Source organism: Coenobita brevimanus, chromosome 18 (genome assembly GCF_032717465.1).
Source record: "Coenobita brevimanus isolate Jiangsu-jjx chromosome 18, ASM3271746v2, whole genome shotgun sequence".
In the NCBI taxonomy this organism is placed as follows: Eukaryota; Metazoa; Arthropoda; class Malacostraca; order Decapoda; family Coenobitidae; genus Coenobita; species Coenobita brevimanus.
In genome coordinates, this window is record NC_136971.1 from 37,423,265 (window position 1) to 37,495,353 (window position 72,089).

Genomic DNA, 72,089 nt, shown 5'->3' on the forward strand with positions numbered 1-72,089 from the left:
CGTCAGCCACACCACCACCATACTAACACCGTCAGCCACACCATCACCACAATAACACCGTCAGCCACACCACCACCACACTAACACCGTCAGCCACACCACCACCACACTAACACCGTCAGCCACACCACCACCACACTAACACCGTCAGCCACACCACCACCACACGAACACCGTCACCCACACCACCACCACACGAACATCGTCAGCCACGGCGCCACACTCTCAAGACTTAACAGCGGAGAGGCGATGGTCAGGCAGCGGCGGGAGAGGCAGTCGGCGGCGCAGGGTCAGGTGGACAGTGAGGCGAACAGGCCGGCACGCCCGTATTTATTGAAGTGTAACCGCAGTTCACAGCTTTGTACTGCTCTTGCGTGCTTGTGATCTATTACAGTGTATGTTATCCAGAAAATGTGTAGATTTGCTGATGTGATATGACTTTTTTTTCAGCAAAATGGAATATCATTTATATTGTAGATGGAGTGTTAATCATTCATATTTGCATTGCTTTCACAAATATATTACTCTTACTGAAAGGAAAAGGGCGTTAATGCTTCGTTGATAAACCATTCCCCCCCTCCTCCCAAATATTACCTTCATTGTTTGGGAGCGTCTAGAATGATCGTTTGTATTTGTGTGGGAACGTTTAGAATGACTCTTTGTGTGGAAGCTATTAGAATGACCGTCTGTCTTTGCGTAGCAACGTTTAGAATAGCCCCCTGTCTTTGTTAGAGCGATTAGAATGATCGTCTGTCACTGTGTTGGAACGTTTCGAATTACCGTCTGTCTTTGTGTGGGAACGTTTAGAATGACTGTCTTTGTGTGGGAACGTTTAGAATGACCGTCTGTCTGTCTGTGTGGAAACGTTTAAAATGACCGTCTATCTGTGTGGGAACGTGTAATATGACCGTCTCTGTTTGTGTGGGAACGTTCAAAATGGTCTCTGTATTTGTGTGGCAACATGTAAAATGGCCGTCTCTGTTTGTGTGTGAACTTTTAGAATGACCGTCTGTATTTGTGTGGCAGCGTTTAAAATGACCGTCTGTCTTCATGTTAACAAAATCGTTCTACCTGACTGAACAGATTGTAATGTAATTTTATACTCGTATATAAATAAAATAAGAATACCATCAAGTCAATTACTGAACATGCCCTCATTACCCCTTTTAATGACCACCTCCCCTCTAATAACAACGTCTCTAAAACTAAAATATATACATTTCCAAAAGAAAACTATAGATCTTGAGTGGCTGTTAAGTGACATCACAATTGCCTGGATAAAAATGGGCAACCCAACACTGTTGCAACCCTCCATCTGACCAAACACATACCCTCACCTCCCTGCCAACCCAACAAAGAGCATAACGGACCTCAACCCCCCCCCACCCATCTCTATAACACAGAGACAGCAGGTTGCATTGAAATCTCTGAGAATTTTTTTTTCTCATTTTTTCATTATTAAAAGGAAAAAAAAAAAAAAAACAGCATTCTATCAAAGGGCACCAGTTCACTATAAGACACATAATTATGTGAAATTTCATGACTCTTCGGAAACTTTCTGAGTTTTGGGTTCAGATGCCTTGCGCAGGTCGCACTAAAATCTATTAGGAAAAGAATCTTTTTTTTATTATAAAAAAGCTACTTAAAACACAACATTATACCTATTAAGAGGCCCATTTCAATATAGGACACATACTTTTGTGACATTTCACGACTCTGTAGTTAATACTTTCTGAGATTTGCTCAGGAAACGAATTCTCTACACCACCTATTCTTGTTAATCCCAAGGATAACAGTACCCTCCTCGGACTTCTTCAGGTGGAAGGTAAAATTGGGATCAAATTGTTCCCCTGCCTGTCAAAGGAAATCGCCTATTTAAGAGTATGTGCCCAAATGGAAGGTTTTGGGGGGCATGGTACAAAGTGTGCATGACGCAAACTTAGTACATATGCCCAAAGACTTGGGATGTGATACAGCGTACTGTGGTGCATAGGACACTGTACAAGCATGAACTTGGTGTTGATGCCCGAAAACCCTTTATACGTGCTATACCTGTAGAGAACTTTGGTGATTAGAACACATTGTACATACACAAACTTGGATCATATCCCCAAAGACCAGGGATGTGATACAGATTACTTTGGTACAGTGTATATTTGGTGCGTGACACGAAGTTGGTGCATGTGCTACCGGCGTTTTATTTACCGTAAGTTTACTGACTGGAAGTCGTACATCTTTCTCACTAACCGTAATAACCCTCATTATGTTACTACTTCTTCTAAAAGAATAGAAGCCGTACCAGTTATGCTTATATTTTGTACTGGATATGCAGATGTAAAGAAATTGCTGATAATTTTAAGCATCTCAGCTTCATTCACAGTGATCTCCGTTTTGTGTGGCTAATGGACCTATTGTTGGTGTTTTTACCTTACTTTTGATGCAGCTAAAAATGTTTATGGGTTTGACTTACGGACAACTGCAATTTGTTCCTCAAAGTATTCCTTACTTCTTTGTTTGTTTCCTGACGATGAACATCATATTTACTTTTGTCACTTGGATTCTTTGTGGATTTTTTTTTTTTTTTTTTTAAGGAAATGCTTAATATCTATCTGTTCTCAACGAGCGGCAGGCTTCAGTATCAAGTTTACCAACACTGTAAACAAGGGGTAACTAAGATGGCGTAGTTGGTTGCCTGGCCCACAGGAGGCTGGCAGAGTAACCCACACCTCGTTACGTTACGGTACACATCTTTGTCTTGATAAATCACATCGTCACATCTAGAAAAATCATTTTGTCCAGTCATTCACAAGCTTCAGTATAGTAATTGTTTGGTGTTGATTCAGTTCTCAGACCACTATCCTCTCCGACAAGGAGGGTATGTTTTCACCCCTGTTTGTTTGTTTGTTTGTTAGCAGGATTACTCAAAACTAAGAGAGATTTAGACCAAATATGGTGGGTAGATAGTCCATGTCCCAGGGAACAATCGATTAACATTTGTGGCCGATCCGGATCTATTACAGATTCTGGATGCGGAAAACACTTTTTGCAAAACCCTAATCTGTGATGAGAAACCTTAACCCATTATGAAGGGTGGTTTAGAAATTTCTTTGCTCTTGCCGGAGAGATGTGTTCCACCGAGTTCCCATCTAGTTCTCTTCGACAAAGAGAGTATGCTTCATCCCTGTTTGTTTGTTTGTTTGTCTAGCAGCAGGATTCCTCAAAACTAAAAGAGAGATTTGGATCAAATTCGGTGTGTAGAGCCCATGTCCCAGGGAACAATCATTTAACTTTTGGGACCGATCTGGATTGTATTACAGATTCTGGATCCGGAATAACGTTGCCGTAGTAGGAGGGAGGCGCTCCACTGCGCGCCCCTCTAGTGCTTTTGTAAATACCCGATTGTGATTAGGATCAACCTAGAAATATCTAATGTATTGGTCTTCTGTGGTAACAAGACTTGTTAATATTATGTCCTTACATGGTTGAAAAACTGTTTCCTTACTGAAGTACTCTGGTACAAGAGCATATTGGTTTTTCCCACAGTTTATAAATGTATTTTGTAGACATTAATCCACTAATTTTTGAAAGTCCTCACACACACACACACACACACACACACACACACACATTTTATATATATATATATATATATATATATATATATATATATATATATATATATATCACAGTGGCAGAGTGTGCGTTTTGCACGCTGGTGAGCGCGGGTTCGCCTCCCGCCAGAGTTGTAAAAACTTTGGGAAGCGTTCACCAAGCCACTTGCTACTTTGGCGGACGCAAGGGGTGCTGGGTTGAACCAGTGTTACATAGTAGTATGCTTGCACCCAATCGGCTTAAGGCGGGCCGATTACACTTAGTTCACAAACTACATACACATCCAAAGCCACTACGACACTACAATCACACTCACAAGCACTTCTTGCCCTACATACAGTCTCTACCAGACAGCCTAAGCCACTGGGTAGAGATACATTGGCTGTATCGTCCCTGCTTCGATAGGGATAGGCCGGTCCTGCAGTGGACCTCAACGGCTGAGGACCTCAACGGCTGATTTAGTAAATCAGAACTGGTGGCATAGTAGGACAGTATTAACCCCTTAAGGGCCCGTTCACACATCGCCGAATGAGATGCCGAATGCGCGCCGAACCGTATTCGGCTGGGATTCGGCCAGAATCGGGCCCAAACTGCCCGAATTTGGCCTTTCTGTCTGCTGTCTGTTTGATGTCGCCGACAGTATACCGACGAAATAGAATGCAAACCGAACGCAAATCGAACGCAAACAGAATGCGCACAGACGCCAACCCGAAACTCCTATTTTGAAAATTAACCGTCATTTTTTCAGTGCGACATCGGTACAGCATCGACGATGCATCGCCGATGCTGTACCGAAGGCATCCCGAGTGCATATCGAACTTCCCACGCCCACCCAGGGGTGTATATATATGTGCATACCAAAAAGCCCATCACATGCCCAGTTCCAACAGAGCAACAATGGACATCACAGCAGTCATCCCCAACGAAGTCAACAAGCAAGCCATGGCCCTGTGGAGCAAAGCACAGACAAACTCCCTGCTCTACCTACCTGTACCTGGAAGACGAGGAAAAAGACCACATTCCACCCCAGAGGAGGCGCAAGATTCGCCAGAAGAGGTCCTGTTGGTCCCATGACTGGCTTCAATGAAGGAAAGAATTTGGCCAATGGGAGAACCTTCTGCAGGAGCTGATACTGGAGGACAGGACATCATTTCGCAATTTCCTATGCATGGACAAGGACCTCTTCTGTGAACTCCTTGAGAGAATTCATCCTCGCATCGAGAAGCAGCGCACCTTCTGGCGGGAGCCCTTGGAGGCAGGTTTGAGGCTCTCCATCACCCTCAGGTACCTGGCCACCAGGGACAACTACCGCAGCCTTTCCTTTGGATTCTGAGTACCTCCCAACTCTATCTCCTGCATCGTGTACGAGACGTGTGAGGCCATCATTGCGGAGTACATGGACAAGGTGATCGTTTGCCCATCGACAGCCGAGGAATGGAAACAAGTTGCGAAGGGCTTCTCACGAAGGTAGCAGTTTCATCACACCGTTGGAGTGATAGACGGCAAGCACATTCGTATGCGTGCTCCTAGCAAAAGTGGATCCTACTACTACAACTACAAGGATTTCTTCTCCCTGGTCCTGCTTGCTGTGGTCGACAGTGATTACAAATTCATGTTTGTGGATGTGGGTGCCAATGGGGCAACTTGCGATGCCCAAGTATTTACCAACTCAACCCTACACAAAGTGCTCTCGAATAGCTAAGTTCGACTGCCTCCCCGAAAACCTCTGATTGATGGCGAATGCCCGGCGCCCTACTTCATCGTTGGAGATGATGCCTTCGCCCTTCAAGAATGGTTGATGAAGCCCTTCCCCGACCGAGGTCACACCTACGAGGAGAGAATCTACAACTACCGCCTCTCCAGAGCAAGACGAGTGGTCGAGAATGCCTTCGGCATCCTCGAGAGCAGGTAAGTGAAATTTTGATGTCTACAAATGTCAGACGTGTCTATATATCAATCTTGGCCGCAATCTTGGAAATGGGGGTTGGAGTTCTCTGGGAACAGGTCTTCAGATCCCGCCTCCATTCTACTGTAGATGCTGTAGAGCGCCCATTCTCCTAGCTCTGGAAAGTGTGACTGGGATGCTTTGGCCTTTTATATATGCCTCGGTGGGCGGTGTTCAAAATTCTGTATACATTCTTGGGACAATCGGTATAATTTTGGTATGTATTCTGTCCATATTCGCCGATTCATCGCCGACATCGTACCGATTTTTAACGGTCATTTTGTCGGCGATGCATCGGCGAATGCATACTGAATGCTTGGAATGCATACCGAAGGATTACCGAATGCGACCCGAGGGCGTCCCGAGGAAGTGAGTTCGGGCAGGTCACACCGAATATTTCATGTTTGATGAAATATTCGGTGACTTGCCCGAACCCATTTCGAAGACCCCGAAACGTTCCCGATGTGCGCCGAATAGCCCAGAATTGACTGCCGAACGTTTCCCGAAACCTATTCGGCATGCATTCGGCTTCTCTTTCGGCGATGTGTGAACGGGGTATAAGACCGCAATTGCTTCAGGCAGGGTACCTCCCACAACCGCAATTCGGGGGTGTTTTGGCGACTTTCACCAAGGGCAAATTGACTGTGTTCTGGCTAAAGAGGAAGATTTTACACACCTGACAACGCAATCCGTACCCCCATAGGCCTAATGGGTACCGCACAATCGCGCGTCAAAGTTCAAAAATAGTTTATGATAGTTACCCCTCGAAAAGAATCGAAAACATGAAAATTTTGATAACTACATATTTTTCTTATTGAAACAGGTTATTTCAAAGTGTTTTGTCACACTAACCATGAAATCGGGTGTATGTAGGTGTGGGAAGATTACTAGACTGGGGATATAAAGTAGGCTGTGGAGAGTAGGCCTATAGGTACGGGGGTTGGAAATAATTAGCTTTTCGCATGAAAAGAAAGCACTTCATTGTGTTCTGTAACATCTACCACGACAACAGGTGTGTATGTAGGTGTGGGGAGATAACTAGTGCGGGGAGCAGGCCTACAAGGCCTTGGTAGTACTTGGGGAGAAAAATTTTGGCAACAACCAAATTCTCTTGTGGAAACTCTCCATTTCAAAGGGATTTGTCATACCAGCTATAAAAACAAGTGTGTATGTAGATGTGGGGAGATAAACCAGGTGTGGGAAGTAGCCCTACAAGGCCTCATAGTCATTCCAAAACTAACACAGATGCATGTAATGTTTATAACCATCAAGGATATCAAAATAAAGTTGAATAATGCAATAAATGCATGCATAAGAAAGAAAAAATAATAATTTGTTGCCGATTTCTCTTTTTACTGTCCTAACTTATTATTAGACATTTCTCACACCATTACAATTATCACATTACCATTACACCCCCCCCTGGGGGTAGGGGGGGTTTTCAAGAATACTCCCCCAGTATCCCTGCTTGTCGTAAAAGGCGACTAAAAGGGTTGGCGGAGGGTTAGTGCCCCTCCCCGGGAAACAACTAAAAAAAACAAACAAGAAGCCTCGGACAAGGACTGACCAAACGATGACGACCCAGGACCGAACAGAGGACTTGGTAATGGGTACATGGAATATAAGAGGAGCGAATGATGAGGTGAAAGAGAGAGAGAGATTGTCCAGGTGCTTGAGGGTGCGAAAGTGGATGTATGTGGAATAAATGAAACAAAATGGAGAGGAGAAAGTGTGAGAGAATGGGAGTATGGATGGGGTTTATGTGCAGGAGTAGGTGAGAATGAGAGGGCAAAGGAAGGAGTATGTATAGTTGTGAATAAAAGATGGAAGAAGAGCATAAGACAGTATGGATCAGTTGGGTCAAGGATGGTGTGGGTAAAGTTGAAAGCTGGAATACAAATGTGGGCGATTGTGTGTGTGTGTATGCGCCAACGCAAGATCCTGCTAGAAGAGTGAGAGAAGAGTTCTGGACAAATGTAGAAGTGTGCATGGAAAAGTTTGGAAGGAATGAGAGAGTGTTTTTGATCGGTGATATGAATGATAAAGTTGGGAATGTGAAGGTGAATGGAATAGTTGGTGAGTGGGGTGTGCCTGCTGAGATAGATGAGAATGGGAGAACGTTAGTGGACATTTGTGCTGGGAGGGGGCTGGTGATAGCCAATACCCACTTCAGGCATAAAATGATCCACAGGTATACATGGCGAGTGATGAGAAGGGTGGGTGGTGAACTGAATGAAAGGAAGGCAGTGATTGATTATGTGTGTGTGGATAAAAGGATGCGAAGATGTGTAATGGATGCAAGAGCTTATAGAGGTGGGGGAAGTGGACTTTCTGACCACTACTTGGTGGTGGCCAGAATTAGGATTCAAGTAAGATGGAGGAATAGAAGAAGGGAAAGACGAGAGGAAGGAGTAGTTGCAAGGAGAGTGGAAAGGTTACAAGAGGATGAAAAAAAGGCAGAGTATAAGAGAGAAGTGGAGGAACGATTGGGCAAATGTGAACTGGAGCAGTTGGGAGACGTGGAAGGTGTGTGTAGGATATTTACGGAAGAAATATGTGCAGCATGTGATGTGGTGTGTGGAAGGAAGAGAAGACGGAGGAGGGTGCAAGGAACAGCGTGGTGGACTGAAGAGGCGAGACAGGCTGTGGCACAAAAGAAGAAAGCATACAGTGAATGGATGAGAAATACGGGCGTGGAAGAAGTTGAGAGGCGGAAGAGAGAGTTATATGTAGAAAGAGAGAGAGAGGTGAAAAGATTAGTAAGAGAGAGTAAGAAGAGAGTGGATGAGGAATTTGGAATTAATTTGAGTGTAAAGTGGAGGGACTGTAAGAAAATGTTCTGGAAAGAGATGAAAAGAGTAAGACAGGGTGGAAGTGAAGTTAGCAGGGGAGTGAAAGATAAAAATGGTAGATTACTAGTGGAGAAGGGAGAAAAAGTGAGCAGGTGGAGAGAACACTTTAAGGAATTGTTGAACGTAGAGGATGGAAGTAATGCGAGTATAAGTGGCTGGGGAATGGCTGGGAGAAGGAGGGAAGTGAGAAGACAGGAAGAAATCAGTAGGATAGAAGTTGTGGAAGCAATGAAGAAAGTTAAATCGGGGAAAGCTCCAGGAATTGATGGAGTGTGTGGTGAAATGCTGAAGTATGGGGGGGAGATAGTAGTAGAATGGATGTGGAAGATGTGCAGATTGGCCTGGGAAGAAGGTAGAGTCCCGGAGGATTGGAAGTCAGCTATAATTATTCCCTTGTACAAAGGAAAAGGGGAAAAAGAAGTGTGTGGTAATCATAGGGGCATTTGTCTTCTTAGTACAATAGGAAAAGTGTATGGTAGGATACTTATTGACAGAGTTAGAGAAAAAACAGAGAAATTAGTTGGAGAAGAACAGGGAGGCTTTAGGAAGGGAAGAGGTTGTGTAGATCAGATATTCATTCTAAGATCTTTAGTGGAAAAGTTTCTAGAGAAGGGAAAGAAGTTGTATGCGGCTTTCATGGATTTGGAGAAAGCATATGACAGGGTGGATAGACAAGGATTGTGGAAAGTGTTAAGAATATATGGAGTAGATGGGAAGTTGTTGAATGCTGTGAAGAGTATGTACGATGGTGCGAAGGCTGCAGTGCGTGTGGATGGTGAACTAAGCGAATTTTTCTCTTTGAAAGTTGGGTTGAAACAGGGATGTGTCATGTCTCCACGGTTGTTCAATCTGTACATGGATGGGGTAACAAAAGAGGTACAACGTAGGGTAGTGGATGTTGGAGTGGCCCTGGTGAGAGAGGATAGTGTTTGGAAACTCCCTGTACTGTTGTTTGCAGATGATACTGTGTTGTTGAGTGAAGACGAAGGGGGGCTGCAAGGCTTGGTGGATGAGTTTGGGAGAGTGTGTAAGAAACGGAATCTAAAGGTGAATGTTGGGAAGAGTAAAGTGATGGTCTTTGAGAGAGGTGAAGTCAGTGAATGTACAGCGAGGTTGGATGGTGAGGAATTGGAAAATGTGAGTACGTTTAAGTATTTGGGTAGTGTGATGAGTAAGGATGGAGGTTTGCAGGGTGAAGTGTTTGAAACGGTACAGCAGGGAAGAAAGGTTGCTGGTTCTTTGAAAGCAGTGATAAGAAACAGGGAAGTGAGCATGGAAGTGAAAAAGTTACTACATGACAGTTGTGATATCAACTCTAACGTATGGACGTGAAGCTTGGACGTTGTTGGAAGGACACAAGTCAAGAGTGAGAGCAGTGGAAATGAGTTATTTAAGGGGAGCCTGTAGAGTCACATGGAGAGACAGGCTGACGAATGAGGATATAAAGGAGCGTTGTGGTGTGGATGTGGATGTGATAGGAAGCGTTATGAGGAACATACTGAGGTGGTTTGGCCATGTGGAGAGGATGGAGGGTGAAAGACTGACGAAGAGAGTGTATGTGAGTGAGGTGGAGGGGGGAAGAGGGAGGGAGAGGCCAAGGATGAGATGGAGGGATGGGGTGGAGAGGTATATGAGAGAGGGGGGGTGTGAGTTGGGAGCAAGGCAGTGAAATGGCGGGGGACAGGGCGACTTGGAGGCGATTTGTTTGTGGCCACCCCAAACGGGATTTTGGTGTCTGGCAATAGATAGATAGATAGACATTACACTTCACCACACTTATCATTACATTTTTGGCAACAACCAAATTCTCTTGTGGAAACTCTCCATTTCATTGGGATTTATCACACCAGCCATGAAAACATGTTGTGTATGTGTGGGGAGAAGAAACAGATGTGGGAAGCGGCCCTACAAGGCCTCATAGTTTTTCAAAAACTAACACAGACGGACATTACTCAGAGGTGCTAATCGGGCAGGTAGGAAAAAAAAAGAAAAGAAAAAAAAAGATGCGTCGTATGTAGTACAACATACAGCATTCTCCAACTACGTACGTATAGAAACTAGCAGGTACGAAGTAAGAAATGAACAGAGTGAGGTGTAAAAATTTGGGAAGAAGTAGAAATAATATGAAACAAGTACCAAATTAAAAGAAAACAAAGTAATCACTTAAAACTATTGTACAGTAGACAGTGAACTACAGTTTAACCCAGTGTATCCCAAATCATTACGTAATTGATAAAACTCGAAATAGATACGCTAATTTAGAGGGGGCTGAATGTTTAGGGGACAGTCACACAACTGCAGATCAGCTGACTTGAATGACAACATTCATCCCTGATGGCCTCTAGGCGCGAAACATTAGTTATTGTCATTTTAGATTCTGAGCTGATTGTTTGAATACCCAATGCCTGGAACCCACTAAAGTTAACCGGAATATGTTTCTGTTTGTTGGATATACTCAAAAAGTATCGTAAAGTATAATTACCAATAAAAATCGTATAAATATTTGGATGTAGCCCACAGGAATAGCGAAGAAATATGAAAATTTGATTTTTATATCATTTGCCTGTTTAGCAGCATTTGTAGTTACGAAAACTATGGCCCAAAACTAAACCATTCCTCCTCCATGACTGCATTATATTTCCGGATAATGACAGTACAATATTATAAAGCTGAATCTCTACAAAACTTTCACAACATAGCACTTGAGATGGGGAAATGCCAAAGCTGGTGGATTATGCATTTAATCATGTACAAAAGGTAATGTGCCTTACGTAGAGAAATTCAACATCCTTACCTTAGGCTACAATTGCCTTTAACTGTCAAACTCTTGTGGATAATCATTTTGTTATATGGTCACCATATCACCAGTGTGTTTAAACTGTGTTTACAGTTTAAACACACTGGTACTTGTGGACTACTGGTCTTTTCTCAGCATATACGTTGGCTGTTATTAAACTGCATGTAATTACACATATAAACATTTTATATTAACATACAGTACATACATTCCATACGTTGCAAATAGTAGCAAGGCATAGCCTACGTGGGTGGTTATCGCAGCGCTGAATCTTGACAGTTGCTGCAAAACATAAATAGCGACTAGGCTTCATCAAAAAGCGACTTTCAACCTTGACCTTGACGGTTGCTTATATATAATTAACGCTTCCACATCCTCTCTTAAGTACTAGTGCCTTGAAATTATTTGCATTTTACATTTCTGAATCTTACCATTATTATAGAGAAGAACGAGTCTGATCATTAATTGTCAACCATTATATAACTGAGCAGCTCAGCTAACAATTTATGTGAGCCAATCAGCTGCATCGCCACAGAAAGGGGCGTGGCTACTGGGACAGGTTAGCACAAAGTCGATATAGTCTGAGATGTTAGGAATTCAGCTGAAATTTCCTGTAAAGCAGTAATAGACTAAAAAAAAAAAAAAAATGAGCTACCGGTATTAACCAAACGTTTATTGATTACCACGAGTGCAGGGTGGCGCCCATTAGGATATTTACTCCTGATATTTACAGTGAATGTGACCAGTTGCCTTTCATTGAGTTCGTTATGTCAGCAACAACCTTTACTCCCAGATGTAGTGCTTTACTGTCCACAACCACCTAGACCTCCTTATTCCACTGTCCCGCCAAGTATCCATTTGGTATATATATATATATATATATATATATATATATATATATATATATATATATATATATATATATATATATATATATATATATCTACAGGGTGTAATGCAACGTATGACAAAAACTTACACCAATGACCTACCATGCAATTTTGAGTATATTTTGTTCTACAGTATAACATATACTCTCTGCGACCCCAGTTCAATACCCAGCATTCGGCTGTTTAAGTGTAAAAGTTTCGTGACTGGCATGTGCCATTGAGTGAGAGCTTCGCAGGGCGACGGGAGACAAGTATTATTCGCTTACACTGTACTGTACATAAAAATCCCATATTCTATTAGTACAAACAAGTTTTAAGAAGAAACTTTACGTAGTCTATTGATTCCTTAACATCGTCATGCATTCCTGAAATTCTTTCGCACAAATCGACTGTAAATTGAGGATTAAATTCAAATTTTATGGCTTGCGAAGGAGTAGGGAGGGAGGAGAGGGGCTGGTGTGTTGTGTCATTTATGTAATGTTTAGTTTGTAGGATATTGCTACCAGCATTATCATAACACCCACAGCTCATTCAATGGAAAAACGTTATTGTAAAGGGAGATTAGCCTCACTTTAAATCATAAAGAATACCATTTATAAAAAAAAATTTCCGCTGCAAGTAAACGTGGCATGATTGGGTATCTCCACCTGTATTCCCTTCTGCAGCACTGGGATTACCATCGCAGAATCCGTAAAAAAAGACGATAATCCTGCATATTCTTCATTGCTTTACGTACGTGGCATGTTGTTTCATGAACAAGTGAAGCTGAACCCAATGAACAGTCGAACGCGGAGAAAAATATTTGAAGTGTGTGCCTCACCTGCACATTTTCCTGTTCAAATGACAGTGGACGCAGGGTTGCCAAGTCCGTATAATCAATCGCGCTAGTTTAGTCCTGAAAACTTGCTAGAATGTCGCTAGATAGTAAACACTGCAAAACATCGCTAGAAAATACAATTAAATCTCTAGAATATAACCTAAAAATGGCAAAAATATCCAGAATGTAGCTAGATATCATGTTGCCAGATGTTAAATAGTGGCGCTAGGTAGAAGCAAAAAGTAGGTCTAGCTACATAGTCGTTACATTGGCAATCCTGTGTCACTGTTCTCACGTCAACATCATATGGAAGAAATGGTACCACGTTTACTTGCAGCAGAAAAATTTTAATGAATAATAATATTACTCCTGACTTAAAGGGATGCTAGTCACTCATTACAATAATGTTTTTCCATTGAATGAGCTGTGGGTGTTATGATAATGCTGGTAGCAATATCCTACAAACTAAACATTACATAAATGACACAACACACCAGCCCCTCTCCTCCCTCCCTACTTCCTCGCAAGCCATAAAATTTGAATTTAATCCTCAATTTACAATCGATTTGTGCAAAAGAATTGCAGGAATGCATAACGATGTTATGGAATCAATGGACTACATAAAGTTTCTTCTTAAAACACGTTTGTACTGATAGGATTTTTATGTACAGTTCCGTATAAGCTAATTTTTTTTTTTTTTTTTATGCGAGGAAGAAGGAACCAAAGGCCATGAGCCCGCAGTAACAGTTCCCTCCAAAAGAAAAACAAAATACAATATAGAGCCAAATTCAAGATCCGATCATTTTGAGATGCCTGGACACACTGCGTTTGAAAGACTGGAGATCATAGGCAACAGGAAATACAGACAAAGGGAGACAGTTCCAGAGTTGACCTGTTGCATAAATGAAAGACTGGGAGTAACGGTTAATTCTTGCATTAGAGAGTTGGACAGAAAAAGGATGAGAGTCTGCTGCCAGACGGGTGCTACGCGCCCGTCGTAGAGGTGGAGGAATGCAAGCAGACAGTTCAGAGGAGCAGTGACCATTAAAGTAGCGATAGAAAAGAGATAAAGATGCAACAGTGCGGCGAAGAGACAGAGGTTGAAGGGAGTCAGTAAGAGGAGGAGAGTTAATGAGACGAAAAGCCTTTGACTCCACCCGATTGAGAAGAGCTGTATGAGGGGAGCCTCCCCACACATGAGAGTTGTACTCCACACAGGGGCGGATAAAACCCCTGTATAGGGTCAACAATTGCGCAGGGGTAAAGAAAGAGCGGAGTCGGCTTAGCACACCCAATCTCTTGGAAGCAGATTTTACAAGAGATGTAATATGATCTTTCCAAGATAAGTCCCGAGTAAATGAAACCCCAAGCATGTTCAAGGATGATGTAGGATTAAGCTGAATATTATTAAACATTAGTGGGTATACCTGTGGAAGATTTTGTCGGGTTGAAAGGTGTAAGAACTGAGTCTTAGATGCATTAAAGACAACCATATTATTTTTACCCCGAGAAGCTCTCACCCAGTGGCACATGCCAGTCACGAAACTTTTACACTTAAGCAGCCGAATGCTGGGTACTGAACTGGGGTCACAGAGAGTATATGTTATAGAACAAAATATACTCAAAATTGCATGACAGATCATTGGTGTAAGTTTTTGTCATACGTCGCGTTACACCCTGTATGTGTGTGTGTGTATATATATATATATATATATATATATATATATATATATATATATATATATATATATATATATATATATATATATATATATCCATCATCCAATCCTACATTGCCCCATGAGGAGCGTAGGAGCCCGGGGCTAGGCAGTTGGTCCCGACATTTAAGATGAGTGACCAACCTCACTCATCCCTGAGTGGTATTACATGAGCAATCAACCCCAACCCCCCCTTGGATATAAGCTTTCACCGGCTCAGTCCGATTGGAGCGCAATAATTACCCACGAAAACCACCAGGCGCCAAAATCTGGTTATATGGTTACCACCCAGCGTAGTAAATGCTTTCCTGGCGTACAGGAAACCATTTGGCTTGTCACTCAGTGTAGAGTCACCCACAGGCTGAAGGAAGAGGAAAGAATGAAGGTAAGAAAGACAGAAGAGGGAGTGTAAAGTCACCCGTAGGCAGAAGGGCAAGGAAAGAAAGACAGAAGAGAATGGAAGGAAAGAAGGATGGAGAGGATAGGGCAGACACCCTAGAGCAGCACTACATCGAGTGAGTGGATAGTGAGCGGCCCCCCCCCACACACACACACATATATATATATATATATATATATATATATATATATATATATATATATATATATATATATATATATATATATATATATATATATATATACTGCAAGGTACAAGGAACCAAAGGCCAGAAGCCCGGAAGATTGTTCCCGCCAAAACAATAACAAAACCAAGATAACAGAGAGCTAAATTCAAAATCTGTTCCTTCTGAGATGCCTGGCTACACTGCGTTTGAAAGACTGGACGTCAGAGGCAGTACGAGATACAGACAGAGGAAGGCAGTTCCATAGTTGACCTGTTGCATACTGTATATGAAGGACTGGGAGTTACAGTTAACTCTTGCATTAGAGAGTTAAACAGAAAAGGGATGAGAGTTTGTTGCTAGACCGGTGCCATCGCCTGCTGTAGTGGTGGAGGGATGCAAGGAGACAGTTCAGAGGAGCAGTGACCATTGAAGTAGCGATAGAAAAGACATAAAGATGCAACAGTCCGGCGAAGAGACAGAGTTTCCACCCAGCTCCTAAACGGTTTCCTGGGCTGCAATCAACCATATGCTTTGTCATTCATTGTACAGTCACCTAAAGGTAGCGCTACATTATGAAAGCATTTAAATACATTCCTTTCTTGCCCAGCTAGCTTCGAAATGCAGTGGATGCCTCCAGCATTCAGACAGCCTTTTCTGTAGGGAAATATATATATATATATATATATATATATATATATATATATACCTCGCTTGTCCATCGTCTTTGGAAGTCATGTAGCCTATTTTTAGTGCGTGAAGAAATGGAATTGTTTGAATTATAGGTGTGAGGATACTAAAGTTGGGTAAAATACTGAATACGGCTGTGTACAACACGGTTTTTATGAATGAGAGAGTAAGCTGATTACTTATGAGTCTTGGGGTAAAAATAGCCAGAATGGCTACCACTTTGTCAGGAACGCCGATAGGGGTCTAGTAAAGGATGTGAAGGTTATATAGGGTAAACAGTGTGTGCGACAACGTAAATTACTGATGTAACTTGGTACAAAAAATTATAGGTGAAGGAAAGAACCTAGGTACCCAGGAGGAAAACTGAAATATGAAAAACTAAACCCCAAAGAATGCCTTCTGTGATGAGATGAGTAGACTGAGACCATTCAGGAAGATGTACACAGAAATGTTAATGAGCAGTACAGAGTCCTCAATAACAATCTCTTGAAAGTTACTAATTCAGTATGTGGATGGACAAGGGGCCCATCAAGAATAAAAGAATATGGTAGTGGGATGAGGGTGTAGGAGCCACAGTTGAAGAGAAGAAAAGAGTTTTCTGGGAATAGATAAGGGGCTGTAACAGAGAGGAATATTTGCCAGCTAAGCGTAGATCCAGGATGGTATACAAGGCAAAATCTGAGTCTCAGAGACTTTTACTGGATAGCCTAAGTAGTGCTGAAAAGAAAAATGTATGAAAGAGAAATGAGAGAAAACAGGGATGTCGTAGGATAGCAGCGTATAATGAACGATGAAGTAAAGGTAATGGTGGATAATGAGGATAATAAAGATGCTTGGAGAGAGCATTACAAAAGGGATTCTGAAAGATGGCTTTCACTGGAATGAGGGACTTTGGAGATGGCGGGTCCTTGACCCTTTGCCAATGGTTGATACTGGTACCGTGGACAGGCTAATCGACAGAAGGCAGCTGGGGAAAGCGGCAAGGATGTCATTGTTGTCTGTTGAAATGCTGAAGGTCTCCAGAGGTATAGAATTGGGTTTAGTTACCCTTTGACAAACTCAGTTAACTATAAATGTGTTGTTCCAGATGACTGAAGTGCCTGGTTATAACTGTGTACAAGGGGAAGGGTGATGTCACGGAAAGGGTAACTTGAGAGTCATTAACTTTTTGGACCAGTTAATGGAAGGCAATGGAGAGAGTCCTAGAAGGTATGATAAGGGAAAGAGTGAATATTGATGAGATACAGTTTGGGTTTGTATCCGGTGTATCATTAAATCGTGAGGACCGTGAAAACCTGAGGACGAGGGCACCAGGCACACCCCAAAAATTCTCTTCTCGGCTAATTTTCACCATTCATAAGTGTATTCATCGCCATAAAACCTACATCATCGTCTTTGTCGATGTTTTTTCCAGCTGATAAGCATGAAATAAAGGGGGAAAATCAAACACTAGCACCTTAAGAGTTAGGAGGTACACCGTAAGGAAAACCTTTTCAAATTTAGAATATGTCTCTTGCTTTTTTCTTATTTTCTCTGCAACTACCCGTCATACAACAATGAGATTGGTCTCATTAGAAAGCTGATAAAATTCTCTATCGATATATGTCCTAACATTATAGGGTGTCCTAGAAAACTTTCGAGTTGTGACGATTGTAGCACCAGTCGAGCAGAGCAGTACTCCCGAGGTGGATGGAAAGCTATGACAGGGAGTGCTGGAGCTCTCGTTTCATCAGCCCTCAGGACTAGTTCCTGACCATCCCCCTTTGCTGAACTTTTTCAGTGTCTCAGTTACACAGAGAGTAGGCCAGCATGCTCTCCAGTACAAATTTCTCTAACTATCTACACCAAACTACATACACAGTATACACTACACTTCCTTAATCCAAAAATCAAAAATCATGGCGTCAAACACACAGCCTCGGAGTCCCCAGGGGGGGGGGGGACCATAAATGCCCCCACCATCCGCCCCTCTCCCGATGACGACTCGAGGTGCCTGGAACCACTGTCTGACTCTTCTTCTTCATTTCTGCAACATTCGCGGCCTTTCCTCTAACTTTCGCTCTGTTGAGCACCACCTCTCCTCCTCTAAACCTCACCTTGTTTTTCTAACGGAGACTCAGCTGTCTGAGGCAACTGACAGCAAACCCTTTTCTGTATCCTCCTACTTTCTCTATACTCATTTCAAAGCCAAAGGTGGCTGTTGTGTATATATACTCAACGATTTATCTTGCTCTCGTGTTCCTGAACTCGATTCTTCTGAATTCTCTACACTCTGGCTTCGGTTTTCCTGTCATTCTCTGACTAAATATAACTGTGCTGTTTACTTATCCCCTAATTCTACTGACTATCAAAAATTCTTCGACTATCTTACTTCTACGATGGAACACATACTATCCATTTCTTTCTCTAATATCTCCATTCTAGGAGATTTCAATGTTCACCACCACCTTTGGCTCTCCTCTCCTTTCACGGATCCACCTGGTGAACAAGCCTACATCTTTTCTATCCTTAATAACCTAGAGCAGCTTGTACAGCACCCTACCTGTATCCCTGACCGCCTTGGAGAGAGCTCCAACATACTTGACCTCTTCCTCACAACTAATCCTTCTGCTTACTCTGTTAATCTTTTCTCTCCGTTGGGCTCCTCCGATCACAACCTTATTACCTTAACCTGTCCTATCACTCCGGCACGGCCTGTGGACCCTCCAGGGAAACGTCGTCTGTGGCATTTTAGAGCCACGGACTGGAAGGCCCTCAGGCAGTACTTCTTTGATTTTCCCTGGCATGATTATTGCTTCCGTGGCCGGAAGCCATCAGAGTGTGCCTTGCGCATTACGGAGGTTATTCTCTCGGGCATGGAAGCATACGTTCCTTTCTCATATCCTTTGACAAACGCAAGAAAGCCTTGGTTTAATCATGCTTGTTCTAATGCTGTCCGCAACAAGGAGAGGGCCTACAAAAGGTACCGGAGCCAACCCACCCCTGAATCACATTATCTTTACGTTTCTGCCCGGAATCGTCCTAAGTCTGTTCTTCGCTTCATCCATACTAAATGCTCTCAACTCTCCAACTCGAATTCTTCCCGCTTCTTCTGGCACCTTGCCAAAAATCTCTCTAACAACTTTACCTCATCATCCTTTCCTCCTCTTTTCTACTCTGATGGTTCTGTAGCTATTTCTTCTACTGATAAAGCAGATCTCTTCGCACAGACTTTCTCCTCCAATTCCACCTTAGACAATTCCGGTGCTGTTCCTCCATCACTTCCCCCCTCTGGCTTCCTCATGGCTGACATTAAAATTTTTTCAGTTGATGTATTTTCTGCCATCACTGGCCTCAGTACTAACAAGGCATATGGTCCTGATGGGGTCCCTCCTATTGTTCTCAAGAACTGTGCTTCTGTGCTTACACCCTACCTAGGCAAACTCTTTCGCCTTTGTCTGTCAACTTGTACCTTTCCTTCTTGCTGGAAGTTTGCTCTCATTCAGCCAATCCCAAAGAAGGGTGACCACTCCCAACCCTCCAACTATCGTCCAATTGCTTTAACGTCCTGTATTTCAAAAGTTTTCGAGTCAATTCTCAATAGAAAAATTTTAAGGCATCATTCCTATCACAACCTTCTTTCCGATCATCAGTATGAGTTCCGTCAGGGACGCTCCACTGGCGATCTTCTCACCTACCTTTCAGACTCCTGGTCATCCTCCTTTCGGGACTTTGGCGAAAGCTTTGCCATTGCACTTGACATCTCAAAGGCTTTCGATCGAGTCTGGCATAAATCTTTAATTTCCAAACTGCCCTCCTACGGTTTCTATCCTTCTATCTGTGCCTTCATCGTTAGCTTCCTTTCTGGTCGTTGTATAGCCGCTGTTGTAGACGGCCATCGTTCTTCTCCTAGATCTATCAACAGTGGTGTTCCTCAGGGCTCTGTCCCATCACCAACTCTCTTCCTTTTATTCATCAATGATCTTCTAAGCTGTACATCTAACCCTATCCACTCATACGCTGATGACTCCACCCTTCACCTTTTCATTCGGTTCCCGCAACGCCCATCTCAACAGTTGCTTCAACAAACAAGGGATGAGGCTATGGCACACCTAATGTCTGATTTGGCTCGTATCTCTGACTGGGGTAAAAATAATATGGTTGTTTTTAATGCATCTAAGACTCAGTTCTTACACCTATCAACCCGACAAAATCTTCCACAGGTATACCCATTAATATTTAATAATATTCAGCTTAATCCTGCATCATCCTTGAACATGCTTGGGGTTTCATTTACTCGGGACTTATCTTGGAAAGATCATATTACATCTCTTGTAAAATCTGCTTCCAAGAGATTGGGAGTGCTAAGCCGACTCCGCTCTTTCTTTACCCCTGCACAATTGTTGACTCTATACAGGGGTTTTATCCGCCCCTGTGTGGAGTACAACTCTCATGTGTGGAGAGGCTCCCCACATACAGCTCTTCTCAATAGGGTGGAGTCAAAGGCTTTTCGTCTCATTAACTCTCCTCCTCTTACTGACTCCCTTCAACCTCTGTCTCTTCGCCACATTGTTGCATCTTTATCTCTTTTCTGTCGCTACTTTAATGGTCACTGCTCCTCTGAACTGTCTGCTTGCATTCCTCCACCTCTACGACGGGCGCGTAGCACCCGTCTGGCAGCAAACTCTCATCCCTTTTCTGTCCAGCTCTCTAATGCAAGAGTTAACCGTTACTCCCAGTCTTTCATTTATGCAACAGGTCAGCTCTGGAACTGTCTCCCTCTGTCTGTATTTCCTGCTGTCTATGATCTCCAGTCTTTCAAACGCAGTGTGTCCAGGCATCTCAAAATGATCGGATCTTGAATTTGGCTCTCTATTGTATTTTGTTTTTCTCTTTGAGGGAACTGTTACTGCGGGCTCATGGCCTTTGGTTCCTTCTTCCTCGCATAAAAAAAAAATTTAAAAAAATTTAACTGTGCGTGAGTATATATTTTCCTCACCTTAAAGTGCTAGTATTTGATTTCCCCCCCCTTATCAGCTGGAAAAAACATCGACAAAGACGATGATGTAGGTTTTATGGCGATGAATACACTTATGAATGGTGAAAATTAGTCGAGAAGAGAATTTCTGGTGTGTGCCTGATGCCCTCGTCCTCAGATTTTCACGGTCCTCACGATTTAATGATACACCGGCAAAGGGATCATTGAAAATATATTTTTTTGTCCTACATCTTCAGAAGAAATATATAGGAAGGAAAGAGAGTAGTACTTTCTTTTTGTAAGGCCTTTGGCAAAATTCCTAGGGAGATGGTGAAGTGGGCGATGAGAGAGCTTGCGATCGAAAAGTTACTGGTTAGAGTGGTTATGGCAGTTTACAATGATGGGAGCACTAAGGTGAGCGTGAATGGAGGTTTGATTGATGAGTTTTTGGGAAATGCTGGCGTGCATCTGGGGTCAGTTCTAAACCCCGTAGTGTTTATTTGGGTGCGTGAAGCAGTCACGTGACTTCAGAACTGGACTCCATTCAGAGGTGTTGGGTGGTACTTTGTGTTGACTGCAGAGAATGAGAGGGTAGTTGAAGAAAAGTTTAGGAAATGGTGAGATGGAATGGGGTTCAACAGTATGACAGTAAATGTGGATAAAACAAAAGTTATGTTATCGAGGGCAAAGCGGAGGAAGTGGGGACATGTGCAGTTTGTCACAAAGGTTTGGATACCAACTCCAGTCTGTATAGTGCCTGTGATAAGTGGGTGCATAAGAGATGTTGTGTTATTAGAGGTAGGCTATGAAATAATGCTGCGAGACAGGAAAGTATTAATCTTGCTGGAGAGTCTCTCGAGTGTGTGGAGAAGTTTTGTTGTTTGGCGGGCTTGTTATATGCTGGAGGTGTGGCTGGTACTAACTCGGTGGCGAATGAAATAAGTGGTAGGGTGGATGGGGGAAGTTCAGAAAGTTGTTGCCCCTCCTGTCATTCAGAGGGCTCTCCCTCCGTGCTACAGTGTTCTTGTGTGCTGAATGAGTTAGGAGTGTAATGTTGTCTGGTAGTGAGACCGGAGCAAAGAAGAAAGATATTCGTAGGGTGAAGCATACAGAAATTAGAATGATCTATCTATCTATCTATTGCCAGACGCCTCAATCCCGTTTGGGGTGGCCACAAACAAATCGCCTCCAAGTCGCCCTGTCCCCCGCCATTTCACTGCCCTGCTCCCAACTCACACCCCCCTCTCTCATATACCTCTCCACCCCATCCCTCCATCTCATCCTCGGCCTCCCCCTCCCTCTTCCCCCCTCCACTTCACTCACATACACTCTCTTCGTCAGTCTTTCACCCTCCATCCTCTCCACATGGCCAAACCACCTCAGTGTGTTCCTCATAACGCTTCCTATCACATCCACATCAACACCACAACGCTCCTTTATATCCGCATTCGTCAGCCTGTCTCTCCATGTGACTCCACAGGCTGCTCTTAAATAACTCATTTCCACTGCTCTCACTCTTGACTTGTGTCCTTCCAACAACGTCCAAGCTTCACTTCCGTACGTTAGAGTTGGTATCACAATACTGTCATGTAGTAACTTTTTCACTTCCATGCTCACTTCCCTGTTTCTTATCACTGCTTTCAAAGAACCAGCAACTTTTCTTCCCTGTTGTACCCTTTCAAGCACTTCACCCTCCAAACCTCCATCCTTACTCATCACACTACCCAGGTACTTAAACGTACTCACATTAGAATGATGCGATGGATATTTAGTGCATCCTTGAATGACAGGCCTGAGGAAGGGGGACAGAATTATGAATGGAGAGCTGAAAGGAAGAGTGGAACTTTAATGTATTAGTGCTGTGATGAGATGGGGTAAATTGAGATGGTTTGGGCATGTGGAGAGGATGGAATATGACATCTGGGTGAGGAGGGCGATAGGTGTGAACGTTGAGGGTTGAATTGCAAAAGGAACCGAAAAAGACTTGGTACGAGATCATAAAGTATGCCTATAAGGATTAAGAACTGAATGGAAAGGCTGCTGGAGTTCGTGCAGCATGGAAACCCGAAAGGAGGTGACAAATGTTGACGCTTGCAAACATACTGAAGCCTTTATAAATCAATGAATGAGTGAGCGGATATTAAAACAGGTGATCAGTGTAATATCACCCTCAACAACATATATCTAAAGGCACTCTTTATATTTAAGATGACATGGCAGCACGTTACAAGTTCAATGTATTTATTGGAGGATTCCAGTGTCGTACAAAAGCTTCAAATATGCTTTAAAGTCACCCATGTTATTAAACACTAACGCTGATAATGATAAGCAGGGTCTAACTCCTCCCTTACTGCATCAGGTACAAAACATTCGTTGGTATTACAAAATGGAACATTTAAAACAATTTATGTATAAATGAAGCTAAATATATTATGGAGACTATTTACATTTTGTACCTACTACAGTCCGGGTGCTTAAGCGTATATTAGTTTTTTTTTTTTTCCTTTGGACTAAAACGACGTTATTCTGCAAAAGGCCCTTGTAAAACTCTTAAAGTTTCACTCTTTTCCATACACAATAGAGGGATATTCAGACTCCCCAAATTCTCGATTACAGTTTATTGACAAGTACACAATTATATGCAATTCTGGGAGGAAACAATGGAGGGCCAAAGTATAATGTGGCGTCTCATTTTAATGCTGTCTCTTCAGAAACTTGCATTGTCCTACTATCTTATGGAAGTCGGACACTCATTTTATTTTCTGACTGGCTGGTTGAATTTCAGCGCAAGAAGAGAATAAAACAATTTCCAGGCAGAAGATTAGAAGAGAGACGATTCCACCTCCTGCCAATACTACCAGCATTCCCTGTACAAGGACACACACAATACAATTTATCACTTTTTTGTCATAAGAAAGGTAAATGGTCTTTAAATAAGCTCGAGAAGAAGGGCGATTACACTTCCTGCTTGTACAAAATTTAACCTGGAAAACACTACCCCCTACCACTGTGTTCACTTATTTTTCCGGCTGTATTATGACCTAAAAGGATTCCTTCACTACGCTGACGTCTTTTCGCTTTATTCTTGTCCTTACCAGATCGGTTATTCAGCTAAGTAAGAGTCTCGTGGTGTTGATAAAGTCAATATATTTTCCATCTAACTCCTCAGTTTCGAAAAGTCATTCATTGGCTGAATAAGTTCGTGTTGAGATGATAAGACTTACATGAACTAGATGGCCTCTAGTTACGAGGGCAAAAAACAATGCTTTCAGTTTTGATGCAGTCGGGAAAAAAGTTGATATAACACTGACAAAAAAAGTGTCATTTAGTTTCCTCACGTATTTTCTTTCACTGGGTTGTGTTAATTGTTACGATCAGCAGCTGCTCTTGTTACATCTTAACAAGATAGTCATAATTTCTTCATCTTTGCAGGTATTAAAGAAATCTTTGAATAACCTAAGTATTCAGTGATATAATTAAATACCTGAATCAGTGGAAACACAGCATTGATGATGATGGTGATGATGATGATAAATGATCTCTCTCTCTCTCTCTCTCTCTCTCTCTCTGTATATATGACATAAATACTGTAGACAAATAAATAGACAGATATATAGATATAGATAGGTGGATATATATATATATATATATATATATATATATATATATATATATATATATATTTATATATATATATATATATATGGATAGATAGATAAATAGATGTGTGTGTGTGTGTGTGTGTGTGTGTGTGTGTGTGTGTGTGTGTGTGTGTGTGTGTGTGTGTGTGTGTGTGTGTGTTTGGAAAATCAGCTTTGTTGTATGCAACGAAATGTAGACTTCTCATACAGGTACAATTGTGTTACTGTATAATGCAGACTTACTAGTTTTTCAAAGTTAGATGATATCAGGTCTATGCAATTTGCTCACCCAAATGTTGCTGAGGCTGAGTGGGGTTCTGACGGCCACCTTGGTCGTGGGGTTGAGGCAGGAGGTGTAGTTGGGGGTGGAATATTTATACCAGTGATCGTAAAGACCACCTTCAACAACTCGCTGAACTCTAGTGGTTACGAACATATGTATCAATAAACATCTCGAGCCTTCTGTTTCTCTTATTATAAATGTGTTACTTATCCACATGATGAGTAAACAGTATTACCAATTAGCTATCTGAACAAAAGTCATATGCCCCTGTCCTTCATTTTGTGTTTGATTTTGCTTTCTTCATGTATGGGACACTGGGTCCCTGTCCAAAAGTCTATAGCACTGAAACAGATACACAATTTATGCAGCGGGAAGAGAAAGACTTCACATGAAGATAATGAATAGTGGCTCACCTGCTGCTTATGGCGGGGACGATAGGGCTGCCCTTGGGACCAGCCATGCAGAACATATAGGGCAGGAACTGATCATGACCCAAGTAGAAGTCACACTTCCCTGAATATTGACTTTAATTTGAAATGATATATATATATATATATATATATATATATATATATATATATATATATATATATATATATATATATATATATATATATATATATATATATATATATATATATAGGGGTCGCACGTCATAAGTTCCAACGCACCATTAAAAAAAAGGCAGATATCATCTCTTTGGGATATGATTTCTGGCGTTTTTTTTTGCTGATGGAGCGACTGGCCCTTAAGACGTGCAATAGAGGTTGCGTGTCTTAAGGGCAGAACACGCCATACAAAAAAAAAAAAAAAAAAACGCCAGAAATCACCTCCCTGGGAGGCAATTTCTGTCGTTTTCTGGCTTTTTTTTTTTTAATGGCGCATTCGGACCTTAAGACGTGCAACCCCTCCGTGAAGTGTGAAATAAATATAAGTATTAAATATCAAGAATGGTTTGGGTTTACCAGGCTCACTTAATCATAAATAAATATGTGTAAGTACTTTCGTCATCTTATGAGGATTTCGAGCTCTAATAGTCATTATATTTTTGCAGCATACATCTGATTTTTCACCTTAGATCATTAATTTCCATAATTTTTTTTTAGCATGAAAAATATTGGATTAAGAACAGCTCACAGACCCAAGGATCATGATGTTAAAGTGGTTAACTATGATGCAGGAGGTGCAGCTTGCCTTTACGTGAAAAGTCCTGCGCCATCATCCTCATAGCGATATCCAGGAGGATCATAACATGGTCGCCGCGGCTCACGAGTGACTCCATAGCAGAGTTGAGCTGTGGCGTTGTTATTATTTGAAGTCTACCTACCTGTTCCAGTGCCGAGACCTCAGCCAATATCCCGCTCTCAGCAGTCTACAAAGAAAGGACGGGTTTTGTCCATCTATCTATCTATCTATTGCCAGACCCCTAAAACCAGTGAGGGGTGGACGAAAACAAATCGCCTCCATGCCGCCCTGTCCCCAGCCATTTCACTGCCCTCCCCCCAGCTCACACTCCCCTCTCTCATATAGCTCTCCATTCCAACCCTCCATCTCATCCTCGGCCTCCCTCACCCTCCCCCTCTTCACCTCACTCACATACACTCTCCTCGTTAGTCTCTCGCTCTCCATCCTCTCCACATGGCCAAACCACCTTTGTGTATTAGTTTCTCCTGATGCTTTCCATCACATCCACATCCACACCACAGTGCTCCTTCACTTCCTCATTTATTAGTCTGTCTCTCCATGTAGATCCACATACTCCTCTCAGACAACTCATTTCCACTTCTCCCACTCGTGACTTGTGTCCTTCGAACAAGGTCTAAGCTTCACTTCCATACGTTAGAGTTGGTATCACGCAGCAACTTTTATACTTCCATGCTCACTTCCTTATTTCTTATCACTGCTTTCAAAGAACCAGCAACTTTTCTTCCCTGTTGTACCCTTTAAAGCACTTCATCCTCCAAACTTCCATCCTTACTCATCACACTACCCAAGTACTTCAGTGTACTCACATTTTCCATTTCCTTATCATTCAACCTCAATGTACATTCAGTGGCTTCATTTTTTCTCAGTGACCATCACTTTACTCTTCCCTACATGCACCTTTAGATTCCGTTTCTTACTCACTCTCCCATACTCAGTCACAAAGCCTTGCAGCTCCCCTTCGTCTTCGCTTAACAATACAGTACCATCTGCAAACAACAGTACAGGGAGTTACCAAACGCTGCCCTCTTCATTAGGGCCGCTCCAACATCCACTGCCTTACCTTGTATCTCTTTTATAACCCCATCCATATACAGATTGAACAGCCATGGGGATATGACACATCCCTGTTTCAATCCAACATTCAGATAACAAAATTCACTCAGTTCACTGTCCACACACACTGCAGCCTTAGCACCCTCATACATGCTCTTCACGGCATTCAACAACTTCCCACTTACTCCATATATTCTTAATATTTTCCACCTTCCTTGTCTATCCACTCTGTCATAATTTTGTCTTCTCCAAATCCATGAAGGCAGCATGCAACTTCTTTCCCTTCTCTAGAAACTTTTCCACTAAAGACCTGTGGATGAATATCTTATCTACACAGTCTCTTCCCTTCCTAAAACCTCCCTGTTGTTCTCCAACTAATTCCTGTTATTTCCCTATCTCTGTCAATAAGTATCCTAATATAATATTATACTCTTCCTATTATACTAAGAAAACAAGTGCCCCTATGATTACCACTCCTTTTCCCCCTTTCCCTTTGTAGAGGAATAACTATACCTGACGAGTTCTATATTTACGCTATTTTCAGACGATTGTGTTCAGAAAGTAGGTTATAATGCTGTGACAAGCATTAGCTCCCTAACGATTAGAAGCAAACCTCAAAGCAACAATGCCCCGGCGTCACCCGTACACTCAGGTCGCTACGGCTTAAAAAAAAGAAAAAAAGAAAAAAATGTTAAGACACTGAAAACAATCCTACTTTTACCTTATGCGGAAAGTATAGCAGTGACAGTTTCTCGTCTTTAATACCTGGAGTCGACCTTGCTGCAACGGTGTGCCCTGAACACACACACACACACACACACACACACACACACACACACACACACACACACACACACACACACACACACACACCGTTATCAGTTGGCTTAAAGCTTAAATTGGATCATTTTTCAGTAGCGTGAGGTGTGAGTTGTTTCATGCTGAAGCTACAATATCCCGAAGGCTGAATATCCTGTTTAGTTTAATTTTTCCATCCAATGATTAACTCCACTGACTTCCACCTGACGCCACACAGTCTTATTCAGCTCAACAGATACTTTTCACAGTAGGTTGGTTAGGTCCAGTATGCGTTTCAGTGGTGGGTTGATACCCATGCCTTTATTTGACCTTCCACTACAAAAGTCTCCCTGTAAGATAAATGAAATCATCTTTAGGTATGAAATATACACAAGCAGAAGAGAACAGATTAAATACTTGGATATACACTGCTGCATGAATACCATGACTGCCTGAGCCTGCAATGTCCCTCTCTGAAGAAGGAGTGTGACGGGGTTATCGATAATGTCCTGGAGTGACTGTATGGGCATGGGGATGTATCTGACGGCCAGGAGGGACATGAGGTTGCCGGCGTAGCTACGAGTCAGCACTACAGTTGTCAGCATCCACAACCCCAACACCATACGCTCACACCACCACCATTCCCTCACCACTTTAATATCTGGAGCAGTGACAGTATCCGAGATATTTTTTCCAACAATTTATACCATTTTATATCTATCTGTCTGTCTATCTATCTATCTATCTATCTATCAATCAATCAATCAATCAATCAATCAGTCTATCTATCTATCTATCTATCTATCTATATACCGTATATATATATGTCAGGACCAACTGCCTAGCCCCGGGCTTCTACGCTTCTCATGGGGCAACGTAAAATTGGATGATGGATATACGATATATATATATATATATATATATATATATATATATATATATATATATATATATATATATATATATATATATATATATATTTATAGTATTAATTCAGTATAAGTGTTTTTTGTAGATTCTTGTAAGTAGGTATAAAGAAGCCCACCTTGCTGTAGAAGCACACGGACGCAACTGTCAATGTTGCCTGGCAATTTGGTATGTCCTGGTGTCTTTTGCGGAAGGCTTGAGGGTAAGAGCATCATAAAAGTTAGCATTACTGCTAATGACATCATTATAACTGCCCACACGATGGGTGGCAAAGGCAGTAGGAACCCCCAAGGATCAACCTCAGGGCTGCCTCTGGAGGCAAGAATCCTTGCATACATAAACGCTACAGGATATGTGAAGTCAATCACCTCAGCTCGAGGTGCAGTGATGCCAAAGAGACCGACCCCCATATCAGCTTCCTGTAAAAAAAGTATATATATGACATTACCTGCTACCGTATGTTTACAAGGATATGTTTTTCACATAACGCAGTGCACCCCAGTTTTATTTCAGATATACCATAAGTACTGCATATCTGTATTTAGTTACATCAATCGTAGGATTCTACTCACCTCTCTCTGCATCAGGCCTATCATGCCCGTCCATGAGCCATTCTTCAGACCCAGTCCCCAATCTCTGTCAGGTGGCTCAACTAAATTGATTCTGGAAAAATTAAGAAGCATTATTGTTACTGCAAGTATATACAGTATATATATACAGTATATATATATATATATATATATATATATATATATATATATATATATATATATATATATATATATATATATATATATATATATATATATATATATACACGTATGTATATACTGTATGTGTGTGTGTGTGTGTGTGTTTTTATAAAGTTTTTGATGCTCCAGTTGGAAATCGAACCCGAGACTTCCAGACAGAAATTAGTCACCGTTACAACTACACCATGGAGCGATAAAAGCCAAACCAATATAAGAATAACACGATCATAGATGTAACAGTTATCAACAAAGTAAATATAGGAAGTGACCATAGAATGGAGGGTTGCACAGCCAGATTCAGATTAAGAAGTGAAAAAAAGAAGCAACTTAACAACAGCAAGCTGCTAGGCAACGATGGCCAGCTCTAAGTGGACCAAGCTTTGTCAGTGACTGGAAGTGAGTTTCGATGCTAAAAGTCATTTCTATATGGAGGCTTTCCAGTGCAACATTCAACCCCAGGATTATGGCCATGGCTTAATAATCTTCGCAGCCTTAGCATTTCGCTTCAGCAAAATTGTAATTTCAGCACTTTTCATATTTACTGCACTTGATGACCTTTGACCCCTGACCTGGCGGATATAGGTCATTCATGTACGATGCACACTTGTAGTACTCATTAACTTCTATAAGCATGCAAAGTTTCATTCGATTCCGACCTACCACGGTGGAGCTATGGAACTTGAAATTCGAGGAATGGCCCACAAGAGGTACAATTTCTAAGTGGCACTACCAGCGACTAGAAGTGCGTTTCGACACTAAATGTCATTTTTTGGATGGAGGTACTCCAGGGAAACATTTCACCCAAAAATCGTGGCCCGGCTTAATAATCATCGGGCCTAAGCATTTCGCACGAACATAGTCATGATTTCAATTATTTTCACCGTTTTTGCATTTCATGACCTTTGAACCCTGATCTGCCCAGTGTAGAAAGTTGTAGTACTAATCATTGTTTAACAGCAATCAAATTTTCATTCAGTTCCATCAAGCTGCTGGGGAACTGGGGGGAGGAGACATTTTTGAAAACTGGTACTGGTTGCTTGGGATTCTGAGGCCAATCTTCGAACAACTGCCACTTCAAAACTAGAGGAGGAAGGGGAAAAACAGATGGCACACATCCGATAGAGAATTACCTCAAGATTTCGCCTTAAAATCAGAGTCTTCTACGACCATTAGTAATGCTTCTACAGTTCAAAGCCTGAAAAGTGCGAAAAAAGCGAGTTTTCGGCCGTTTCTAGGCAACAAGTAGTTGGCTAGCAACCAAAACCTTGTGGACCCAGCAAGGTCATAGGCTGGTCATTGCGTCTAGGTTTGGTCGGAATCAGTTACTTCTGAAGAGTAGAAGTGCCTTTTTTTTTATGCGAGGAAGAAGGAACAAAGGCTGTGTCTGCAAAATGTTCCTTCAAAAAAAGAAAGAAAAAAAAAAAAGAGAGAGCCAAATTCAAGATTCATTCATTTCGAGATGCCTGGACACACTACGTTTGAGAGACTGGAGATCATAGGAAGTAGGAAATACAGAGGGAGACAGTTCCAGAGTTGACCTGTTGCATAAATGAAGGACTGGGAGTAACGGTTAACTCTTGCATTAGAGAGTTGGACAGAAAAGGGATGAGAGTTTGTTGCTAGACGGGTGCTACACGCCCATCGTAGAAGTGAAGATGTGCAAGCAGACAGTTCAGAGAGGCAGTGACCATTGAAGTAGTGATAGAAAAGAGATAAAGAGGCAACAGTGCGGTGAAGAGACAGAGGTAGAATGGAGCCAGTAAAAGCAGGAGAGTTAATGAGACAAATAGCCCTTGACTCCATCCTATTGAGAAGAGTTGTATGTGGGGAGCCACCCTGCACATGAGAGCTGTGCTCTAAACAGGGGCAAATAAAACCCCTGTATAAAGTCAACAACTGAGCAGGGGTAAAGAAGGAAAGGAGTCGGCTTAGCACACCTAATCTCTTGGGTGCAGATTTTACAAGATGTGCAATATGATCTTTCCAAGATACGTCCCATGTGAATGAAACCTCAAGCATGTTCAAGGATGATGCAGGATTGAGCTGAATATAATTAAACATTAGTGGGTACTCCTGTGGAAGATTTTGATGGGTTGATAGGTGTAAAAACTGAGTCTTTGATACATTAAAAGCAAGATTATTTTTACCCCAGTCAGAGATACGAGCCATGTCAGACATTAAGTGTGCCATAGCCTCATCCCTTGTTTGTTAATGTAGCTGCTGAGATGGACGTTGCGGAAACCGAATGGAAAAGTGAAGGGTGGAATCATCAGCGTACGAGTGGATAGGGTTAGATGTACAGCTTAGATCACTGATGAATAAAAGGAATAGAGTTGGTGATAGGATACAGCCCTGAGGAACACCACTGTTGATAGATCTAGAAGAACGATGGCCGTCTACAACAGCAGCTATAGAACGACCAAAAAGGAAGCTATAGATGAAGGCACAGATGGGATAGAAACCGTAAGAGGGCAGTTTGGAAATTAAAGATTTGTGCTAGATTCGATCGAAAGCCTTTGAAATGTCAAGTGCTATAGTAAAGCTTTCCCCAAAGTCCCAAAAAGAGGATGACCAGGAGGCTGAAAGGTAGGTGTGAAGATCGCCAGTGGAGCGTCCCTCATGGAACCATACTGACGATCAGAAAGAAGGTTGTGATAGGAAAGATACTTTAAAATTTTTCTGCTATGAACAGACTCGAAAACTTTTGAGACACAGGATATTAAAGCAGTTGGACGATAGTTAGAGGGTTGGGAATGGTCACCCTTCTTTGGGACTGGCTGAATGAGAGCAAACTTCTAGCAAGAAGGAAAGATACAAAAAGGAAAAGTACAAGTTGAAGGACAAAGGCGATAGATTTTACCTACGCTGGGTGTAAGCACAGAAGCACAGTTCTTGAAGACAACAGGAGGGACTCCATCAGGCCCATATGCCTTATTAGTATTGAGGCCAGTGATGGCAGAAAATACATCAGCTAAAGAAATTTTAATGTCAGCCATGAGGAAGTCAGAGGGGGGAAGTGATGGAGGAACAGCACAGAATCATCTAAGGTGAATTGGAGGAGAAAGTCTGAGTGAAAAGATCTGCTTTATCAGTAGAAGAAATAGCTACAGAGCCATCAGAGTAGAAAAGAGGAGGGAAGGATGATGAGGTAAAGTTGTTAGAAAGGTTTTTGGCAAGGTGCCAGAAGAAGCGGGAAGAATTCGAGTTGGGGAGTTGAGAGCATTTAGTACGGATGAAATTATTTTTAGCAGAGAGAAGAACAGACTTAGCACGATTCCGGGCTGAAACATAAAAAAGATGTGATTCAGGGGTAAGTTGGCTCCGATACCTTTTATAGGCCCTCTCCTTGTTGCGGACAGCATTAGAATTAGTGTGATTAAACCATGGCTTACTTGCATTAGTCAAAGGATATGAGAAAGGAATGTATGCTACCATGCCTGAAAGAATAACTTCCGTAATGCGCAAGGCACACTCAGATGGCTCCCGGCCATGGAAGCAATAGTCATTCCCGGGAAAATCAAAGAAGTACTGCCTGAGGGTCTCCCAATCAGCAGTTCCAAAGTGCCACAGACGACGTTTCTTTGGAGGGTCCACAGGCCGTACCGGAGCGATAGGACACGTTAAGGTAATAAGGTTATGATCGGAGGAGCCCAACTGACAGAAAAGAATAACAATGTAAGCAGAAGGATTAGTTGTAAGGAAGAGGTCAAGTATGTTGGAGCTCTCTCCAAGGCGGTCAGGGATACGGGTAGGGTGCTGTACATGCTGCTCTAGGTCATTAAGGATAGAAAAGATGTAGGCTTGTTCACCAGGTGGATTAGTGAAAGGAGAGGAGAACCTGCCCAATTAAACAAGAATACAAGTAAGAAAGAAAACGAAACTAACAATAGGGGCAGCATAGAGCTGCCCAGAAACATAAAAAGATGTGATCAATAAAATAAAGTAAAAACAAACCGGCCTGTCAGTTAGAAATAAGGAACAGATTTCAGACTGGAAGTTATGCTGAATGTGACACTGATGAGTTGAATGATAGAATAACAAAAGTGTTAAGAGAATCGGCGCAGGTAGTAGGTAAAGTTAATACAACCAAAGTTAAGAAGTATTCAAAAATGAGCCTCGAGCTCATGAAAAGAAGAAAGGAGACGAAAGTAAAAACAAAGATGAAACAGAAAGAACGGAATTAAATACGCTTATCAACTAGAGATGGAGAGGAGAAAAAAGAATGAGAAACATGGATCAGATCAAAGAAATCATGAAAAAAAGGAAAAGTCAGAAATATTAGAAGTAAAATGGCACTAGGAAAGGAACGAATAATATCACTGAAAGACAAAAACAGTGAAGTTATTAAAATGCTGAGATAATATGGTGAAGAGAGTTGAAGAATTTTACAAAGAACTGTATGCATCAAAGACAACAGTACCGAGAGTTAATTTTCAGTTGACACATGTAAAATAACCGAGGTAACACCAGACGAAGTAAACATTTCTCTTAAAAGTATGAAAGAAGGATATGTGCCAGGAGAAAATAGAATAGTAGGAGATTCACTGCCGGGTGTGGAAGTAGAAGTACAAAACAGGCTGGTTCACGTATTTACTCAGTGTATAAAGAAAATTCCCAAAACGTTGTATAATGCAGTAGTTCTTGAGCATTACAGGGAAGGCGACTCAAAGGATCTTAGAAACTATTGACCTAATAGCCTATTATCAGGTACTTACATACTATTCAGTAAAGTCTTCAATAATATAATAACAAATAAGGAAGAAAACCAAAATCCTGAACAGGGTAGATTCCTAGGCGAGAATTCGACTTCTGATCACCTACACATAATGAATCAACTAACTGAGAAAACTACAGAATATAATCAACCACTATGCTTAGGTTTTGATGAATACGAAAAAGCTTGTGATTCAATGGAAAACATAGCAATTATAAATCCATGGCGGGAACAAGGAGTAAATGAGAGCATTGCAATACTGCTAGAAAACATAAATAGAAAGAGAACAAGATATAACGTATTTAAAAAAAAATAAAACATATCTAAAACATATATAAAAAGGAATAATCCAGAGTAAAACTGTTTAATGCCAATACAGTACACCAATCAGCGTCATCAAAATAAATAAAGAAATTCTTGAAGAAGTTGAGACGTAAAATTCCTTGGGCCATGCATTAAAATTAGGGAAATAACAACACGCATTGCAGTTGGGTGAAAATATATACGAATATATACAGAGAGAGAGAGAGAGAGAGAGAGAGAGAGAGAGAGAGAGAGACAGACAGACAGACAGACAGACAGACAGATATATCATGCAAGGAAGAAGAAACCAAAGGCCAGAATCCTGCAAACTGTTCCCTACAAGTAAAAACAAAAACAAGATAACAGACAGCCAAATTCAACATCCGCTCATTTCGAGATGACTGGACAGACCGCGCTTGAAAGACTGGAGATCATAGGCAGTGGAAAATACAGGCAGAGTGAGACAGTTCCAGAGCTGACCTGTTGCATATATGAAGGACTGGGAGTAAATATTAACTTTTGAATCAAAGAGTTGGACAGAAAAGGGATAAGAGTTTATAGCACCCAGCATAGAGGTGGAGGGATGCAAACAGACAGTTTAGAGGAACAGTGACCATAGAAAAGAGAAAAAGATGCAACAGTGTGACAAAGAGGCAGAGTTTGAAGGGAGCCGGTAAGAGGAGCAGAGTTAATGACATGAAAGGCCTTGGACTCCACCTTGTTGAGAAGAGCTGTACTGTATGTGGGGATCCTCCCCATAAATGAGAGTTGTACTCTACACAGGGGCAAATAAAACCTGTGGATAAGGTCAACAACTGCACTGGGGTAAAGAAGGCTCAGAGTCGGCTTAGCACAACTAATCTCTTGGAAGCAGATTTTACAAGAGAGGTAATATGATCCTTCTAAGTTCAACCCAAGAGAATGAAACCTCAAGTGTGTTTAGAGATGATGCAGGATGGAGCTGGATATTGTTAAAAATTAAAGGGCACTTCTGTGGAAGATTTTGTCTAGTTGTTAGATGTAAGAAATGAATTTTTGATGCATTAAAAACAACAAGATTAAGAAGTTTACCCCAATCAGAGATATGAAACAATTCAGTCATTAGGTGTGCCACAGCATCATCCCTTGTTTGTTCAAGTAACTTCTGAGATGGACTCTGCAGGAAGCAAATGGAAAGATGAAGGGTGGGGTCCTCAGCGTATTAAGGGATATGGTTAGATGAACAGCTTAGAAGGTTTCTGATGAATAAAACTAAGAGAGTTAGTGACAGGACACAGCCATGAGGAAAACCACCATTTATAGCTGTAGAACAGCAGCTGCAGAATGACCAGAAATGAAGCTAGAGATGAAGGTAGAGATAAAAGGATAGAAACCGTAAGAGGGTACTCTGGAAATTAAAGATTTATGCCAGACGCGATCGAAAGCTTTTAGGCGTCAAGTGCAATGACAAAGCTTTCGCCAAAGTCCCGAAAGAAAGATGACCTGGTGTCTGAAGGGTATGTAAGAAGATTGCCAGTGGAGTGTCCCTGGCGGACGCCATACTGATGATCGAAATGAAGGTTGTGAGAGGAAAGATGTTTTAAAATTTCTTTGTCAACAACAGACTCGAAATTTTTTGAAACACAGGATGTTAAAGCAATTGGACGATAGTTAGAGGGATGGAAATGGTCACCCTTCTTTGGAACAGGCTGAATGAGAGAAAACTTTCAGCAAGAAGGAAAGGTAGATGTTGACTGACAATGGTGAAAGAGTTTACCTAGACAGGGTGTAAGCACAGAAGAACATTTCTCGAGGACAATAGGAGGGACCCCATCTGGCCCATATGCCTTGTTAGTATTGAGGACAGTGATGACAGAAGATACATCAATTGAAGAAATTTTAATGTCAGCCATGAGGAAGTCAGAGGTGGAGGAAGTGATGGAGAAACAGCACCGGAATCATCTAAAGTGGAATTAGAGGGAAAGTCTGAGCGAAGGGTTCTGTTTTATCAGTAGGAGAAACACCTACAGAGGCATCAGAATGGAAAAGAGGGGAAAAGCATGAAGAGGTAAAGTTGTTAGAAAGGTTTTTGGCAAGGTGCCAGAAGGAGCAGGAAGAATTCGATCTGGAGAGTTCAGAACGTTTAGTACGAATTAAATTACTTTTAACAGAACGAAGAACAGACTTGGCACGATTCCCTGCAGAAACATAAAAAAAAATGAGATTCAGGGGTGGATTTCCTACGGTACCTTTCGTAGGCCTATTCCTTGTTGTGAACAGCACTACAACAAGAGTGATTAAACCAAGGCTTTCTTGCATTAGTCATAGGATATGAGAAAGGAATGTATGCTTCCATGCCGGAGAGAATAACCTCCGTAATGCACAAGACACACTCAGATGGCTCTCGGCCATGAATGCAATAATCATTCCTGGGAAAATCAAAAAATTACAGCCTGAATACCTCCCAATCAACAATTCCAAAGTGCCACAACTACTGCATCTTGAGAGAGTCCACAGGTCTTACTGGAGTGATAGGATAGGTTGAGGTGATAAGGCTGTGACTGAAGAAGCCCAACAGAGAGAGAAAAGATTAACATCGTAAGCAGAAGGATTAGTTGTAAGGACGAGGTCAAATATGTTGGAACTCTCTCCAAGGCAGTCAGGGATATGGGTAGGGTGCTGTACAAGCTGCTCATGGTCACTAAGGATAGAAAAGATGTAAGCTTATTCACCAGGTGGATCAGTGAAAAGAGGGAGGACCTAAAGGTGGTGGTAAACATCGAAATCTCCTAGAATGGAGATTTCAGAGAAAGGAGAAATTGATTATGTGTGTTCCATCGCAGAAGTAAGAAAGTCTAAGAATTTTTCATAACCAGTAGAATTAGGAGATTAGTGAACAGCACAGATAGATTTAGTCAGAGAATGACAGGAAAGCCGAATCCAGAGAGTTAAAAATTCAGATGATTAAAGTTCAGGAACACGAGAGCAAGATATGTTGTTGCATACATATACACAATAGCCACCTTTGGCTTTAAAATGAGTTTAGATAAAGCAGGAGGACACAGAGATGCCAATAAGTCATCTCAGACAATTCAGTTTCAGTGAGTACTTCTGATGTGCCACCTTAATGCCATATTCTTCCTTCCAACGCTACTTAGGTTATCCAGCAAAAGCCTTTGAGACTCAGATTTAACACAGTATGCCATCTTTCTAGCCCTATGCTTGGCAGCCAAGTATTCCTCTTTGTTACCATACCTCTTCCATCCCACTGGAAAAGACTTTTTTCTCCTTAAGTGTGGCTTCTACACCCTAATTCCACTACTATGTTACCTTGTGTCTTGGAGGGCCCCTTGTCCATCCACACGCTGAATCAGTATATATCTCTCAAGTGAGTGTTCTTGAGAGCTCTGTCCTGTTCAGTAACACTTCTGTCAACAGCTCCCCGTTCAGCCATCATACTACTCATCTAGCTGTAGAAGGCACCCCTTATTGCTTGTTTTTTCAACTTCCATATTTCCTCGTTGCTGTATAGGCTCTCTTCTTCACCACCCACTCATTAAGCACCATGTTACATTTCAATAATTTGTGTTGCTGCATGCACTCTTCGCCCCCGTTAAGTTTAACATCCCTTACGAGCCTCCAATCAGCCCTCCTGACCAGGAAATAGTAAATCTTGCCACTGCTTTCCCTAGATTCATATGTACACAATCTACTCTCTCATTTCCTAAAATGTCTGTTGCACAGTGTAATGTTTATTGCCTCCCCAAACTCAAATATCCCTTCCCCTGTCACATTTCTCATACCATATATGCATTCTCCATGTATCTCTTCATGCCCTTAACACGCCCCGTCCCAACCACTTTTCCACCACTAACTCTTCCCCAAACCCGACCAATTATGGAGAAAACTTTTTTTGGCTCAAACCTCCGCTTTTGGTGAGAAACAATGGAAAATTACAAAGAAAGTGGTCACCGGGGTCAATAAGTGGCCTACACAGATATACCTTCGTTACACCGGGTGGTCACTGGGGTCTATAAGTGGCCTACACTTCGTTACACTGGGTAGCCTAGCGTGTTCTATGATGACGATCTGCGGCTGTCACGTTTTCTATGGTAGAGATTAGTATGGGAAACCATTCACAATAGGTAGATATTTATTTATTACCCAAAAAAAAAAAAAAAAAAAACATGTAGTACAAGAGTATATTGGTTTTTATACAAACACAGAGATTAAATAAACATTGTTCCATTAGGCGAACCTAGCGAAATCGCCCAAACTTGGCCACAGATGATTCGCTAACATTGTTGTTTCATCATACATTTCATTTTTTCAACTTAATACTTTTCCAATAACATTATACCCTTTTTCCACTTTACAGAACTGTTCTCACATATTTACAGGCCTTACAATTATATTTAGCGTAATATTAGCGCATACTGTATTTACATAGCGAGTGCAGCCGCCATGACTGTTGTTTCAACTTACACTCTTATTTTCAACTTATATAATACTTTTCCACTAACATTACACTCTTTTCCTCTTTATATAATTGCTATCACATATTCCCAGACCTTACTATTCTACTGAGTGTCATATTATCGCATATTTACACAGTGAGTGAACTCACTACTGTACATCACTTGTTTCAACTTACACTATTTTTCAACTTATACGAGTATAATACTCTCCTACTAACATTACACCCGTTTCAACTTTATATAATTTTTATCACATACTTACAGGCCTTACTATTATACTGAGCGTCATATTATCGCATATGTACAGGCCTTACTTCTACAGTGAGCATCATGTTGTCGCTAACACACACAGTATATATCAGTAATGTAGGAAAGTGTGATATTCCTTGAAACATGGCTCAAGGCACAACGCTACGTTGCAGTCTACACACTCATATCTTGTCTTTTCTCCAAGTGGCTGGTCTTACTGCAGAGTGCTTGCAATCATAGCAGCGGCGCTGGGGTCTAGGACGGTTTGGTTGAGGAGGGTTGCTGCTCAGGTAGTGACGACCTGAGAGGCGTAGGGGAGTCTGGGCGGCACTGGGGGTGCGGGTGCGGTGTGGGGTCCTGTCCTGTGCGTACCTGCCAGTAATTTCACGAGACAGCTCCCTCACAAACCCCTCAAAGGTCTTAGAGATTCTCACTGTCATGGTGTGGAGGTAGTGTGCATTGAGGACCATGATGTCGAGCGTGTGGAAGAAGAGCTTTTTGTACCACTTCATCGTTGTCCTGGCACACTCCACACTGGAAATCATGGAGTCAGACTGATCCACTTCCCTCATGTTGATACTGTAGTCCAATACCGACTCCAGTTTCTAGACGTGGCACCTCTTCTCGCTGCGGTGGTCCACGGAGTCTGTGCGGTGCATCAGGGGGCTGTGAATAGTTGACAGGAGGCAAACTTCCCTGTTGTGGTTCCACAGGGTGGCGAGGATGTTATTTGCCTGGAAGAAAACCACCTCACTCTTGTCAAGTTTCCTCCCAACCTTGATCATATGGCGACAGTTTCTCTTTACTGTACCACAGAATCCTGTGTCGTGTTGGTGGAGGAACCGAGCAAGAAGAGGGCTAGTGTACCAGTTGTCCAGGTACAGCACACGACCACGATGAAGGTACTCCTCTATCATTGTCTTCACCACGGCCCCTGAGATTCCAATACTACAACTTCTATTATGTCTGTCTCTCTGTACGCCAGTGTACAAGACTATGTCTTGCACATAACCAGTCTTACAGTCACAAATAACAAAGATCTTGAACTCGAAACGGTGTCTCTTGCTGGATATGTATTGGCGAAAGGAAATATTGCCTCTCCACAACACAAGACTATCGCCTATGACGAGGTCTCTGTAAGGATAAAGTGACGGGCAGAACAGTTCCCGTAGGTGATCAAAGACAAGCCTAATTCTCCTCATTTTATCTGTGTTATTAGCATTAGCAGGGTCATCTAATCACAAAAGTGGAGGCGGCTGAAAATTTGCTGGAATTGATTACGACCCATTACTTTACTAAAGAAGGGTGTGCTGGTTATTGGGTCCGTGGACCAGTATGCAGGAATTTGATATTTTCGTACTGCATCCATCAAGAAAACCAGGGCCAAAAATATGAACACCTCACCTAGGTTTACCGGATAGTCATAGTGTTGGGAGTTCCTGCTCGTTGTACCTTGATGCTCATTTTCATGTCACTGGCTGCTTGCAAATAAGTTTTTTTGCTCTATGTGGCCCACAAACTCCTCCCCAAAGAATAGGTGGAAGAAATCCACCCTGGTGGAGCCCGTGTGGATACCTTGAACCGTGCAGCCAGACCGCCTCTCCTCAGTGAAGGGGAGAATGATGGGAGTGATTACTCCCATCTTTCCAGCCCACGACACACTACCATCTCCAGCCTCGTCCCCATCGTCGCCTTTGTCAGGGTGGGGAGGGGAGGGTGGTGGGAGAGGTTGGGGAGGTGGAGAGCGGCGCCCTTCCCCACTCGCACTCCTCTTCTTTCTCCCTTTTCCTTTCCCCTTTCCTTCCTTTCCTCACATCATGGGGCTGTGGGAAGGAAGTGTGGGAATATTGTGGGGCGAAAGACGTGCTAGGGAGCGGCTCCACCTCGCCTCCCTGCTGCCCACGTACTCCAGGTGCTCATGCTGTGTCCCTCCCACCACCATTTTCCCTTTCACCGTGCACTCCCACCACACCACTTTCCCTTTCGCCCCTCACTCCCGCCACACCACTTGCGCCTTCCCCAGACAACACAGAAGGACCATACCTGATTTTCCTTCTTGCTGCACCTTCAGATCCTCGCGGCAAAATTTTCTCCCTCCCCAACCACGAGGTAACATCACGTCCTATGGCGCCATGCTCGTCCTCATCTGACTCTTCATCTAGGGGCTGGAGAGAGGTCCGTACATAAGTATGGGGTCCAGGCTGGTCTTCCCTTGCTTTACAGTATGTCACATACCACACTTTCCTCGGCGAAGGGACCTCCTCATCACTGCTGCTTGTTTCCTCCTCAGGCTGCACATAATCCTCATCCTCCATATTGTCATCCAGTGTACAATCACTATCACCAGTGAAGGCATCCAGGGCTGCTTGAATTTCGTCCTCAGAGAGACCTTTACGCACCATGTCTGACCTGGGTCACTGCTAACAGGTGAATGGCCGAGACAAGGGAGTGAGCGGGTCACATGGAGTCTGAGAGCGGGCCCGCCTGGTGGCAGTTAGGGGAGGCTTGCCTGCGTATGCGTACCAAAAATCACACGCCAAATTTGAAAATTGTGCAAATTAGGGACCTTGCAATTGCTGTGCGTTTATAAACATCAACGGGATTCACAGTGACAAAACGTTTGTACATATATATACATCAACGGGACGTGGCGGGTTAAGCATGTTGGGAGTGGCTTTGGATGTGTAGTGTAGCCTGTGCAAACCGACTGGGTGCAAGCATACTTTATGGTACGCAACTGGTTCAACCACAGCACCCCTTATGTCCACCAAAGCAGTATGTGGCCAGAAGAACGCTCCCAAAGGTCATTACCCTGGCGAGGCGCGAACCCTCGTTCTCCCATGTATACGAACGCACACTACCATTGTACCACAGAGGCGCTCCATATATATATATATATAAAATGAGTAACCCTAGATACATCACATAACATTGTCTCACAACAGACACTGATCTTGAACCATTCACTTAGATACCCACCTACCCCTACAGACCCTTCATTTCCTTCGTAAAATTCCTGTACGGCACTCAGCAACTTACCATTTACACCATACATACGCCAAACCTTCCACAGTCACTCTGTTCACCTTGTCACATGCTTTTTCCGAATTCACAAATGCCACAAAATACAGTATAACCCTTGTCACAAGCCTTCTCTACTATCTGCCTTGTTGCAAATATTTGATCTACTCATCCTTTACCGCTCCTAAAAGCCACCCTGTTGGTCACTATCTAGGTGTTCTGATATATCCCTTACGTTCTCAATGATAATTCTTCCACATCAGTTCCCTACAACACTCAAGAAATTTATGCTATGATAATTTTTGCACTCACTACGCTGGCCCTTATTCTGGTACAGGGATACAATCTCTGCCTGTTTCCACTCCCCTGGTACAGCTTCATTCGTCCACGCCTTCTTACATTCCTCAGACACTTTATTCCACTCTCTCGACTACACATAATCATCCCTGCGTCAACTCCTGCTGCATTTACATGATAATAATAATAATAATAATAATAATAAAAATAATAATAATAATAATAACAACAACAACAACAACAATAACAACAATAATAAAAATAATAATAATAATAATAATAATAATACAGTTGATCAGTAGTTTAAAATGCATCTGTCAAACATACATCAGAAGCTATGCATGTGGATTACTGCCAATTTTGTCCTCAGATGAAGCAAACACCATGATTTGGAACACTCTGTTTTGCAAGATGGTTGACGGAGATAGAGTACTTGCATTAAAAGTCGCTTGGGGGAGCAGCAAGCTTCAGTTGAACGCACTCATGAATCACAATAAATAACACAAAATCTGTTTTGGTTACATCCAGGCAAGGGGAACATAGCAAATACACAATAGCATTATATTCTTGGTCAAATAATCCGTTCTTTAGGTCTATGTTCAGTGTCATTACTTACGAAAAATTTACATCCTTAGCGATGGTCTCCAGCAGCGTAAGCATAGGATTCTTGACTAGGACACGTTTTCCTCTTGGAGCACTGGGGTCGTCCACTACTCTCACAAAGGCTGGAGGATTAATGTGCGCCACATGAAGTCGAGGACTGTCTTGAAACCTGGACACAGTTGCTTTGTTATTTTAGGTTTGTGTATATGCCTTAATGCATAACTAGTTGTGTGACATAGTTGTTGGAATGCATAGTGTAGCTGTTAAGAATTCTGTTGTGGCTAAATCAGAATATTTGCACGGACAGCAAAACCTGATTCGCTCGCCCAGTTTGAGTTGTTGCCCCTCTTTCGGGCAGTAGCAGACAGGACTTCATGCGAGACAAACATCTGTATCAATTTCCTTAACTAATCATGAAATCCACATACTAAGTTTGACTCCACACTTGCACCTCCTCCATCTATCTACTCCTGTTACAAATGGCAGCTGATACACGAACTGACATTATTCCTGCAGTCTGACAACTTTATTACATCCTTACATACTCTGCTACTCCAGCAACCCCACACTCAGTGTCACGCCCTGCAGTGTCTTTTTGTCTCCTGGGTCTCACTTCTGAGATCTGACGTCACATATCTTGACATTACATGGCCTGTGGAGTACTAGTTGAGCTGCTACAGACTATATTTTGTCATTCTCCTTTGGCTGCTTCAGCAAATCATTGTCATGCCCTTCCAGTCAACTTCAGTCATCTACAGTATCGCTCCTGTGATGTAGGAAGTGGCGGTACTGTGGAGTAAGCCTTGCTACACCTATCCCTGCCCAGCAACGTGACACCAGTTTCCTCACATCAAGGACCAGTGGTGAATCACAGCCAGACGTGTATGCGAGTGTGTGTTGCCACCCGGAGTCATTGCACCTTCATCCCGAGGACAGCCTTAATTATTTTTTTTTATGCAAGGAAGAAGGAGCCCAAGGCCAGGAGCCCGCAAAACCGTTCCTTCCAAGAAAATATAAAATATAAAAGAGACCTAAATTCAAGATCCGTTCACTTCGAGATGCCTGGACACAATACGTTTGAAAGACTGGAGATCATAGGAAGTAGGAAATACAGACAGAGGGAGACAGTTCCAGAGTTGACTTGCATAAATGAAGGACCGGGAGTAACGGTTAACAGCAGCATTGAGTGCGTGTGTGTATGTATGTTGCCTACCCAGTGCAAATGAACCTCTTGCCAACGTGTGTACAGCTGTGCCATACCTGTGTGAACATGTTCGTGTGGACGCATCTTGTACTAGTACACCCCGAATCGCCCCTATATTCCCTGCTCTACACTCCCTGTGACCTTATTATACGAATGTTGTACCGTCTGCTGTAAAATTATGTGGTGAGTGAAAATATTCAGTGCAGAATTTGTTAATAACTGGAACCACCACCAGGCAATTACATCACTGAACTACTACTGGTTTTTATGGCGCCTTTCTTACGATTGTGTTAGTGCAGTTCGGTGAATCATTCAAAAGATCTTCCCCGGTTCACCTATCGTACTGTGATTATTTTCCTTGCCTTCCCGTTCACACTAATTTGCCAGTTGTAAATAATTTGTGTGTGTGTGTGTGTGTGTGTGTGTGTGTGTGTGTGTGTGTGTGTGTGTGTGTGTTGTTACGGAACAGAGAAAGATAATGTACACTTAAAGTGAGAATGCTAAAAATCACTACTGTCCCGTAAAGTTCCAGGTTCAAAACAAAAGAGTTAGGTAAAATTACAAGTTAAAGTTTAATGCTCAAACTAACAACAAAACATTCAGGACTCATAAGGATAATGTAATGGCAAATAAACAGGTTAAATATATGGTTAACTGCAATAGCCTCTATTAACACGAAATTAGCAAGAGTAAATTTATCTAAGTCAGCCCTGATAAAATGAGATACCAGATAATACTCAGTGAATGCCAGATAAATTATTACAGATACAAACTATTATCAAAAATGACTGACATAAAACCCAACACCAATCAAAAACCTCACCAAGCCCAAGAACCAACCTTATGCTACACAGCACAAGAAAAAATGCAACAACACTTATATTCAAATTACACACAGCTGCTAGATGTTTGGAGATTTCTTGAGCACTCACAATAATAATATCTGTACAGGGGAGGACAGAGATGTGAACAAAATGAGGAGCAGATCTAAGTGGCAATGATGCAGAGACTGAGCTCATTATATAGGGGCCAGCAGAGCTTGATACAACTTGTAAGAAGGACGCGCAAATGAAGCCATGGGGACAAAGAGATGAAAATCCCGCTCTGAATAACAAAGAGAACGACTTACTCTACTATAACGGTAGAAGGGGGGGACTGAGGCAGAACACGCTCGTGATCAAACATGCAGCATACTGTGCGTTAAAATTGCACAAAGGATGATGAAATCATAGGCTATGTAACACCTCCGCACAAAGAAAAAAGAAATTTACAAAGGAAATTTCTTATTACTCTAAAACAATCTGTATATGGCATTACAGACCATGCAAAGGTCTTTCCTAATGTTACAAAAAATGAGATCTCCCTAGCACATTCAGTCATAGGTACTTGCCAGTATCCCTTTAACAAATCAAACTTACTTATGTACCTAGCCTTTCCGATCTTGTCTATGCAATCTTCCACGCGAGGGAGAGGGTAAGTGTCTGTTTTGGTTATCTGATTAACACATCTGTAGTCGATGCAAAGCCGCTGTGACCCACCTGGCTTAGGGACTAGAGTGACAGGAGAACTCCACTCGCTCTGACAGGGCTCAATCATCTTGTGGTCCAACAGGTAGCCAAGCTCATTCTGGATGAGAGGAACTTTCACTGGGTTCACACGGTAAGGAGGCAATTTAATCGGCTTTGCGTCTCCAACATCGACATCATGCATCAACACAGTGGTTCTTCCTGGAGCGGCACGGAACACTTGCGGGTACTCCTGCAGTAATGCCGAAAACTCCTGCCTTTCCTTGGGAGGTAGATGAGAAAGCTTAGTCTGGAGATCATTCATGATATCAAGATTCTTCCCCAAACTATCACTCAGGCTCATACTGCATGGGAGAGCTTCACTTGCAGACTCGGGTGGAACAGCTACAGTGCAGACTGGATTATTTTCGTCCCGCCTGTGATATAACTTTAGCATGTTGATGTGACATAGTTGCTTGCTTTTTCTACGATCTGGTGTAGCGATGACATAGTTGACATCACTGAGTTTCTTCTCCACGAAATAAGGGCCACTAAACTTGGCTTGAAGAGGTTGCCCATGAACTGGTAGCAGAATCAAAACCTGATCTGGCTGAAAGTGGCGTAACCTGGACTTCTTATCATACCAAGTCTTCATCTTCTCCTGAGCAGCTCCTAAATTCTCTCTCGCCAGCTGTAAAGCAGTGGACAGCCGTTCTTTGAACTTCATCACATACTCCAGCAGGTTGACGTCATCTTCCTCCGACAGCCAGCATTCCTTGAGTAACTTAAGGGGTCCTCTTACTTCATGGCCAAACAGTAGTTCAAAAGGTGAGAAGCCTAGTGATTCATTTGGAGATTCTCTTGCGGCAAACACAACGAATGGAAGACCTTTATCCCAGTCTTTCTGATGTTCCAAACAGTATTTCTTGAGCATCGATTTGAGTGTTTGATGATATCTCTCCAACGCTCCTTGGGTCTGGGGATGGTAAGCTGAAGACGTGATCTGGGTGATGCCCAACTCTTTCAGAGACTGCTTGAAAACGTTTGACATGAAATTACTTCCCCGGTCTGACTGTACCTCCTTGGGCAGACCAAGCTTTGTGAAGAACCCTAGCATTTCCTTAACCACGTTCTTTGCTGAGATATTTCTAAGTGGAATGGCTTCAGGATAACGAGTAGCCATATCAATCAGGGTCAACACATAAGAAAATCCTGAAGAAGTCTTAGGAAGAGGGCCCACAATATCCACCAACACACGGGTGAATGGCGCCTCAAAAGGAGGAATGGGAACTAGAGGTGCAACCTTTTCAGTCTGATTACACTTCCCCACAACTTGACAGGTGTGACAAGACTTACAATACCAGGAAACATCCCTGAAGATACCTGGCCAGTAGAAGTGTTTCAAAATGCGTGCCACAGTCTTCCTCACTCCAAGGTGTCCTGCCAAACTGGTATCATGAGCCACTCTAATGATATCCTGCCTACAAACACGAGGGATGACAACTTGATGTACAACCTCCCATTCACAGTCGGCTGATGCTGTTGGGGGTCTCCACTTCCTCATAAGTACTCCTGACTTTACATAATAACAAGTAGAAGCACCGGCTGACTCTTCTTCACTGTAAGCAGAGTTAGCAAGACCTTTCAACTCAGGGTCAGCAACCTGCAACTCAACCAACTCTTGACGAGACAAATTATCAACACTACAGGGTATTGCCTCATCTGGTGAGTAGTCGAAATTAGCAAGAAAAGTGTCAGCTAGGATAACATCATCATCATCATTATCCTCTAAATCACCAGTAACTTTAGACATAGCCCTAGTGACAGCACATCCAGGGAACACATCAGGGACATCACAATCCTGGGACGCAGCCACTGGCTCTCTAGACAACTGAGGAGCTGGACACACTTGACTTCCACCAATATCATTTCCAAGTAAGAAAGTTACACCTGACATTGGGAGTGTCTCAACCAACCCAACCATAACGGAACCATTAACAAAACCAGACTCTAAAATCACTCTGCACAGAGGGACAGAGAAATAATTATTCCCTACACCTTGTAAGATTACAGTTTCATCAGAGGAATTAACATTAGAGCCTAGAACACTGGTCAGCATAAGGGATTGGCAAGCACCTGTATCACGATATATTTTAACTGATTTCCTGTCATTACTGTCCAGTGGACTGACAAAACCATCAGACAGGAAATTAGCACATGAACTCTTGAGAGTGTCACCCACGTTACTGCTCAAAAGAGGAGCTCCATCATGAGAATTTAAGTTACCCCTCAAAGCAGGTTCAGTTAACTCAGTTAAAGAATGCTGGGAGCTCTCAAGAGTGGACACTAGACCAATTGACTGAATATTTAAAGACTCCTTTTTGTTCACATCACGCTGTCTCCTGAAACATCTCTCCGTAGTATGACCAAGCTTACTACAATAAGTACATTTACTTTTCTGAAATCTAGAGGTGAAGCTGGTATTTACTTCCTGAGAAACATCATCTTTGTTCTCTTTCCTGTTACCTGTACTCTGAGTAGAGGCAACGTACTTACTCTCAGCTTTCCCTTTTTCTTTAGAATATCTCTTGTGAGTGAGAACATATTCATCAGCTAAAACTGCAGCATCAGACAAATTATCTATTCTTTTCTCATGAAGATATAGGCTTACATCTTTATAAATACACCTTTTGAAGTCCTCCAGCAAAATCATCTGCTTAAATTTGTCAAAATCAGAATCCACATTCTTAGAATTTAACCACTGCTCTAACAAATCTTCTTTGATTTTTGCATACTCAACATGGGATTGCTTATCTTGCTTGTAAGTTGTCCTAAATTTTACTCTATAGGCTTCAGGAACAAGCTCATAGGCCTTATAAATCAAGCTCTTAACTACATCATAATTATCACATTGATCCTGAGGCAAAGATGCATAAGTTACTTGAGCTTTACCGGTGAGAACAGTTTGAAGGAGAACTGGCCAATACTCCTTGGGCCAATTAAAACCTGTAGCTACCCTCTCAAACAACTGAAAATACTTTGTTAAATCAGATTCATTAAAAGGAGGGACAAGTTTAACATTTTTAGCCACATCAAAATCATCAGAGCTAGATGATCCAGTTCCACCTTGTTTCATGCGATACTCATGGTCTGCCTGAATCCTGGCAAGTTCAACTTGTGCGTGTATCTGTGCCTCCTGAATACGAGCATTTGCCTGAAATTCAGCCTCCTTAGCTTTTGCCTCCTGCAGGGCTAGCTGTAACTTAGCTAATTCAGTCTGCGTTTGCTCATTTGGAGGAGTTACATTAAACAAGCTTTCATTAATCATGTCAACAATTTGATCTTTACAATGATGAGAGTGAGCTGCAATTCCCAATTGTTGAGCAACAAGCTTAAGTTCATTCTTTGTTCTGTTTTCTACATCACGCACTGTTTGCACATTTGACAAAAAATCTTTGGCTTCATCAAGTGTAGTAATAGTAGACATCATGAATAAATCACAGTCACAAAATATCAAGCAATATCCTTATGATAATATCCTGAATATCCTGATATGAGGTCGCCAAATTTATGTTACGGAACAGAGAAAGATAATGTACACTTAAAGTGAGAATACTAAAAATCACTACTGTCCCGTAAAGTTCCAGGTTCAAAACAAAAGAGTTAGGTAAAATTACAAGTTAAAGTTTAATGCTCAAACTAACAACAAAACATTCAGGACTCATAAGGATAATGTAATGGCAAATAAACAGGTTAAATATATGGTTAACTGCAATAGCCTCTATTAACACGAAATTAGCAAGAGTAAATTTATCTAAGTCAGCCCTGATAAAATGAGATACCAGATAATACTCAGTGAACGCCAGATAAATTATTACAGATACAAACTATTATCAAAAATGACTGACATAAAACCCAACACCAATCAAAAACCTCACCAAGCCCAAGAACCAACCTTATGCTACACAGCACAAGAAAAAATGCAACAACACTTATACTCAAATTACACACAGCAGCTAGATGTTTGGAGATTTCTTGAGCACTCACAGTAATAATATCTGTACAGGGGAGGACAGAGATGTGAACAAAATGAGGAGCAGATCTAAGTGGCAATGATGCAGAGACTGAGCTCATTATATAGGGGCCAGCAGAGCTTGATACAACTTGTAAGAAGGACGCGCAAATGAAGCCATGGGGACAAAGAGATGAAAATCCCGCTCTGAATAACAAAGAGAACGACTTACTCTACTATAACGGTAGAAGGGGGGTACTGAGGCAGAACACGCTCGTGATCAAACATGCAGCATACTGTGCTTTAAAATTACACAAAGGATGATGAAATCATAGGCTATGTAACAGTGTATATATATATATATATATATATATATATATATATATATATATATATATATATATATATATATATATATATATATATATATATATATTGTACAACGCAGTTTATTTTTACAAGAAAAATTTCATTTTCTTGTAGTTACTTGTTTGTGCCTATTTCTTCCAAAATAAATTAGTCATGACATTCCATCACTTTAAGAAGTTTACATTTACTGAAACTGATGACCCATTTTCGCCTGGCGATGATAACGCACCTGGTTCCTCTAGGGTTGAGCATTCCCCTGGCACTCTTACTCGTTTCAGACATGGGAAATCTTATGTTAAGTCTTATAATGTTGCTTTACCAACGTCACCAGCCGTCTCTCTCTTGCTTCAACTTATCCTTCCAATGTTGATATTTTTATTTTATTCCCTACCTCCAATACTTCACATATTTCTCGTGTATCTTTTAATGAAGACTCTCTCCAACCTCTTCTTCCACTCCCAATACGTATGTTGCGGCTGTAAACGAAATTAGTGCTCCTAACACCACTCTGACCCCTACTAATTCTACTACTCTCACCATGGCTGCTCAGCCTTAAAATAACTCTGTTCCACATACTATAATCTTATAAGATGTATCACATCCAAAACTTACAGGTATTGATCCTGCCATTACCGTTTATGGTTTCATTGGTAAAGATAAATCTGAAATTACCATCAACAGACTTGCTACAGGCAGTGCTAATATTCTATATCTAAGAGGCAAACTAGATAAAGGCAGTTCGAGAGAAGGTTCTCTTGTGAAATCAAAATGTAAGGACAAGTTTGAGACTTTTGATGAACACTGTAATAGATTTATAGTTCTACACTAAAGCTAGTTGTCTCATGAGTATTAACAGACTGTTGATAAATAATTGTATCCGCATACGTACGCCCCTCCAGGGAGAAATACCTTGCACAAAGCAGCACCTGTGGTCGCTACCACAGATGCTGAGCTTACTCATGTCCGATGATGCAGTCACTGGGTAAAAACAAATGACGTTCGGTTTCCTAAATTGCCTTAGTAAAGAAGAACTGGGCACTGCGTTAGAGATTCAGTTTTCCTCTGGTAATTACCTACTCTTCTTAGCTAGACAGACAGAAGAGAAACTTGGTGTTTCAGCAACACAGCCTGTCTGCACGGTTCTCCCATCCACTTCTCCTGCGAGTGCCTATCAGTACTAGAGTCAGGGACACGTTTCTTGGTCACCCATCAAACAAAATGTTCGTGAAACTTAACGTTCACCATCCATGTCGCGTGCAAGACTTGCGTAACAAGACAAATCCGCTAATGGACATACCAAATCTCAGAGTAGAATTAAAACAGTTTGTTGGTACTGTTGGCGCTCAGGCCGTCGAGCAGTTCATTGTTATAAGAGATTTGCAGACGAATGCAGTCACAGACGTGATAGTGTATCATCTTACTGTCTCCCGGTAGTCTTCACAGTTGCAACTCACCTTCACAGTTATGTTGAACTACGTACTGCACCTACCATAAGAGTTTTAATCATTCTCCCAACGCTTGCCATGCCTTTGCCAACAAAGAGTCGGGGGAAGCCCCACGCCAGAACCAACAAAATCCACTATATTGACACAAAATAAGTCTGACCTATTTAATAATAAGTTCCCCCTATACCAAGTCGGTCCTATATTCTACTTAGGTGTGGATGTCTTAGGTAACTGTGAAGGGGCTCTTACGTTATTTGTTTTATAGATACTGAGTTTGTTGTGAACTTAATATCTGAATCTTCCTCTGAAAATATTAAGAAGAATGTGAGACGTGTCTGGATACTCGAGCAACCTGACGTTCGGCTTTGTGGTGTTGACAACACAGAATTTTATGTGAAGGGCAAGGTAACTCATGAAATGCAACTCGATGATTTGGTAGATCCCTTTAGAGCTGAGTTCTGTGGCACATATAAACTTCGGCACTCTGCAGATGCTTTTAGTGGTATTGACATCATGACTCAACACAATATTGATTTAATGCCCGAATGTGGTATTATTAAGGTAAATGTACTGTACCAGGTATGGACTGCCGACACCCTATCTATTTACAGGTAAATTCTGTGACACAGCCTGCAGCAACTCCTACTTCACAGCTACCAGCTGAGAGTAAAGTAGAGAATGATATTGCATTATCACATCAGGTCTCCTCTAGCAGCGACAAAACGGTTGACTCACCCACTTCTCAGATTACTACCCCAAAGAATCTGGATATTTTACAACACGCGGAGATGAAGAGAGTGGTTACAAAACAGTGCACGGTTTTGTTGCTCAATGAATTCACGGAAGTTTCCGCTCGATCTGTATGTGCGAAGGAAAGAATGAATGCCTTGACCTTACATGAGACATGTGTGAATCGCTTAATCTACGAGTCAGAAATGTGTTCATGCTACACGATGGGTTGTGTTACCTTTACATACTAAGTGTCACCAATGTTCCACCATAGTTCATAAGTGGTACAAAGATTGGCAGCTTCTTGGTGTACGCATCGACCGTGATGGTTTGCCAGGATATACCACTCTCTGTAACTGCTATGGATGATGATGACGCTACACTATGACGCTACATATGGAACTCCTGATTCCACTATTACAGTTTCTCCAGACAGTGTTTCTTGTAGCGATGCTGGTGTTTTTCTTGAATATAAATCACAATTACTTGATCTTTTACAGACCTATAGAGATGTTGTTGCCCTCCCTGGATAAGCTATGGGCAAGACAGATGTAAAACATACCATTGATCTTGTTCCCAGTACTCAGCCAGTAGATATGCCAGCATGCAGGCTACCTCATTGCCAACGATAACCTTGTCTGGGACAAGCTTGAGCAAGGCACTTCGACAGTCCATGAAATAGTCCGTTCTTCCTTGTCCCAGAGAAAGAGAGTGAGTCCTACCCGTAGGTGACTAACGTAAAGTAAATTCGGTCACTGTAATTGATCGATTCCCATTGCCAGTCCTGACAGATTCATTGGAATCAGTCGGCGAAAATAACGCTGTTTTTACTTCCCTTGATCTTCTTAGTGGCTACTGACAAGTAGAAATGGAAGAGTCGTCTCGCCCCAAAACTGCATTCAGTACCTCCTCTGGCCACTGTCAATTTAAAAAACTCCCATTTGGTCTTAGAAATGCTCCGTCAGTGTTCATGAGGCTTATCCATTCTGTATTCAGTGGTATTACTGATCATTCTCCTTTTGTAGATGACATCATTATGGTGAGTAAATCAGTCCCTGAACATCTGGCGAAATTACAGCAAATTTGTCATCGTCTCAATGGCAGCTAAATAATACAATTTCCTGCATAAGAAAATTAAATTTCTTGGGCATGTGGTTCATGTACAGGAAATAAATGCCTCAGATGAGTAGGTTAAAGCAGGTGCTAACTCCTCCAATCCAGACAGTGCTGAAATGTAAGGAATTTCCTTGGACTGAATGGCTATTACAGCCGATTTATTCAAGGTTATGCACAGAGCGCTGCCCCTCTTGCTGACTTACTTTACAAAGCGCTGTCCATCTTACAAACTTACTTTTAATATATGAATCTTTTGTTTGGACTCATGACCAATCACATGTCTATAGAACATTGAAGACAGCACTCGTTAATGCTCCTGTCTTGGCATTTCCTGGTTATATGAAACCTTTCCCCCTTTATACAGAAGAATCTGGTGTAGGCCTAAGCGCATTATTGATACAAGTTGATCAAGCAAAGAGGAAACATGTAATAGCGTATACTAGTCGTGTCCTGAGTGTTGCTGAACGTAACTATAGCGTCACTCACTGGGAAGCTTTAGCATTTGTTTGGCCCTTCAGACGTTCCAGGGATATATTTACATGTACACACACACACACTATATATATATATATATATATATATATATATATATATATATATATATATATATATATATATATATATATATTGTTACGGAACAGAGAGAGATAATGAACACTTCAAGTGAGAATACTAAAATCACTACTGGCTCGCAAAGTTCCAGGTTCAAAACAAGAGTTAGGTAAAATCACAAGTTAAAGTTTAATGCTCAAACTAACAACTAAACATTCAGGACTCATAAGGATAATGTAATGGCAAAAACAGGTTAAATATATGGTTAACTGCAATAGCCTCTATTTACACGAAATTAGCAAGAGTAAATTTATCTAAGTCAGCCCTGATAAAATGAGATAACCGGATAATGCTCAGTTAATGCAAGATATATTATTACAGATACAAAATATTATTAACAATGACTGACATCAAAAACTCCACATGAATCACAAAAACCTTACCAGGCCTACGAATTAACACCTTTTGCTATACAGTACAAGAAAAAATGTAATAACACTTATACTCAAATTACACAGCAGCTAGATGGTTGGAGACTTCTGAGCACTCACAAAAATAATAACAACTGTACAGGGGAGGACAGAGATGTGAACAAAATGAGGAGTAGATCTAAGTGGCAATTAATGCAGAGACTGAGCTCATTATATAGGGGCCGGCAGAGCTTGATACAAATTGTAAGAAGGACGCGCAAATGAAGCCATAGGGGACAAAGAGTTGACACTCCTGCCCTGAACAACAGAAAGAACGACTTACTCTACTATAAGGGAGGAGAAGGGGGGAGTGAGGTAGAACACGGAAGCTTGGTCACTATGGAAGCCACGAGGCGAATCGTGATGAAACATGCAGCATACTGTACATTAAAATTATACAAAGGATGATGAAATCATAGGCTATGTAACACCTTCCCACAAAAAAAAAAAAAAAATTACAAAGGAAATTTATTATTACTCTAAAACAATCTGTCTAAAGTCTAGATAAGCAATCTGCAATAACATTTTCTTTCCCCTTGACATGTTGTATGTCTAATGAATACTCCTGAAGAAGTAGACTCCATCTTGTCAATCTCTGATTTTTATCTTTAAACTTACTAAGGAATTTCAGTGGGTTATGATCAGTATAAATAACTATGGGGTCAAAACCAGAACACAAATAAAATGAAAAATGCTGTAAACCCAAAATCAAGGCCAAAAGCTCTTTCTCAATAGTTGAGTAGTTCTTTTGAGGTGGAGTGAACTTCTTACTGTAATAAGATACAGGATGTTCAATACCCTGATCATCCTCTTGCAGCAAAACAGCCCCAGCTCCTGTATCACTTGAGTCAACAGCCATCTTAAAAGGCTTAGCAAAATTTGGAGTAGCGAGCACTGGTTGACTTAATAGGATAGCTTTAAGTTTGCTGAAAGATGATTCACAGTTATCGGTCCAGACAAATTTAACTCCCTTTTTCAGTAGGTCTGTAAGTGGTGATACAAGAATTGAAAAGTTAAGAACAAATCTCCGGTAATAACCTACCATTCCCAAAAATCTTTGTAGCTCTTTCCTACTTTTAGGTCTGGGAAGATCACTTATAACCTGAACCTTAGCTCCTGGTGGTGCAACATGTCTATCACCAATTACGTACCCAAGGTACTAAACTTTAGCTTGACCAAACTCACACTTTGATAAATTAGCTACAAGATTAGCCTGAACCAAACGCTCAAGAAATTTACTGACATGGCATAGGTGATCTTTCCAGTTGTCACTGAAGATTAATACATCATCAATATAAAAAAAACACCCTGCCAAACCCTCTGTTACAACATTCATGAGCTTCTGAAAAGTGGCTGGTGCATTCTTCATACCATATGGCATTACAGAACATGCAAAAGTCTTTCCTAGTGTTACAAAACATGAGATCTTCCTAGCACGTTCAGTCATAGGTACTTGCCAGTATCCCTTTAACAAATCAAACATATTTATGTACCTAGACTTTCCGATCTTGTCTATGCAATCTTCCACGCGAGGGAGAGGGTAAGTGTTTGTTTTGGTTATCTGATGAACACGTCTGTAGTCGATGCAAAGCCGTTGTGACCCACCTGGCTTAGGGACTAGAGTGACAGGAGAGCTCCACTCGCTCTGACTGGGCTCAATCATCTTGTGGTCCAACAGGTAGCCAAGCTCCTTCTGGATGAGAGGAACTTTCACTGGGTTCACACGGTAAGGAGGCAATTTAATTGGCTTTACGTCTCCAACATCGACATCATGCATCAACACAGTGGTTCTTCCTGGAGTGGCACGGAACACTTGCGGGTACTCCTGCAGTAATGCCGAAAACTCCTGCCTTTCCTCGAGAGCTAGATGAGAAAGCTTAGTCTGGAGATCATTCATGATATCAGGATTCTTCCCCAAACTATCACTCAGGCTCATGCTGCATGGGAGAACTTCACTTGCAGACTCGGGTGGAACAGCTACAGTGCAGACTGGGTTATTTTCGTCCCGCCTGTGATATAACTTTAGCATGTTGATGTGACAAAGTTGCTTGTTCTTTCTACAATCTGGTGTGGTGATGACATAGTTGACATCACTGAGTTTCTTCTCCACTAAATAAGGACCACTAAACTTGGCTTGAAGAGGTTGCCCATACACCGGTAGCAGAATCAAAACCTGGTCTCCTGGCTGAAAGTGGCGTAACCTGGACTTCTTATCATACCAAGTCTTCATCTTCTCCTGAGCAGCTCCTAAATTCTCTCTCACCAGCTGTAAAGGAGTGGACAGCCGTTCTTTGAAATTCATCACATACTCCAGCAGGTTGACGTCATCTTCCTCCGACAGCCAGCATTCCTTGAGTAGCTTAAGGGGTCCTCTTACTTCATGCCCAAACAGTAGTTCAAAGGGTGAGAAGCCCAGTGATTCATTTGGAGATTCTCTTGCGGCAAATACAACGAATGGAAGACCTTTATCCCAGTCTTTCTGATGTTCCAAACAGTATTTCTTGAGCATCGATTTGAGTGTTTGATGATATCTCTCCAACGCTCCTTGGGTCTGGGGATGGTAAGCTGAAGACGTGATCTGGGTGATGCCCAATTCTTTCAGAGACTGCTTGAAAACATTTGACATGAAATTACTTCCCCAGTCTGACTGTACCTCCTTGGGCAGACCAAACTTTGTGAAGAACCCTAGCATTTCCTTAACCACGTTCTTTGCTGAGATATTTCTAAGTGGAATGGCTTCAGGATAACGAGTAACCATATCAATCAGGGTCAACACATAAGAAAATCCTGAAGAAGTCTTAGGAAGAGGGCCCACAATATCCACCAACACACGGGTGAATGGCGCCTCAAAAGGAGGAATGGGAACTAGAGGTGCAACCTTTTCGGTCTGATTACACTTCTCCACAACTTGACAGGTGTGACAAGACTTACAGTACCAGGAAACATCTCTGAAGATACCTGGCCTGTAGAAGTGTTTCAAAATGCGTGCCACGGTCTTCCTCACTCCAAGGTGTCCTGCCAAACTGGAATCATGAGCCACTCTAATGATATCCTGCCTACAAACACGAGGGATGACAACTTGATGTACAACCTCCCATTCACAGCGGGCTGATGCTGTTGGGGGTCTCCACTTCCTCGTAAGTACTCCTGACTTTATATAAAAACAAGTAGAAGCACCAGCTGACTCTTCCTCACTGCAAGCAGAGTTAGCTAGACCTTTCAACTCAGGGTCAGCAACCTGCAACTCAACCAACTCTTGACGAGACAAATTATCAACACTACGGGGTACTGCCTCATCTGGTGAGTGGTCCAAATTAGCAAGAAAAGTGTCAGCTAGGATAACATCATCATCATCATTATCCTCTAAGTCACCAGTAACTTTAGACTTAGCCCTAGTGACAGCACATGCAAAGAACACGTCAAGGATATCACAATCCTGGGTCGCAGTCACTGGTTCACTAGACAACTGAGAAGCTGGACACACTTGACTTCCACCAATATCATTTCCAAGTAAGAAAGTTACACCTGACATTGGGAGTGTCTCAACCAACCCAACCATAACAGAACCATTAACAAAACCAGACCCTAAATTCACTCTGCACAGAGGGACAGAGAAGTAATTATTCCCTACACCTTGTAAGATTACAGTTTCATCAGAGGAATTAACATTAGAGCCTAGAACACTGGTCAGCATAAGGGATTGGCAAGCACCTGTATCACGATATATTTTAACTGATTTCCTGTCATTACTGTCCAGAGGACTGACAAAACCATCAGACAGGAAATTAGCACATGAACTCTTGAGAGTGTCACTCACGTTACTGCTCAAAAGAGGAGCTTCATCATGAGAATTTAATTTACCCCTCAAAGGAGGTTCAGTTAACTCGGTTAAAGTATTCTGGGAACTCTCAAGGGTGGACACTAGACCAATTGACTGAATATTTAAAGACTCCTTTTTGTTCACATCACACTATCTCCTGAAACATTTCTCTGTAGTATGACCAAGCTTACTACAATAAGTACATTTACTTTTCTGAAATCTAGAGGTGGAGCTGGTATTTACTTCCTGAGAAACATCATCTTTATTCTCTTTCCTGTTACCTGTACTCTGAGTAGAGGCAACGTACTTACTCACAGCTTTCCTTTTTTCTTTAGAATATTTCTTGTGAGTGAGAACATATTCATCAGCTAAAACTGCAGCATCAGACAAATTATTTAATTTTTTCTCATCAAGATATAGGCTTACATCTTTATTAATACACCTTTTGAAGTCCTCCAGCAAAATCATCTGCTTAATTTTATCAAAATCAGAATTTACATTCTTAGAATTTAACCACTGCTCTAACAGATCTTCTTTGATTTTTGCATACTCAACATGGGATTGCTTATCTTGCTTATAAGTTGTCCTAAATTTTACTCTATAGGCTTCGGGAACAAGCTCATAGGCCTTAAGAATCAAGCTCTTAACTACATCATAATTATCAGATTGATCCTGAGGCAAAGATGCATAAATTACTTGAGCTTTACCGGTGAGAACAGTTTGAAGGAGTACTGGCCAATACTTTTTGGGCCAATTAAAACCTGTAGCTACCCTCTCAAACAACTGAAAATACTTAGTTAAATCAGATTCATTAAAAGGAGGGACAAGTTTAACATTTTTAGCCACATCAAAATCATCAGAGCTAGATGATCCAGTTCCACCTTGTTTCATGCGATACTCATGGTCTGCCTGAATCCTGGCAAGTTCAATTTGTGCCTGAGCCTGTCCCTGTGCCTCCTGAATACGAGCCTGAGACTCAGCCTCCTTAGCATTTGCCTAAAACTCAGCCTCCTTAGCACGAGCCTGAAACTCAGCCTCCCTTGCACGGGCCTGAAACTCAGCCTCCTTAGCACGAGCCTCCTGCAGGGCTAGCTGTAACTTAGCTATTTCAATCTGCATTTGCTCATCTGGAGGAGTTACATTAAACAAGCTTTCATTAATCATGTCAACAATTCGATCTTTAGAATGAAGAGAGCAAACAGCAATTCCCAATTGTTGAGCAACAAGCTTAAGTTCATTCTTTGTTCTGTTTTCTACATCACGCACTGTTTGCACATTTGACAAAAAATCTTTGGCTTCATCAAGCGTAGTAATAGTAGACATCATGAATAAATCACAGTCACAAAATATCAAGCAATATACTTATGATAATATCCTGAATATCCTGATAAGAGGTCGCCAAATTTATGTTACGGAACAGAGAGAGATAATGAACACTTCAAGTGAGAATACTAAAATCACTACTGTCCCGAAAAGTTCCAGGTTCAAAACAAAAGAGTTAGGTAAAATCACAAGTTAAAGTTTAATGCTCAAACTAACAACTGAACATTCAGGACTCATAAGGATAATGTAATGGCAAAAACAGGTTAAATATATGGTTAACTGCAATGGCCTCTATTAACACGAAATTAGTAAGAGTAAATTTATCTAGGTCAGCCCTGATAAAATGAGAAAACCGGATAATGCTCAGTTAATGCAAGATATATTATTACAGATACAAAATAATATTAACAATGGCTGACATCAAAAACTCCACATGAATCACAAAAACCTTACCAGGCCTACGAATTAACACCTTATGCTATACAGTACAAGAAAAAATGTTATAACACTTATACTCAAATTATACAGCAGCTAGATGGTTGGAGGCTTCTGAGCACTCACAAAAATAATAACAACTGTACAGGGGAGGACAGAGATGTGAACAAAATGAGGAGTAGATGTAAGTGACGATTAATGCAGAGATTGAGCTCATTATATAGGGGCCGGCAGAGCTTGATACAACTTGTAAGAAGGACGCGCAAATGAAGCCATAGGGGACAAAGAGTTGACACTCCTGCTCTGAACAACAGAAAGAACGACTTACTCTACTATAAGGGAGGAGAAGGGGGGAGTGAGGTAGAACACGGAAGCTTGGTCACTATGGAAGCCACGAGGCGAATCGTGATCAAACATGCAGCATACTGTACGTTAGAATTATACAAAGGATGATGAAATCATAGGCTATGTAACAATATATATATATATATATATATATATATATATATATATATATATAATATATATATATATATATATATATATATATATATATATATATATATTATTAGATAGATAGATAGATAGATAGATAGATAATTGGTTGCCAACAAAATTATGCGGGAAAAACTAATAGCCTTTCATTCACAAAAGTTTGGAAATACCATTATCTTTGCTTTTATACCGTTATTCAGCCCACAATGACCAACTGTGACCAAAAAGTCGTAAGAGCTATTTTTGCATAACTTCGCGTATTGTGGTTTCCGACAATTTCGCTCAGTCGTGTTGCAAGTGGTGGCCAGAATATTTGTTTGATATTTTTCTGACACTCTCTGGATTTACCCCGACCTATACAAAACAAAAGTAGATATCTGTTACTGTTCTCGCGAAAGAAACAAACACACAGACCGACACACACATACACAGCTTAACTTTACTCAAGACAGACCCTGAGCTGGGGGTGCACGGCGTAGGGGCTCTGCCCTGGTGGGGGTGGCGGCCATCAGGAGGTCTTCAGTGAAGATTGTGCTGCCGGACGATCAATGTCTCCCTTTCCCCATTAGGAAAAGCATCCAGGGGAGTAAAACCAATGCCTCAGCTATTCTTATGAGTCGAGGAAATGAAGAAATGGCCCTCAGTCCCAAGCAGCCTTTAAACAGGCAGAGGGTGCAAAGAATACCCGGGCATCGACAAAATGAGACACTGAAGCAAGATATAAGGTTGGATACAGTGAATGCCGGAACACTGGTGGGAAGAGGCAGAGATGTGTAGGAGGTGTTTAGAAGAAGGAGAGTGGACATCTGTTACCTGAAGGTCAGATATACAGGACAGGGAACAAGCATGTTCAGAGGAGATGAGAGATACAAACTCTGGTGGAGTAGAGGTGAAGTAGGTGCAACGGAGATGGTATCATGGTCTAGGAAGAACATGTTGAGGATTTTTTTTTTTTTGTGAGGAAGAAGGAACCAAAGGCTGAGCCCACAAAACATTCCTTCCAAGAAAAAAAAAAAACAAAAAACAATACAAAAGACAGCCAAATCCAAGATCCAGTCATTTCCAGAAGCTTGGACACACCGCATTTGAAAGACTGGAGATCATAGGGAGTAGAAAATACAGATAAAGGGAGACAGTACGAGAGTTGACCTGTTGCATAAATGAAGGACTGGAGGCAACTGTTAACTCTTGCATTAGAGAGTTGGACAGAAAAGGGATGAAAGTTTGCTGCAGGACGGGTGCTACGCGCCTGTCGTAGAGATGGAGGAATGCAAGCAGACATTGAGGGGAGCAGTGGCCATTGAACTAGCGATCAAAAAAAGATAAAGTGGCAACAGTGCAGAAAAGAGACAGATGTTGAAGGGAGCCAGAAAGAGGAGAGCTGATGAGACTAATAGTCTTTGACTCCACCCTATTGAGAAGAGCTGTATGTGGGGAGCCTCCCCACACATGAGAGTTGTACTCTAAACAGGGGCGAATAAACCCCGTGTATAAAGTCAACAACTGTGCAGGGGAAAAGAGTGCACAGAGTCGGCATAGCACACCCAATCTCTTGGAAGCAGATTTTACAAGAGATGCAATATGATCTTTCCAAGATAAGTCCCGTGTGAATGAAACCCCAAGCATGTTCAAGGATGATGCAGGAGTGAGCTAGATATTATTAAACATTAGTGGGTATTCCTATGGAAGATTTTGATGGGTTGATAGGTGTAAAAACTGAGTCTTTGATGCGTTAAAAACAACAAGATTATTTTTACCCCAGTCAGGGATACGAGCCATGTCAGACATTAGGTGTGCCATAGCCTCATCCCTTGTTTGCTGAAGTAACTGCTGAGATGGACATTGCGGAAATTGAATGGAAAGGTGAAGGGTGGAATCATCAGCGTAGGGGTGGATAGGATTAGATGTATAGTTTAGAAGATCATTGATGAATAAAAGGAAGAGAGTTGGTGATAGGACAGAGCCCTGAGGAACACCACTGCTGATAGATCTTGGAGAAGAATGATGGCCGTCTACAACAGCAGCCATAGAATGACCAAAAAGGAAGCTATAGATGAAGGCACAGATAGAAGGATAGAAACTGTAAGAGGGCACTTTGGAAATTAAAGATTTATGCCAGACTCGATCGAAAGCCTTTGAGATGTCAGGTGCAATGGCAAAGCTTTCGCCAAAGTCCCGAAAGGAGGATGACCAGGAGTCTGAAAAGTAGGTGAGAAGATCGCCAGTGGAGGCGTCCCTGACGGAACCCATGCAGATGATCAGAATGAAGTAGGAAAGATGCTTTAAAATTTTTCTGTTAACAAGAGACTCGAAAACTTTTGAGACACAGGATGTTAATGCAATTGGACGATAGATAGAGGGTTTGGAATAGTCACCCTTCTTTGGGACTGGCTGAATGAGAGCAAACTTCCAGCAAGAAGGAAAGGTACAAGATGAAAGACAAAGGCGAAAGAGTTTACCTAGGCAAGGTGTAAGCACAGAAGCACAGCTCTTGAGGACAAATGGAAGGACTCCATCAGACCCATATGCCTTGTTAGTATTGAGGCCAGTGATGGCAGAAAATACATCAGCTAAAGAAATTTTAATGTCAGCCATGAGCAAGTCAGAGGGAGGAAGTGGTTGAGGAACAGCACCAGAAATGTCTAAGGTGAAATAGGAGAAAAAAGTCTGGGTGAAGAGATCTGCTTTATCAGTAGAAGAAATAGCTACAGAGCCATCAGAGTAGAAAAGAGGAGGGAAGGATGATGAGGCAAAGTTGTTAGAAAGGTTTTTGGTAAGGTGCCATAAGGAGCGGGCAGAGCTCGAGATGGAGAGTTCAGAGTGTTTAGTACGGATGAAATTATTTTTAGCAGAGCGAAGAACAGACTTAGCACATTTCCAGGCCGAAACAAAAAAAAAAGATGTGATTCAGGGGTGGGTTGGCTCCGATACCTTTTATAGGCCCTCTCCTTGTTGCAGACAGCATTAGAACAAGCGTGGTAAACCCAAGGCTTTCTTACATTAGTCAAAAGATATGAGAATGGAATGTATGCTGCCATGCCTGACAGAATAACCTCCGTAATGTGCAAGGCACACTCAGATGCCGCCCGGCCATGGAAGCAATAATCATTCCTGGGAGAATCAAAGAAGGCCTCCCAATCCACAGCTCCAAAGTGCCTCAGTTGACATTTCTTTGGAGGGTTCACAGGTCATATCAGAGCGATAGGACAGGTTAAGGTAATAAGGTTATGCTCGGAGGACCACAGCGAAGAGAAAAGATCAACAGTGTAAGCAGAAGGATTAGTTGTAAGGAAGAGGTCAGTTATGTTGGAGCTCTCTCCAAGGCGGTCAGGGATACAGGTAGGGTGCTTTACAAGCTGCTCGAGCTCATTAAGGATTGAAAAGATGTAGGCTCATTCACCAGGTGGATCAGTGAATGGAGAGGAGAGCCAAGGTGGTGGTGAACATTGAAATCTCCTAGAATGGAGATTTTAGAGAAAGGAGAAATGGATAGACTGTGTTCCATCGCAGAAGTAAGATAGTCGAAGAATTTTTGATAGTCAGTAGGATTAGGAAATAAGTAAACAGCACAGATATATTTAGTCAGATAATGACAGAAGAGCCGAAGCTAGAGAGTAGAGAATTCAGAAAAATCAAGTTCAGGGACGTGAAAGCAAGATAGGTCATTGCGTACACATACACAACATCCACCTTTGGGTTTGAAATGAGTATAGGGAAATTAGGAGGATAAAATGGGTTACTGTCAGTTACCTCAGACATCTGAGTCTCGGTAAGAAAGAGAAGGTGAGGTTTAGAGGAGGAGAGGTGGTGTTCGACAGAAAGTTAGAGGAAAGGCCGCGAATGTTGCAGAAATGAAGAAAAAGTGAGTCAGACAGTGGATCCAGGCAGCTCAAAGAGTTGTCACCAGGAGAGGGGTGGATGATGGGGGTATTCATGGTCCCCCCTCCCCTGGGGACTCCGAGGCATGGTATGGGTGCACCATTTTCTTTTCTTTTTTTTTTTTTTTAAGGAAGTGTAGTGTGTACAGTCAATTGTAGATTGGTATTGACAGTTAGAGAAATTTGTATTGGAGAGCATGCTGGCCTACTCTCTGTGTTATTGAAACACTGAACAAGTTCAGCATAGGGGATGGTCAGGAACTAGTCCCGAGGGCTGATTCAATGGGAGCTCCAGCTCTAACTGTCATCAGCTTTCCATCCACCTTGGGAGTACTTGCCTGCTCGACTGGTGCTACAGTTTAGAAGTTGTGAGAACCTATGACAGAATCATGAAGATCATGGTGATATGGGGCACAAAAATAGTGCACATTTTCTCGGTTTACGCTCCCCAACAGGGAAGACCAGAGGAGGAAAAACGTATATTTCTGGAAAATCTGTCTGACTGTTTGGAGGAGGTACCAGAGTCCGACATTCTTACAGTGGCGGAAGACATGAACAGCCATGTAGGAGCAGAGAGAGCAGGCTTTGAGGATGTTGTGGGTGGATATGGATTTGGTGTGATAACCCGGAAGGAGAGGAGATGCTAAGATTATGTCAGGAGTACAATATGAAAGTGGGAAACACCTATTTCAAAAAGAGGCGAGAGCATCTCATTACATTTGAGTGGCGAGATGGAATCACAGATTGATTACATCATGTACTGAAAGTGCCGAGAAGTGAAGAATTGTAAGGTTATACCAAGGAAGGAGTGCCTAACTCAGCATAGGCTGGTCTGTGCTGACATGACAGTGAAAAAGAGAAGGAAGATGAGAAAGAGGAGGGAGAAGAGGATTAGAGTGTGGAAGCTAAAGGAACAAAATAGGAGAAGAATATTTGAACAAAAGTTTGCTGATAGATTTGATTAGGAATATCGCATTTGGGACGAAGTGAGAAATGCAATAATGGAGGTAGCAAGGGAAGTGTGTGGAGTGACAGGTGGAGGAAGACAGAAGGAGAGGGAGACCTGGTGGTGGAATGAGGAGGTGCAAGAGATTATAAAAGAGACAACCCCTCTGTGGCCGTGGGTCTGGAATTTTACATGCACCCCAGGCCAATGCCGGGGCCATATTCTGAAGTTTCGAAAATTGATTTTTTTCCCTTGCCATATTGAAGAGAAAGCTCAGATGCACCTACCAGTGCAAATCCCAGCTTCCTAGACCCATTGTGTGGCTTGCAATGGAGCGCAAAAGCTGCAAAAATATCAGCAACCGATATCTGCCGCTGAGAGGTGCTGCCACGCTGCAACATCGCACGTGTTCTTATCAATTTTTTTTTAATGTTGCGCATATATATGTTGATATAGAATGATTGCAGTACATAATGTGTTAGGATTGGCTAAAAAAAATTATTATGAATGTTTCTTCACCTTTTTGATATAAAATATGTCTACGGTAGTGTAGAGTTATTTTTTATGTTATCGTTGTGCCCATGCCTGGAAAAGGGAGTGAAAGGGTAGAATTTTCAGTCCTAAATGAGACAATTGCCTGTTCCCCGAAGCTAGGCTCTCCCACCGGGGATGAAAGTGGAGGGTCAGAGCCGATTAGGAATAGGGGAGCTGAGTCGCAGCTTGGCGCTCCCACACCACGTGCATGACCAAAAATAGAATCGTAATGCAGTTTCAAAACTACGAATAAGTCTAATAATTACGAATCGAGAGACAAAGCAGAAATAAATACGTTTACAGACGGAGGAAAAAATATTTTTCCGTAATAACCCGCTCACCTTTCTCTATCATTTTACCGTGTTATCATCGCAATATATATTGCTGTCTGTCTGCCATAAGTGTGGGAAAATATGATATTTTCTGCCTAGGTAAGGAAAAAGGGTACAGCTGGAGGTTTCCTTACAGTTTACACGGTCAGAATTGTGAGACGACCTGCCATTCACACCTTGCACAAGCTGATTAGCAGGAAGGGAAGGATGTTCTTTCTATCCACGAAAGCATCACGTGAACACAGAAAACTTTGCTGTTATGCTTGTAAAAGACAAAGAATATGTAAAATAATTCAAAACAGTGCAACAAACCTGAGCAAATAGGTAAAGATACCAAACAAAAGTGAATTTTTGTTTCCATGTCTTTTTTGTTTGTCTGTTTATTTATAATCGTAAACAGGGTGGTTGTTTTTTGCAAGGGAGGAGAAAGATGATATTTTCTGTTTGGGTGGAGATAATGGGTGTAACTACGTGTGTTTAGGCATGGCCACGAGCTAAAATAAAATCCTACATCTACTCGTCACGGCAGCAGGTGGCGAACTGATAAATGAGGTGTGAGAGCGTGAAATGAAGGTCAGTCTCATGTCCCAGATGTTCGTTCACTTCCCGAAAGTTTTCAGTTCTCTGCAAGTCACACTGCATCGAATGATCCAAACCTGAGCAAATAGGCAGTACTTCTTTGATTTTCCCTGGAATGATTATTGCTTCCATGGCCGTGAGCCATCTGAGTGTGCCTTGCGCATTACGGAGGTTATTCTTTCGGGCATGGAAGCATACATTCCTTTCTCATATCCTTTGACTAACGCAAGAAAGCCTTGCTTTAATCACGCTTGTTCTAATGCTGTCCACAACAAGGAGAGGGCCTACAAAAGGTACCGGAGCCAACCCACCCCTGAATCACATCATCTTTACGTTTCTGCCCGGAATCGTGCTAAGTCTGTTCTTCGCTCTACTAAAAATAATTTCATCCTTACTAAATGCTCTCAACTCTCCAACTCAAATTCTTCCCGCTCCTTCTGGCACCTTACCAAAAATCTTTCTAACAACTTTACCTCATCATCCTTCCCTCCTCTTTTCTACTCTGATGGTTCTGTAGCTATTTCTTCTACTGATAAAGCAGATCTCTTCGCACAGACTTTCTCCTCCAATTCCACCTTAGACGATTCCGGTGCTGTTCCTCCATCACTTCCCCCCTCTGACTTCCCCATGGCTGACATTAAAATTTCTTCAGCTGATGTATTTTCTGCCATCACTGGCCTCAATACTAACAAGGCATATGGGCCTGATGGGGTCCTTCCTGTTGTTCTCAAGAACTGTGCTTCTGTGCTTACACCCTGCCTAGGCAAACTCTTTTGCCTTTATCTGTCAACTTGTACCTTTCCTTCTTGCTGGAAGTTTGCTCTCATTCAGCCAGTCCCAAAGAAGGGTGACCACTCCTCCAATTATCGTCCAATTGCTTTAACGTCCTGTATTTCAAAAGTTTTCGAGTCAATTCTCAATAGAAAAATTTTAAGGCATCTTTCCTATCACAACCTTCTTTCCGATCGTCAGTATGGGTTCCGTCAGGGACGCTCCACTGGCGATCTTCTCACCTACCTTTCAGACTCCTGGTCATCCTCCTTCCGGGACTTTGGCGAAAGCTTTGCCATTGCACTTGACATCTCAAAGGCTTTCGATCGAGTCTGGCATAAATCTTTAATTTCCAAACTGCCCTCCTACGGTTTCTGTCCTTCTATCTGTGCCTTCATCGCTAGCTTTCTTTCTGATCGTTCAATAGCCGCTGTTGTAGACGGCCATCGTTCTTCTCCTAGATCTATCAACAGTGGTGTTCCTCAGGGCTCTGTCCTATCACCAACTCTCTTCCTTTTATTCATCAATGATCTAAGCTGTACATCTAACCCTATCCACTCATATGCTGATGAGTCCACCCTTCACCTTTCCATTCGGTTCCCGCAACGCCCATCTCAACAGTTACTTCAACAAACAAAGGATGAAGCTATGGCACACCTAATGTCTGACTTGGCTCGTATCTCTGACTGGGGTAAAAATAATATGGTTGTTTTTAATGCATCTAAGACTCAGTTCTTACACCTATCAACCTGACAAAATCTTCCACAGGTATACCCACTAATGTTTAATAATATTCAGGTTAATCCTGCATCATCCTTGAACATGCTTGGGGTTTCATGTACTCGGGACTTGTCTTGGAAAGATCATATTACATCTCTTGTAAAATCTGCTTCCAAGAGATTGGGTGTGCTAAGCCGACTCCGCTCTTTCTTTACCCCTGCACAATTGTTGACTCTATACATGGGTTTTATCCGCCCCTGTGTGGAGTACAACTCTCATGTGTGGGGAGGCTCCCCACATACAGCTCTTCTCAATAGGGTGGAGTCAAAGGCTTTTCATCTCATTAACTCTCCTCCTCTTACTGACTCCCTTCAACCTCTGTCTCTTCGCAGCACTGTTGCATCTTTATCTCTTTTCTATCGCTACTTTAATGGTCACTGCTCCTCTGAACTGTTTGCTTGCATACCTCCACCTCTACGACGGGTGCGTAGCACCCGTCTGGCAGCAAACTCTCATCCATTTTCTGTCCAACTCTCTAATGCAAGAGTTAACCGTTACTCCCAGTCTTTCATTTATGCAACAGGTCAACTCTGGAACTGTCTCCCTCTGTCTGTATTTCCTGCTGCCTATGATCTCCAGTCTTTCAAACGCAGTGTGTCCAGGCATCTCAAAATGATCGGATCTTGAATTTGGCTCTCTATTGTATTTTGTTTTTCTCTTGGAGGGAACTGTTACTGCGGGCTCATGGCCTTTGGTTCATTCTTCCTCGCATTTAAAAAAAAAAAGTATTATTTCCTTCCTTTCTGTATTATTCTCTTATTATCATCATGTCTTTTTTGTTTGTGCCTGAATTAATTCATAATCGTAAACAAGTGGCTGTGTGTGTTTTGCAAGAGAGGACAACGATTATATTTTCTGACTGGGTCGAGATAATGGATGTAATTGTGCTTGTTTAGGCATGGCCAGGAGTAAAAAAATCGAAAAGCCACTCATCACAACAGCAAGCCCTGAACTGCTTGATGAGGTGTATAGGAGTGTAGTGTAGGTCAGCCTGAAGACGCTCAGAATGTTCGCTCACTTCCCAGAAATTTTCGCCGTTTTTTATTGGCCGCACTCAAACAAAGCCTGCGGCCATTTGTTGGCTAAACGTCATTCGATGCTGGCAGCCACAGAGGGGTTAAAAGATGGCAGAGAGACAAAACAGAAGAAAGAAAAAGAAGTTATAAAGAGAAGGCAAACCAAACCAAGAGAGCAGTGGCAGCAGCAAGAGCACAAGCATGGCAGGAGTGACATGAGAATCTGAATAGTGAAGAGGAAGTGAAAAGCATGTTCAGAATTGAAACAAATGAGGAAAGAAGGAAAGGATATCAATGGAGCAAAATTCATTAAAGATGAAAATGGAAACATTATAATGGAGGAGGAAGACATTATGCAAAGGTGGAGGAGGTATTTCCATCAGATGTTGAATGAGGAGAATGAATATCAGCCTGTGGAGGACAGAAAAGTTGCAGGACCAATAATGGAGGTTACAAAGGAAGAGATCCAGAATGTATTAGAAGAAATGAAGGCAGTTAGGGCTCCAGACCCATCTGGAGTCACCAGTGACCTACTGAGGGAAGCTGGAGAAACAAGAGAAAAAGAGTTGTTGAAGAAGTTTAGGAAGATAGAAGAGGAAGGTAGAGTGCCGGAACAGTGGGGGGAAAGCCACACCATCCCCATCTATAAGGGAAAAGACGCACAGAAATGTTAGAACTATAGAGGGGTGAGGCTACTGGAGCATATTATAAAAGTCTGGGAGAAGATCTGGAAAGCAAGGTTGGGGGAGACCGTAAAGTTTGACGAGAACCAGTTTGAATTTCAGCAGGGTAAGTCAACACTGGATGCCATTTTCATCATGCGACAGTTACAGAAGTATGGCCAGAAGAAGAAGGAGTTGTTTCACATATCTGTGGACCTGGAAAAGCTTTCAACAGGATACCAAGGAGAGCGATTGCATGGGCACTGAGGAGGCAGATGGTGCCCGAGTGACTGGTGGTGCTGGTGATGGCTCTGTATACAAATTCAAGGTCGAGAGTGAGGGCAATTGCAGGAATGTCGGAGGAGTTTGGCATCGGAGTTGGAATTCACCAGGGGTCGGCGTTGAGCCCCCTTTGTTTGTGCTAGTGATGTGGGAGGCGACGAGAGATGTGGTAGGTGATAGCACATGGCAGTTGATGTATGCAGATGAGCTGGTGATGACGGCGGAGTCAGAGGTGTGAGTTGTGGAGATGTTTGAGGAGTGGAGAAGAGAGATGGAAACAAGAGGACTGAAAGTCAACAGATCAGGGACAAAATTGATGGTAGGAAGAGAGCCAGCAGTGATACCGCAGAGAGGAAGGTATCCATGCGGAGTGTGTGGAGGGGGAGTAGGTGTCAACTCTCTGTGGTGTCCAGATGCTCTGGACACAGGAACGTAAGGAGAGTTGGAGGGAACTTCAGGTGTCCAGCATGTGTTAGAGGGGCAGTAGTGAGACCACAGGAGGTAGCAGTGGAGGGTGGTGTGTTGGAGGTGGTCGACCAGTTCTACTATCTTGGTGACACCATGAGATGTGAGGGCGGAGCAGAGGCGGCAGTGAGGACCAGTTTCTCAATCGCCTAGAGAAAGTGGAGAGAGTTGGCCAGCCTGTTAGTGAACCAGGGGATACTGCTGGTTCACCGTGCAAGGATCTACCGCACCTGCATCAGACCTGTGCTGCTGTATGCTGCAGAGACATGGGCACTGACAGCAAATTTGGAGAGGCTACTGTTGACTTGAGATCACAGGATACTGAAGTATATGGCAAGAGTTAAGTGGAGAGACAGAGTGTCAAATGAGAAGGTGAGAAGAAGATGTGGTGTGCAGAGCATAGAGGATAGGAATCGGAGAATGAGATTGAGATGGTTCGATCATGTGCGCAGAAGAGAGCAAGATAACATTTTGAGAAGGACTATAGAGCTGGAAGTAGAAGAGAGGAGACCAGTGGGAAGACCTAAGAGAACTTAGAGGCAAGTGGTTACGGAAGGTATGAGAAGTTTTAATACACGAGAAGACGTGGAGGACAGAGATAGATGGAGACGACTCATATCACCTCCAACCCCGGCACTGGGAAGAGAAGGGCACTAAGCGAAGATGATGATGATGAAACAGATAGACGTTTTTTTCTCTCTCTCTATTACCTCTCGCCATCTAACCTGCTTTCCTCAATCATTTACTCTTTCATTTGGTCGAGGTGTTAGGCTGAGTACGCTCGGAGTATATTTCTAACACTAAAGGTAAACATCACAGAGAATATTCCACAGTCCGCACAGCACAGCTAGATCGTCCTACACAGTCCCTTCAGCACTCTGCTGTAAGAGAATACTCAATCTCTTGTAATTATAGATGAAAACTTGGTAACTTTAAAATCACTTATAGTGGTACTATTTAAAGTTTGACAGGCTAGAGTCTGGACACTAAACAAAAGAGTCATCTAAATAATTCAACAATAGCAAAATGTCTAAGCATCATTTTTTAATCTCTGTTCTTGGATTTTTGTGTGCGTGTGTGATTTTTTTTTTTTTTTGGGGGGGGGAGGAGGAAGGTCCGAGTATTTTTTAATAATGTATCTGGAATTATTTTTTTCCTTTAAATATTAACTGTACAACAAGTAATAATTTTATTTATTATTATTGTTTTGAATTTAACTGCAGA

The 72,089-nt window shown here is 42.0% G+C and overlaps 1 protein-coding gene across 1 annotated transcript; it reads right to left on the bottom strand.

Annotated features, from left to right (window-relative positions):
- Positions 1 to 28,085: 28,085 nt before the first annotated feature.
- LOC145391472 (glutamate receptor ionotropic, delta-2-like) lies at positions 28,086 to 44,417 on the bottom strand. Its single transcript, XM_080266084.1, has 7 exons — positions 44,406 to 44,417; positions 43,691 to 43,767; positions 43,159 to 43,314; positions 29,322 to 29,412; positions 28,868 to 29,168; positions 28,266 to 28,483; positions 28,086 to 28,172 (listed from the first exon to the last, which is right to left on the bottom strand). Exons 1-7 carry the CDS (start codon positions 44,415 to 44,417, stop codon positions 28,086 to 28,088), a joined length of 942 nt encoding a protein of 313 aa, XP_080122210.1.
- Positions 44,418 to 72,089: the final 27,672 nt, after the last annotated feature.

Coding starts and splice junctions, on each gene's coding strand:
- LOC145391472 (XM_080266084.1), bottom strand. Junction 29,413..43,158: donor GCTAAGGATGTAAATTTTTC/GTAAGTAATGAC, acceptor TAATTTTTCCAG/AATCAATTTAGTTGAGCCAC. Junction 28,173..28,265: donor TGCAGGCTCAGGCAGTCATG/GTATTCATGCAG, acceptor TTTATCTTACAG/GGAGACTTTTGTAGTGGAAG.